The sequence below is a fragment of the Gossypium arboreum genome, chromosome 10 (genome assembly GCF_025698485.1).
Source record: "Gossypium arboreum isolate Shixiya-1 chromosome 10, ASM2569848v2, whole genome shotgun sequence".
Classification (NCBI taxonomy): Eukaryota; Viridiplantae; Streptophyta; class Magnoliopsida; order Malvales; family Malvaceae; genus Gossypium; species Gossypium arboreum.
Genome location: NC_069079.1, coordinates 39877089 through 39949177, shown reverse-complemented (window position 1 = coordinate 39949177; position 72089 = coordinate 39877089). Strand labels below are relative to the sequence as shown.

The 72089-nt window shown below is 32.0% G+C and overlaps 3 protein-coding genes across 3 annotated transcripts; 2 read left to right on the top strand and 1 right to left on the bottom strand.

Moving 5' to 3' along the window:
- Positions 1 to 28342: 28342 nt before the first annotated feature.
- Positions 28343 to 34165, top strand: LOC108487183 (transcription factor bHLH128). Its single transcript, XM_017791451.2, has 6 exons — positions 28343 to 28873; positions 31847 to 32169; positions 32366 to 32497; positions 33253 to 33318; positions 33491 to 33559; positions 33819 to 34165. Exons 1-6 carry the CDS (start codon positions 28516 to 28518, stop codon positions 33870 to 33872), a joined length of 1002 nt encoding a protein of 333 aa, XP_017646940.1. The 5' UTR covers positions 28343 to 28515; the 3' UTR covers positions 33873 to 34165.
- Positions 34166 to 37945: 3780 nt separating this feature from the next.
- On the bottom strand, positions 37946 to 39094 carry LOC108488233 (zinc finger BED domain-containing protein RICESLEEPER 2-like). Its single transcript, XM_017792524.1, has one exon. The coding sequence runs from the start codon at positions 39092 to 39094 to the stop codon at positions 37946 to 37948; it is 1149 nt and encodes a 382-aa protein (XP_017648013.1).
- A 22678-nt stretch (positions 39095 to 61772) lies between these two features.
- LOC108487244 (ras-related protein RABA5c) lies at positions 61773 to 64097 on the top strand. Its single transcript, XM_017791538.2, has 2 exons — positions 61773 to 62230; positions 63474 to 64097. The coding sequence occupies exons 1-2, from the start codon at positions 61897 to 61899 to the stop codon at positions 63785 to 63787; spliced, it is 648 nt and encodes a 215-aa protein (XP_017647027.1). The 5' UTR covers positions 61773 to 61896; the 3' UTR covers positions 63788 to 64097.
- Positions 64098 to 72089: the final 7992 nt, after the last annotated feature.

The following is a 72089-nucleotide window of genomic DNA, read 5'->3' as shown; positions in this document are numbered from 1 at the left end:
TTTTCTCCATTTTTACTTATTTATTTCATTCTTATTAGTATTATTTCTTATTATTGTTATTTATTTATTTATTATTTTACTATTTCATTCTTATTTTTTTATTCTATTTTAGTGCTTTATTGTTTATTATTGCTTAGTTAATCCTTATTCTGTTCAGTGTTGATAACTCTATGTCTATGCTCCATTTAGTCTTGGACATTAGCACTATTTTGCATTCATTTTTTTTAGGGTCATAGTCTTTTGATGTTATTCATATTCTGCTTCCTCATTTATTTATATACCTAGTGATCATTTATTTAGTTTTCTACTAGGCATTCACATTCTACTTATTTCATTTGTTGATTGAGCTAAATTTGGAAGCTTATTTCTTTTTCGTTTACCTATTGTGTTGATTCTTCCAACTGAATTCTATGATTGCTTTTGCAGGAACACTATGACAAATCTAAAAGGCAAGAAAATTGCGGTTCCTGGCTTGAAAAAATGAAAAGGAGTGACATTTTCCTCTGGCCCCACCACTGAGATACGACACCCATTACTCCAATTTCCACCGGAACCCCAGAATGAACTATTCCAGATACTACGGGCCCAACCCCTAGGTGTGGGACGTTGCATTAATTGGACCGCACTAGAGCATGTCCATCTAGCTGATTCGTTTCGAGCCCTCTTAGCCACCGCTCCACAGGACCGATTCTTTGACATCGTCGAGCCAACGTACCTAGAGCTCAATTTGGAATTATGCTTGACATTTCACATGCAAACAATTATGGCGGAGTATGACGACCTAGGAACAGTCCAATTCCGCCTTGGCGATCTAATACAGCAGCTGAGTGTCCCAGAATTTGGCGTCGCCTTAGGACTATATATGAACGAGTTCATAGAGGCCGAAAACTTTCCTCACCTCTACCGCCTTATCCACTATGCGCCTTCATCATGTTGGAACGCCATAATGCCTGCTACAGGCATCTATGACCCAGCCGTTCTAAGGCATTGGCGCTAGCTCCATCTCTGCAATATCTCCATGCTCTTTTGGCACACACTTTAACAGGGAGACGAGAGAGCACTAGTGTAGTGAACACTCACGACGCATACTTCCTGTGGAGCATGAGGTAGGGGCACATTTTTTACCTCGCCTACTTTATTGCCCTTGCCTTTCGCCATCAAACCGAGCGACACCGGAAGGGAGTCATCAGCCTAGGCCCATATGTGACTCGTCTAGCACACTACTTCGGGCTCCTGAATACAGTGGCGCAGTCTTCATCGCTCACTCTCATTGGTCAGATGTCCCCACAAGGCATCCAAAGTATACTCTACATGCGAATGATTGAGCGTAGTCGTGGGTTCGACCCTCCTCAATACCGACTTACACGAGTTACCGATAAGGATGACACTAAGGACATTCCTGATGATATCCCCGCATTTCAGGAGGACCCACCTTCACAGCCACCGTCGAGTCACCGACCAGTTCATGCGGCTGCTTCAATATCTGAAGTTTCTAACCACCTTCATCGCTTTGAGCAGTATTGCACTCAGCGATTCGACAGCATCGAGGCGACATTACAACAAATCTGCCAACATTTTGACACATCGCCTCCAGCACCACCACCTCACAATCCAGCTGTCGACGAGGACTATTAAGTCCATCTAATTTTTAAATTGCTTTCCTTTTTATTTTATTTTTTTTGGCATTTTTTTTCACTTTCATTATTCATTACTTACAATACTGTTATTAGTATAATTTGAATTTTACTTTATCTAGTTATTTCATTATTGCTAATCCTAAAAACCATATACATATAAATCCCTTAAATATTATCAATGGCGTCGCAGTTTCAAAAGGTTCAGTCGATGGGTACTACTAAGGCATACACATACAATCATCCACGACTGCCATGTCCTGCTCGACCACGACCATAGCCACCACGGCACCAACCACTACGATAACCTCTTCGATGGGCACTGTGATTGTTGAACCCAACCTCTACCACCACCTTCACCTCTATCTACATGACACATACACATCACTTTCAATGCTTCTAAACCCGTTTCCGCTCTTTCAAGGATTACATCCAAATTCAGGGCAATTTCTATTCTCTCCCTCTCTTCTAATCTTATGCTTATATTGCTATTATCTATCTGTGTATATTAAGGACAATGTACACCTTAAGTGTGGGGAGGATATTTATGTGATTATCAGAAAATCCCTGAATTTTTTATCTTATCTTGTTCTTAAATAATTTTCTCATATCATTATTAGAGTAAATTTTGTTGATCTATGATTTTTATTGATATGTTTTGAATTAAACCATAGGTAATTGTGCATTAATTGTTTAAACTTTAAGAAATTAAGGAATCAAGCATGATGAGTTGACTTTTGAGAAATAAAATTGCTAGGTTGTTTCCCTGAATTGAGTTATTATCTTGAAGTTTTGAATTTACAGGATTGACATCAAATACTCATAATTTTCGTGAGATTTTGAGCCTTTTAGAGCATATATCTTTCTTACTCACTAATTTTATTGGTTATAAGTGTGTCAACATTGATTTGTTATTCTAGAACTTGCATTAATTAAACATGTCGAGACCACACCTTTGATTTGATATACGAAAATGATAAAGGCACCTAGGTTTTAACCCATCTACCCCATAAAAAGCCTACCCACATAATTGACCCCTAATGAACCCCTTTAAGCCTTAACTATTATTTCTTGAATTCTTCCCTCAATATCAACCCATAACTTAACCCTTTTTGATTCATTAAGAATTTTTTCCTTTTTATTGACTTTTTTTATCGAGTTTTAATTTGATTAGTTACCTATTTCTTTTTCGTTCATTCCAGTTGCTGAATTAATTCTTATTATGTATGTTCCATTATTTATTCTTATTCTTAAAAAAAAAAGACGTATATTTATATTCATATAGTTACATATTGTTCTAAAGAGCTTAAATGAGTTAAAGTTGTTATGTTATGAAAAAGAAGCTCACATTTTTTCTTTAGATAGTCCAAATTCTGGCACTCTCTTGTAATTCAGCACTTAGCCTCATTCTTCTAAATTTGGTAATTTAGTTAAATTAATCTCGATTCTAACCCTCTTTTTCAGCCGTTATCCACACCTTTAACCCAAGCCCTATTACAACCCTGTTAAAGACCTTTTGATTTGTGTATCATTTCATTATAGTGGTAGAGGTTTAATTTCCATACAAGCCTATGGTAATAACTTTTCATGTTTGACTATTGAGTGCTTAATTATTAAACCCTAAACACTTTGAGTGCTTTGAGTGAATCAATAGTGAGGATGTCAACCTTGTCGATTTGGAATTAAAGGTGATTACTTAGATAAAGAGAGATACCTATAATTTTATAATTGAAATGATCGATTTAGATTGTTTGAAACTTTGATTTTCCAATAGTTAAGATCTTAAAGTATGATTACTTGTGGATTATTTCGAACATTATTAGTAAGAATTATAAGTTGAGAAGAACTTATTTTAATTGTGAGTTGAGGATTTTGCTTGAGGACAAGCAAATGCTTAAGTGTGGCCATAAGATATACATATTTTTACCCTATGCTTGACATATTTATGGATGATTTTTCCTTGGTTTTATTGAATTTGATGCTCCTAGTCCTTTAATTTTATATTTTATACTCAGGAGAGCTTAGGATAGCAAAAAGAGCAAGAAATGGGGCAAAAACGGACAAATTAGGCCTAAATTAGTGTTGCACACGGCCTAGGCACTTCCACACAGGTAATCCACACGCCCGTGTGTGACACACGGGTAGACTACACGCCCGTGTGTCATGGTCCTGTCGACTAAGAACCAACTCAGTATTGCACACGGCCTGAGCACCTTCACACAAGCGTGGCACACGACCGTGTCCCTGCGGAGCCCAATCCTAGTTATATTCGGAAAAAGGCATTTTTGAGAGTTTTGAAGCATTTTAAAGCATATATAAACACCTTAGAAGAGGATTAAGGGGGATACACAGAGTTGGAGGCAGAAAATACTCGCGAATAGCCATCGAAATCACCTCGGAGCCAGGATCTACATCAAGACTGAAGATTTCCATCCAATTTCCTAGAAGTTCTTTGGGTTTTCTTTATATTTTGTTGTTTTCCAAACTTTGAGATGTTTTCCATTATTATTATGAACTAAACTCCCTAAATACCTAAGGGAGATGAACCCTATAACGAATCTTATTACTATTTGAATTATATGATAAATACTTATTCTTATTCTTAATTGTGAGTTCTAAATTCTTGTTTTAATATTCCAAGGTATTAATTTAGGTTTTGATGTGCTTAATCAGTGGAGTAAAAGTCCCTGTTTAAGAGTAGATTGTCCATAATTAAGCGGAGTTGAATGCACTCCTAGAGATAGGACGACATAAATCCGTCGGATTAGAGTCAAATCTAATAAGAGAATACATAGATCGAGTTAATGCGACAATAAGGGTTTTACTTAGAAAGAGATTTCAATTAATCAACCTAGAGTAAGTTGTTTTTAGTCTCGAAAGGGATAATAACATAAATCAGGGATTTCTACGGAATAAGTCAAGTGAGTAAATCATCTAAGTCAAAGGTAATAAGTGAAGTCTAGGTGGATTCTTTCTTGGGTATTATCTTCTCCATTGGTTTTTTCTAAAGTATTTTCTCACTTTCATCTCTGTCATAATCTTAGTTAAATTAGAAAATTAGTTTAGTTTAAAAACACACTTTAATTCTTAGGCTAGATAATAAAAAGATAGTAATTACTAGTATTTTTAGTCCTCGTGGATACGATATTTCCGGTCTCACCATAACTATACTACTGTTCGATAGATGCGCTTGCCTATTAAGTCGAATTTTTAGTTAGTTACACGACCATCAAGGGGTGAAGTCAAAATAATTTTTTTAGGGGGGCCGAATGAAATTTTAATTTTTTATAGTCTATATCTTTATAATTTTTAAAGTATTAAATTAAATTTTTATATTTTAAGGGGGCAAAGTGCAATTTTACCTTTACAAATTTAAAATTTTAAAAAAAATTTAAATGATAATATTTCATTTTAGGGGGGGTCGGGACCCATGCCAGCCTCCTTAGAATCGCCTCTAGTGTGGTGACTAGCCTTGAAAGTTATTGTGCCAAGATTGTTTGCTGCAACAGATTTTAAATGGTTTAAGGTGGCTGAGATTGTGGTTCAGGGCAACTTTGTTGGTGTTGATTGGGACAGTTTATTCTCCCGGCCCTTGAGAACAAGAGATGAAAATAGTTTAAGGCTTATTGAATCTTTGGTGGAGCTAATTGTGCTGAACCCTAATTCTAATGATAGGATTGTGTGAGTTCATGATCGAAAAGGATCGGTCTCACTTAACATGGTTGCTGATCTCTTAATGAATGCAAATTTTGAAAGCTTTGAAGTTGGTTTTTCAATTTTTTGGAAGGTGAGAATTTTGCCTAAAGTTTAGCGCCTCCTCTGGCTCATATTTCTTGGAAGATTATCTAGAAAGAATTACTTAAGAGAAGGGCATTTTAGATTATAATATTGTGATGTAATATTTTAAGTTCATATTTCGATTTGGTTCGATTTTGAATAAAAATAAAATGTGTTTAACATCATATTTAAATTTCACTATTTTTAAGTATGCTAATTTTGGCTTTCATTGTTTTCTTTTCAAGGAGCACACTCTTATTATTATTATTATTATTATTATTATTATTATTATTATTATTATTATTAGATGAATGTATTGATGATAAATCCATTACTCATGCACATAAACAATATAACCATTATCCGATGAAATTAAATTATTTTAAAAAGTAAATATTTTAAAATTGTTTGTTTCTAACTAGGTTTATCAAAATTTAGATTATCAATTATTTAACCCAAAATGGCGAGAAAAATTCTTCTCTAAAAAATGGGTTAGAAAACAAGAAGACATAAAAAATATTTTATATACATAACTCATTTTAATTAAATTAAAAAATATTTGGTTAAATTTAGATTAATACATACTAAACAAATAGTTCAAACTTTGGAAATTTTATTACCATCCAATGAGTAAATAACACTTTTTTTTTTTATTTTGATAACTTTTTATATTTTTATTAATTTTTAAAATTTCAAAACTTTTTTATATTTTAAATTTCAAAGTACTTTTATTTTTTCGTTTTTTTATTTTTAAAATTAAAATTTTCTATTTTTAAGGATTTCTTATTGAAAATATGAATTACTTTTTAGAATTTTTATTTACTTTTAAAATCTAAATATGTTAACTATATATAACTATACATGTTATTATTATTTTAATAATTACCACGTGAAGAACACTAAAAGCAAAATTGGATAGGAGTATCAAAAGTTTTAAATAAAAATTGTAAGTATTGTAAACGATATTTATTATGAATATCCATAATTTTTAAAGTTGATAACTTTAAAGGAGTTATGAGAGATAAACCTATAATTTCAAAGGATTTCTTTTCGTCAAACTCTACAATTTTTTTATAATGAAATTAAGTTCGTCTTTATTTTTTTGTAATTTATGAGATTGTATTATGTTAGAAGATTTATAAATATATGCATGTATAAAACTTGTGTGGATACATAAGAAATGAAATAAAAAATTATCTCTTTTTCTCTTTCTCTTTCTATTTTTTGGGGTTCTTATTCATGCCAACTTGGTGGTGGTATCCTCATATTGGAGATGTCTCTACGTTGATAGCTACTCGTCAATCCTACTTTTCTTTTAATGCCTAGCACAACTTTCATTTAGATTCTGTCATTTCTTCTCAATCCTGTGTTGATCTCTTTTTCATTTTCATGATCTTTGAAAGCAACTTTTGTTTCATCTTCATATCAAGTTAAGAAAATGAGATGGCAAGTGAAAGGCACTAGCAAGAAGTTTCAACATTTCACCGTCTTTGATGACATCCTAAGCTGGAGAGTTTCAAAACGAGTCCTTTGGGATATATTTGATGGAAACGGACTGGTATGTCACTTACCAAGCTATTCGTCGGAAAGGAGTTATCGAATGTAATCAAGGACCTTGAAAGGGCTAAATATGATGGTGAAGAGGGCAATGGTGGTTAAGGATACTCATAAGACTGCCTTTACATGTACTAATGGGGATCGTATATTTGCAGCTATACTAGAGAAATGTGTTGAATAAAACTGATAATTTAGACAACCAAGACCAAACACCACTCACTATCTTCTCCTGTAGCTGGAAATTCAAGTTTCAAGCGAATTTGTGAGCAATTGGGAGTCTAAAGTGTTGAGAATAGTGAATGTCAACAACCCCATTACAAAGTTTCCAGATGTTTTCTTCAATGAAAACTTAAAAGGTTTTTGAGAGGAAGATATGAGTTCCAATTGAGTTGTTCTTGCTATGCTCATGGTGGAGTTGAACTATCTCTATATTTCTTCAATCTCCAAAACCCTTCTTGTGTTTATCATCTTGAAACCTATATCAGCTTACTGAAATTGCCAAAAAGATCAATTGATCAAATTGATAATAAAAATTAAAAATAAAAATAGGGCAAGGGGGTTTCTCCTGAGTGCCCAAAATGTTTACATTTATTTGCCATGGATTGCTGCAATCAACATGGTAAACATGGTTGAATCTCAAACAACCTAAATCTCGGTTAACTACGATAGATGAAGAACCTATATAAGCCTAGTACCCTTTTCTTTCTTATCATCTTTTCTTCGCTGACTCAGCATGTTCCACCTTCGGTTATGGTTCCATGGACCTAAAGGTTTCTTTTCACTCCATTATTCTTTGTTACGGACCTATAGCAGATAAAGCAACTTTGCAAATAATTCCAAACTAACTTTAAAAACAATAAAAAAATTTCAATAAGTGTTCGGTACAGTAATAAAATATATTGCATTCTTAAGAAAGAATGCAAGTTCAAACTTTAAAGACGACATTGTTGAGAGAAACAACTCCGAATCCTAAACATGAACTGTAAAATAGACATAAAGAATAAAATAAATGAAATGCAGTCAAACACAGAATTAATTTAAAAATATATCAAATTTAACAAAAACTAACCTAAAAATCAAAATTTTCTCCGAAATACTATGAAAGCTAGTATAAAAATCACATAAATAAAGTTTTGGATCAATTAGATATTTGTAACATATTGATTGGGATGTATAAATTAGAAGTTTTTACATGGTGCAAATAATTAGATATTTCTAACTTACTTAAATTTCAAACATACATAATCTATATTAGACGTGTTTAAGGGTTGGGATCAAGCAAAAATTAATTCAAAATATAATAAGATTTTGACAAAAAATGAAGTTCAAAAAAGAAGTTTAGGTAAGAAATTAAGCTCCTTTCCTTTTCAAATCAAAAATATGATTTAGAATTTATTTTTATTTGAACTCAACTAAACTCAACCTAAATTTATATATATTTAGATCATGATTAGAAGAAATGTATCATCAAGAAAAAAAAGGTTAATAAATTAACCACACCTTGTCATTTGATATATTGTGTCCTGAGATGTATGAGATTGCTAGAAGTATGAAACTGGAATTTGAGACATGAAACTTATTGCTTGTCATTTGATTGTTCATATGTTATCTGGCCTTCTTTCTCAATCTTAAGGATCTTGCTTTAAAAGCAAATAAATAAATATGGGTGAGCCCAATTAGATCCAAATCCTTCTAATTCTAATGAGGCTAGACTTGACTAAAAAAGTGAATTGAGAGTTGGAATAAAGTGAAGGAATATAGACATTGTTTAAATTTGAATTAATTTTTTAACTAAGTCTAATCTACAATATATATGAAAGCGTAAATTTAGAAAAACTTTTGAATCGATATAAATATTATTATTTTCTATCATACTACTATATTGTCATCTAAATATAATTATATTTTTAACTCAAAATTATTAATTCACATTTAAAAGTAATTATTAAATATTGTTATAAAGTTAATGGTCATTTAGTAGTGATAAGTTTTAGTTTAGATTTATTAGTCATAACATGGTAACTCAAGTAAAAATAATAACTATAAATTATATTCACATCTTCTTCTTCTTTTTAACAATTTCGTTAATTATTAATTGATATTTAAATGTAAAATAATAGTGATATTTACAAATTATATTTATAATTTAATTGAATTTTAATTTGAATAGAATTCTAAGTATAAAATAAAAATATTAATTATTTCTTAATTAATACTAGAATTATATATCGATTAAAATTTAAGTTTAACGCTATAAATAAAGCCCAATAGTTAAATATATTCAATCAAGTAGCATCTAAGAAATTGTCGATAAATAGTTAGCATTAATAAGTTACAATTATCTCAAAAGAATAGAACAATGGCTCTTTGAAGAGTCGGTATATTGATAATGACGACGTAATATTTCTTTTATTCAATTTGATATTATAATTCTTTAAGGAACTAAAATTTAAGCAGTGATGTTTAATGATATTGTGACAAAATTTAATTATAATTTTCTATTAAAGTTAGCAGCAAGATGTATATTTTATTAAGGTTAACAAGAGTTTTGATTTTCCTACGAAATCAAATCCCTGTTTCAATTGTATTGCTTTTATTATATTCAATGATTTTGTATATTATGTGATGGATTAGTATATAGTTCGTTTTATTTTTTACATACTGTAAATTTTTATTTAATGATATTTTAATTACTTCATAAATATAATCATTTATTTAAAATAAAACATGTATATCACATGCAAAATATGTGAGGAAGAAAATTAGTCTATATAAATATAACATGATATATAATATATTAAGGTTGTAAAAATATTAGGCATACAAAATATTGTTTAAGTGAGTAAAACTATTTTAGTATTACACATTTGTATATATGTATATATATTTTATTTATTTATTTCTTAAACTTAAACTTAAACTTAAACTTAAACTTAAACTTTAAAACTACAACTTAAAATGTTTTGATTTGTATGAGCAATGATTAATGTTTTTATTGGATATTTATTTAACACAACTTCAAATAGTTTGATTTTATCCTTATCCAATATTATATCAAAAAATACAACTAAGTCTAACTACATTTTTTTAAGCTTTTATTATTTGAGTGGGTTCAATTCATAAACTGCAGTTTCCTAAATATTGCTCAACTTTTTATTAAATTTGGGCCATCACACTTATTCAACAATTAATAGATGTGGTGTGATGGTAGTTCTTCATCTTGTGCCTTAATCATATGGTTAAGGGTTTAATTTCACTCATGAAAATGAAATATATTCCATAACCAATCATTTACCTCTTCAAAGAACACTCACGATGAAAAAATTAATCACTAATGTCGACAATGGATACTGTGGAGTGTGCCTCACATTTATCAAACTCTTTGCAAGCACTTAGAAAGATGAACGACGATTCACCGAAGAAAAGGTAAAACAAAGGCAAAATAGTGACGTGAAGACAAGTGACGTCGCGATGACGCGATGAAACCCCAAACAAACATGGCAACGACGTCGTGACAAGCATGCATGGGACGTCACGATAATTTCTCCAAGTTATACAGTTGTGTTTTAGACTTCAAGTAGGACTAGTTCTTCCAGTTGGACTCTGATTATTTTAGGGATATTTTAGTATGATTAGAACTCTAATCTAAGCCTATTTAAAGGGCCTTTGTAACCCTAATTTAGATATGTCAATTAGTAAGGGCTTTTCTAGGGCAACAAGATGTAGTCGCATATGAGTTTTTGTAAGAGTTTCGTGGTAACTATGGGGAAAATTTTGTTCACGAGTTAGGACTTTATTTTCGGGGTTTGGGATTGTATGTTTAATACTTTTAGGTTTATCTTCTCCATATTATATTCTCATTTGTTTACTCATTTAGTGAAAAATCGATACCTCATTTGGTTGTGGTTTTTCCCTCTTTAAGGGTTTTCCACGTAAATTATTGATGTTTGTTCTTCTCCACTTTTACTATCTCATTGTTTATACAGGTCAATCCCCAATAAATTAGTATCAAAGTCAAGATTTAGTTTTCGCAGATCGACTCATTCAGCGACACAACAATGAATTTAGCTATTGAGAAGTTCGACGGATCACAAATTTCAGTTTCTGGCAATTTAGGATAATTATGGAGGTATTTTATGTCGTTGAGGACAAGGGTAATGATTCATTGCTCTCCACATAATCCGATTGAAGGTGGAGTCATGCCAAATGTCAGGCCATGCTTGATTTAGAGAAGAATCTAATCCCATTTTAGTCTTTACGACTCAAATGGTTTGCAAAGTGTTTGAGGTAAGGTAGGTCACAGAAGGTTACAGTCAGGCAAAAAATTTGATGCTTTCTCTTATGTTCTAGATTTATTGGTCATTGCCGCATTATACAACTTTGATTTGAAGACTAGGAGTCTTTTAGTTTCCAAGTTCGAGCACTGTTTAGACTTGGTTAACATTCTGCAAAATTCAAATTTGGCCCCATAATGGGGCATGGAAAAGGAAGCATGATAAATACAAGTCAAGATAGAGATTTGTAGGGTGTGTCTCACATTTATCAGACGTTTTACAGGCACTTAGAAAGATGAACGAAAATTTATCGAAGAAGAGGTAAAACAGATACGACGTTGAGATGTGAAGACAAATAACATCGTGACATCATAACGAAACCTCTAACGAACGCAGCGACAACTTTGTAATGAGCATGCATGGGACATCATGACGATTTCTCCAAGTTATACAGTTGTATTTTAGAATTCCAATAGGACGCCTTCTCCTAATTGGACTTTGATTATTCTAGGGATATTTTAGTATGATCAGAACTCTAATATAAGCCTATTTAAAGGGACTTTGTAATCTTGATTTAGATATGCCAATCAGCAAGGACTTTTCTTGAGGGTGACAAAATGTAACCGAATATGAGTTTTTGTGAGAGTTTCATGGTAACTATGGAGAGAATTTTGTAAATCTAGTCATTCCAAAAGTTATATAGTGAGGTTTCCAAGGTGAGAATAAGAATTGAAGAAAGAATTATTAAGTAAATTATTATATGAATTATTAAATAAGTTATTAAGTATAGTAGAAGGCTTAAATTGCAAGGTGTATTAAATAGAAGGATTAGGTGAAATATTTAGCAAAGCCCTTAAGATGATATTAAACCATAGCCTTAAGTATAATTTACCCATAATTGAAACATGGTTAGTGGATGAACATGATCTTATCCACCCATTCCACTAACCATCACCAAAAAAGAATCAATCATTATATTCATGATATTAAGTTTAATATTAAAATGGGAAATAGATAAAGTATGAAAATATGTTAATGGCTTCATTTTCATCTTCTTCCAACGACACCAACAAGAAAAGAAAGAAGTTTTGCATGTTTTTCTCTCCATTACCGTATATCATTCACCAAGGTAAGGGCAAATAACTTTCATGTCAATTTTAGTTGGATTCTTAGCTTAAATTGGTAAATAGTTAAAGCCCATTTGCTAGAATTTGAAATTGTTAAGTTTTATTAAGGTTAGCCATTGATGGAAGCTTAAGGTTAGTGAGAAAATAATGAGACCTTTAGTGAAAGGTTATGTTTTTAAATAATTTAAGGTATCTAGATCATATTGTCAAATTTGAAATTAAATTCGAATAGGAGAATTACGAGAAATGTGACTTTCAAACATTAAGGTTCTAAGTAAACAAGTTGAAATAATACATCACATGTTTTGATTTAATCAATTCAATGCTTGAATGTGTGTGACTAACTCATTTTAATAGTCAAAATTATCTAATGTAACTAAAGATAAGGTCGGGATGTTCAAGAGAAAAGGAAAAGAAAAAGCAGTTTACGAGTGACCCTACTTCTTTGGAGTATTAGAGCTCACTAACAACACCAAAATCCTTGCCTTGTTGATTTATTTCCAAAAGAGGTTTCTTAGGACATGCAATTCCTGTCTTTCAGGAAAACTCAATAAGATCTCTACCAATCTCCATAGTATTGTCCGACCTCAACTTTCCACTATCCCCTAACAGACCTCTAGCCCCTTCAACCATGGGTATATTTTTCCTCCCGTGAAACCTTGATCGGCCTATTGAACCCTTTGACGACTTTCATCAGCTCGTGATGGTCGCATTCTGCTGTAGACTAATCCATAATTGTTTAAAGCATGTGGAATCCACAGCTTCTCTTGCGGACTAGTACTTGCTTATACCAGTTATACTTTTTCATCTAAGGGGCCTCTTTTCCTTTTGACCCTAACTAGGGTTTGGATATATCCTCGACATCCCTCACCATTTTGGTGGTCTACATTCCTTAAACACACCAAGAACATTCATTCTTGATATTTATCACTCCTTTCACTCCGCGAACAATATTTTCACTCTTGACATCTTTTATGAGCTGTAGATTGTCTAATTATGATCCCCATGTTTGATGTTCTAATGAATTTCTCGTAATTACCACTTCAGCGGACTACCCCATGTTTCTTGTCCCAACAAACTACCTAGGTCACAATAGTCGAGCTATGGTCTTACACCCTAAACCTCTTGGAGGTGTCACCTCATAGAGTCTACCGGCCGCCATCACGGTGTTGCTCTATGGAACCTAATGATCACCAATATCATTTTGTCATATATCCACATTGATGTTCGAACATTGAAGTGTCCCCCTCGCAAGGCCCAAAGCTTTGCACAACACGGTTTGCTTCCAGCAATCTCGAATGGCAAAAATTGAAATGGAATTCTAGTTTTCCTTTCTCTCTATTCTTCCGCCCATTCCTCCATTTCCTGTCCTAACATTTATACTCGATCATCGTAGTGTCCCCTCCGCAAGGCCCAAAGTTTCGCACATCACGGTTTACACTCAACAATACCGTATGGCAATATCTAACAGAATTACTCTTTTCCCAATCCTAGCTTCTTCTAACCCATCAATGTTTCTCTCTCATACCATGCATACACTAATCAAGTATATGGTACAATCTACCTACTAACAACAATTAGCATATAACTAGCATGATCACATAACAATTTTTATCAGTCAAGAGGCAGAGTGTAGAAACTCACATGATGCTTCCTTGCCTCCTCAACTTAACTTTTTCGAATGCTAGAGCCTCATTCATCCTAGAAACTAAGCATGACAACCATGTATTAGTTAAACTAAGTGTGTTCAGCCTTTAAGACTTAGAATCCACAATTATTCAGAAGCTTTGGCAGTTCTTACTCTACTTCTTTTCTTTAATTCACAATTATAGAGAGATAAAGAAACTTACTAGCTCCTCAATTTCTCCCTCACCATACATAAATTCAAACATCCGCTATGACATATAGAACTTCCTTAATTTGCATCATTTTCTTCTTCAAAATGACTAAAGAAGATGATGTTATGGAGAGGAGAATATTTATATACAGAATTGAGAAAATTTGTATCTCCACTCACGCCTATATATGCTCTTTGGGCATGGTCTTCACCAATCATTCCGACCATCCACTTTTAATCATTCTGTTTCCCACTTTTGAACCAGCCAATTCCAACCTAACTAAACTGGAATTGGAATCCAACTATTCAAAAATCAGCTACTAATTTTTTACTATTTTTTTACTAGTTAGACAATTTACTAGTTCTTTCAATTCAATCCTAGCTTACCCAAATTTCGTGTCAATTAGAATAATCGGTTGTTACAATTTTGTTTAAATACCCTAAAGGTGGATAAATATAATGATATATAGATATATGATCTTTGTTGAAAAATTTAGCATTTGGTTTAGCAATATATTTTAATGCTAATATAGTATGTTTTTTTACCATATGTTTTTATGTATTGAAATCAAATTGTGTTAACACCACTAAGCTTTCAATACTCAGCATGTAAATATGTTTATTTTCATGCGTAGGTATCAGGTGACATTTGAATTGATCGTGTAGTTCATTAGCATCCAAAGGTATACATCTCAGCCCAACAAAGCCCTTATAATGTTCGTTTTAAAATTACTCAGTAAATGGCATGTACCTAAGTTATTAAGGAGCTTATTGAGTCTTAATGATGTTACGCGTTGTGGGTTACATTGTGGGACATGTTTTAGTCATTTTGTGAACTTTGATGATTGATTTATGTCTAAATATGGTTTGAGGTTAATAAAGTATTAATTATGAATATGTTGATGTTTTGATTTAGCTACCATGATATTAGAAGCTTTGAATGTTAAATTGATGCATATAAGATCGGTGTCATTTCAGTCTAAGTTAGGTACGGTTGGGAAATCAATTTCATGGCTTAAAATGTACATTATAGATAATTTTACATTAGTGTCTCGAGACACTAAGAACATGTCTTAAAACACCAATAGTAACAATGATCATTTTGTGCAATTCTAGGTAAATGTCTCGAGGCACTAAATCCTAATCTCAAATGTCTTGAGACATGGAAGCTATTGTCTCGAGACCATAAATGTCGAAGCTAAGGGTCTAAAATAGGAGAGCTAAGGCTCAATACCTCTCTTGAGAGATAAGAGTGCAAGTCTCGAAACCTGAACCCTATTGTCTGAAGGCAACATAGCTCAAAGCAAAAATACTAAAATAAGGGAAGCATATCTTAAAACATGGCTTCATTGTCTTAAAACGCAACCTTCCACTTTGATAATTTGAGTTAAGATCGTGTCCTAACTCCGTGTTTGACCCTAAGTCACTATGTGTGGGCCCATTTGACCTCATGTATGTGCAATCCACTTATATAACTTGAAATGTCTGAATTATATTATGTTTACTAGTTTAATATTAATAAAAATGAATTATCACAATTTGAGTTGCTCTAGCAATGTCCAAGTTGGGTGTGGAGTGCCACAATGAGAATGTAAATTTTCGTGATAAATAAATAATTCATAGAAACTTAAAGTTTCACCAATTGTTTAGTAAATTATATCTCATTTATCTAAGTTATGGTTCACATTCTACAGGACATTACAATTATTGCGTTATATTAAAGTACTTAGAGTACCCAATTAAAATCATTTCTATTATTCTTTGAAATATGTGGCGGATTGTTAGGAGTATAGTGTATTTTAGAGAATCTCACATCCCTTAGTGAAGCCTTTTAAGTTTTAATTATATAGAATTACTTGGTATTGGGCTTATAAGAGCTAAAATAAGAAGATAGGCACTTGTGCACGAGAATTGAGCCAGAAAGCTCAGTCAAGCGAGAATCGGTCAATCCCCCTAACAATACAAGGCCTAGTCTATTTTTTTCTTTTTGATTTTACTTTATTAATTATTTTTGTCAAATGAGATTATTTGAAATTCTATGATTTTCTCAACAACTAACGTTCTAATTTCTAACATACATATTTTGCTAAATTTAGGCATGTATGGTGCTTATAAATACCATGCATTACCAACCTTCTAAATCATTCAACATTGAGCATTCTTCTTCTCTCTCGAAATCTTCTACCTTTTTCCTTTCTCTTATATTTAGCTAAATGATTCTTGGTTCGTTCTTCATGCTCCATGTTTTCTTTTTGAAACAAAAGTGGCTGTTGAATCCTAGGGGATACACCATCTGCAAAATATCCTTAATGACAGTGCTAGTTATGCCTCAATTATGCAACCACCTTTTCACTTTGACCACCTTTTTACAAGATTGGGTGCATTGTCTATGCACATGTTCGGATGCAAAGAGAAAGAAGCTTTTTTGTTAAAGGCAAGATATATGTCTTTCTTGGTATTAGTAAGAAATCTAAGGCATGCAAGTTGTTCATTCCATTAACAAAAAAGATTATGACCAGCAGTAGTGTTGTTTTTTTATGAAGAAAACACTTGGGAATAAAATGAGAAACTACTTACTCAAGTTTTATGTGATGATGAAGTTGAAAGAGTAGCTTTATTACCTAAAATTCCAACAAATGCTACTCCACTAACTATAGAAATTTTTCCAGCAGGAGAAAAAAAATAATGTGGTAGCTCAAGCACGTCGTCTTGTTCGAAAAGGCCTACATGGATGCATAACTATGAGACAACTAGAATTGACGCTAAGGATGATGCAATTACCCATTTTTCACTTATTGTGATTATGATCCAACAACTTTTTAAAGTGCTACCAAATAACCAAAATTGAGGATGACAATGGATGTTGGAACTAAAGCCATTGAAAGGAATGATATGTGGAAGCTAAATAACCTTTCGAAAGGTCATAAAACCATTAGTGCCAAGTGGGTTTACAAGATGAAGTTGAAGAAATATGGTGATGTTGATAATTACAATGCACGATTGGTGGCTAAAGGATACAAGCAAAAGTATAGTGTAGACAACATGAACATTTTTGTTCCCATTATAAGATGTGACTTCGTTGTATCGGTAGACTAAACCTTTCAAATTGTTTCCCTTCAAAAATTTAAGAAAGTTGATAATTGTTCATTCTACGATGTTTAATATAAACGAAGCATAAGAGCTTTCAATTTAAAGGAGGATTTGTTAAAAATTGTTAAGTGAATAACAACATATCTCTAAAACTTTCCTTTCTTAATTTGTTACAATTTTTTTATTTTTTTATTTTTTAAATAATTTAATACTTTTAAATGAATGTAAACTAAGTGTGCCAGATTATTATTCCAACGAAATATAAAACTCTTCTCTCTCTCCATGTCTATCTCTTTATACAAATGCTTAGTGTCACGGGGCTAGAACTTAAGTCTCGTAATTTGTACCGCCTTAGGCAATTATTTTGTTTCAAACACGCCTAAGTCAGCCTAACCACCAAACAATTAAGGATTCACAAAGAATTCCTCTAATATACCAATTTATATAGCGGAAGCAATACAAATCAAAAGAAGGCTTAATGAACAGAATAGCCATAGAAAACAATGCACGATAGGTGTTTGAGTAAAGGCTCTTAATAACTTCTTATTCACAAAGAATAATGAAACAATGGATGAATGGATGACTTACAAGTGAGGGAAAGGCTCTCTATTTATAATTGAGCTTCCCCAAAACTAACAATCTAGATCATGTTACATTGACAAATGAGATTAAGTCTATCCCTACAATTAAGGGATTTACAAGAATTACAATATCAAATCACATCTAATCTTACAAGATATTATTCCCCTCAATCTTCTAAGATTAGTTTCCCCAATTACCAAGGTAGCCTAACTTTTTATATTCGCATTATTGGGCCACCAAGGTAGCCTAACTTTGAATCGAGCCAGCTCTTGTGGGTTTAAATGATCTCTATCTAAACGATAGACCTCCATGGGATACATTTTGTGTGATGGTCACAGGATTTGAACTGCGGCCCATGACATTCTACCCCACTCATTCTCGTAACACCCTCATTGTGCCTTCAAAATAGAACTGACTTGATTCGCATCGGAACTCTCTCATTGCCTTAGCTCTTTCTCGAGTAGTCTCACAATCGAGTCATCTATTCCTTCGAAACTTTTGTCTTGGCTTTCATTGCCTCTTAACTTGAACTATCCCACTTGTTAGTACATCTCGTTGGCAAGAATCCATGGCTCTCACTTGTCCATATTCTGAGTCATTTCGATTAAAACCCTCTTGATTCTCACAACTAGGCTTCGGCATGCCCATAGTCCCTCAGCCTCATCACTTAAGAACTTTGAAAAGGTGCTTATATTCTTGCCAAGCCAACAAGTTAAAATGCAAAACACTATCAAAGCGCTTGAGATGTACCTTACTTGTAGCATTTACTCTGGACAAGTGTCCAATTTGCATCACTACTTTCGCAAAGTCTGATACACAACCCACCTCTCCCATAGGTGGTAGCTCATCTAATGAATCAATAGAAATGAGCCTCATTGATCCTAGCTTCAAAGTTTACATCACTACTTTTTCCTCTAAGTTTGATGCACAACTCACCATTTCCTTGGGTGGAAGCCTCGTCGACGACTCAGCAAACTCTGTTGCTTTCCTCAAATTGAGCCTTATTAGTCTTAGCTTTAATGTTTGCATCGCTACTTATTCTTCTAAGTTCGATGCCAAACTTACCTCTTCCTTAGGTGAAAGCCCCTTCGATAACTCAACAAGCTTCTATGTGCCTTTTCCTTGACCACAGCTGAATTGGATTGCTTTGGACAGTTTCTCAACTCGTGTGAACCATGGCACAAGAAGCATTTCACTCACTTCTTCTTGCTCCTATTTTCCCTCTTGGCTTCAACTTTTTCTTTACTCAGACCAAGCTTCTTAGGCACTTTGTCTGACCCATCGTCCCCTTTGACGATGAACTTCTTCGGACATTTTCGCAACCTATACAGACCATGACACAAAAAACACTCCATTGACTGCTTATTGCTTTCGGTATCTTTGGTTTTGGCACCTCTTGTGCTCAACCCAAGTCTCACGGCCTTACCTTCCGGCTTGTCCTTCTCAAAAAGCATGGATTGCTTCGGACATTTCTTCAACATATATAAACTGTCGTAAAGAAAACTTTTGATCTTGCCCCTCTTTTTGTTGGGTTTTATCTTCCCAACTCATGGTTTCCCATTACCACCATTGCTATTACCATTACTATTATCTCCCTCATGGTTCCTGTAACACCCCTCGCCCGTATCCTACGCCGGGACAGAGTTCAAGGTGCTACCGGACTTAACTCAAGCATACGCATATAAAATCGGGCCGTGAAATTTCTTTTAACTTAAAACTTCTCATTCATATGCATTATGTCCCTTAAATAGGCTCACGAGGCCCAAAACATACATTAGAGACGGTTCGGGACTAAACTAGAACTTGAGAAAACTTGAAAAAAATTCATGCTTTAAAGCTCCACACACCTATGTGGGTATAGACCGTGTGGTCACACACACCTGTGTAGCTTAGGACACGCCCATGCCCTTAGCCCATGTGCAACACTGACTTTAAAACACGACCATGACACACGCCCGTGTGGCCTGCCCATGTACAACACTGACTTTAAAACACGACCATGACACACGCCCGTGTGGCCTACCCGTGTACTAAATTGACTTAAAATTTTCAGTGCAGGGGACGCACGGCCATAACACACACCCATGGGAGTGAGCTGTGTGTCACACACGGTCTAGACACACGCCCGTGTGCCTTACCCGTGTGAACAAAAGGAGGCCATTCTTCCAAGCCATTTTTTCACCCATTTCATCCATAGAAAGAACATTATATGCATTATACTAATTTCACCACAATAGACACCAATTCATCCATAGAAAGAACATTATATGCATTTGCCAAAATGAATAATAGCCATTATTCTAGGCTTGATACAAAATGAAGGGCTTTTGACTTAAGCCAAAGTACATAACCAATTTCTCATTAAAACAAACATCCTAGTCTAGCCCTATACATGCCATACTCAAAAGAAGATTTATACTATACCAAGTGCTTCGATTGATAGTGTGATCGATATCTCTGAATTCAAGGGATCCTTGAGCTAATTAATCGGCACTGAAAGAAAAGGGAAAGGAAAGAGAGTAAGCGTAAAGCTTAGTAAGTTGTATATAAATAAATATACAACAACAGTTTCACCATTAGTCATCATACTCATAGCTCAAAGGTAAGCATAAACTTGACTTACTCATTACTGTCTACTCAAATCACATTTTCTAATTTGAGCTCATTACTCATGCATACCAAATAGGTACCTATACCACTCACAACATTATTATACTTTCCTTATTAAATCACTTTCGTAATATTAAAGTCGAACCTTTCGGAATACTACCGGATATTCTATAAGCCTCAAACATGGGATAAGTTATTGGTGCCATGTCCCAGACATGGTCTCACACAGGCTATCATCATCGAGGCCGATGCCATGTCCCAGACATGGTCTTATACTAGCTCTCGTATATACGTGCTGATACATGTCCCGGACATGTCTTACACTAGCACGATTCTTAGTCGATACATGTCCCAGACACGTCTTACACTGGCTATCATCATCAAGGCCGATGCATGTCCCAGACATGTCTTACACTGGCACACAAGAAATCCGAATGTTATGGCTTGAATATTGGGTTTGTTTCCTAGAGTCCGAACTAGATCTTTCTACTATCTCAATTATTAATATGCATCTTCAGTTCCCAATCTAGCAATTCATACGATATCAATTCAAAGACAATTCGAATACATACATTAAAAATGTAGTTGTATTATTTACATATAACTTACCTCAGGTTACAAAATGTACTCGACTAGTTGGTTTAGTTGATTTGCTTGGCTTTCCTCCAGTCTAGGTTCGGATTTGGCAATTCTTGATCTATGATGAAAAAAATACACTCATTTAGTCACTAAACAAAATTAGGCAATCTAAAATTCACATCTTAGGTAAAATGACTATTTTGCCTCTAGACCTTGGCAAAATGACCATTTTGCCCCTATGCTCGAAATTCAATTTTTATTGAATTTCTTCGTATCTTAGTCCTAGCTGACCCTTTTTTACTCTTATAGCATCACCAAATTCTCACTATTTTACACCCTTATTACCTAATTTCACAAACTTTGCAAAATGGTCCTATAAGGGTTTTCATGAGAAGTTCTTTCACAAAAGTTGTCTATTACACAACTAAGACTCATTTTCTTCCATAAAATCAGCAAACATCACAACTATTTTCATGGTAAAACCCTAAAATTTCAATCAGTTTTCAAAATAGACCTCTCATTAGAAAGCCTATGCTTCAAGGAGTCCAAAAATGTAAAAATCATTAAGAGAAACTTTCAAAATCACTTACTTGAGAGGCTTAATGTTGCTGAAATTTTTGAAGCTCTCAAAACCCCATTCTTTTCTGAAAATTTCAGTGGAGGAAGAAGATGGAAAGGGATGATATCATCATCCTTTCATCTATCTCTATTTTAGTTAAAATAAGTCACCTAACCCACCTAATTTTAAAATTTTTGTCTCCTCTTGACCCTATGGCCGGCTATACTCCTTTAAAAAGGGTTTAATTGCTCTTTAAAAGCCTCAAATTTTAGTTCTCTAGCTAATTGACACATTTGGGTACTAAAATGCAACTTTTGTCTTTTATGCGATTTAGTCCTTTTTCGCAATAGGGCTCAAAAACATTAAAATTAGCTCCCTATATTTCTCATGCACTACTATAATCATACTATAACCTCATAATAATAATAAAATAAATTTTCCAAACTTCAAATTTGTGATCCCGAGACCACTGTTTCGACTAGGCCCTAAATTGAGTTGTTACAGTTCTACCCACATACACCCCTTTCCTCAAATTCGAAAGACTCAAGCTTGTCTTTCTGTAGACCCAATTTGACCATGGACTCTGCTACCAACATGGCTTTCGACAACTCTTGGACACCTCCTCGTTCTAAATCCTATCTGACTTACGGCTTTAACTCATTCTTGAAAGCAAGAAATGTCTCAATCTCGATCACATCTAAAATTTGAAGCATCAGTTTCTCGAAATCTCGAACATACTCCCCCACTGTGCCTCATTGCGCAAGCCATTACAACTTTGCCTGAGCTTCCTTCTCAACAAATTCGGGATAAAATTTCCCCTTCAACTCATGTTGGAACTCTTCCCACGTCCTAATCTCACTATGCCTTTTATCTATGGACTTGTCTTACCACCATAAAAGTGCAATATTAGTAAGAAACTTGGAAGCAATGTTTACCTTAATTGCATCCTCCATAATGCTTTTGGCACAGAAGTAGTTCTCTACCCTCTACAAGAAATTGTTCACATCGCATGCAAACCTTGTCCCCACAAACTCTTTCAGCTTCGGAACATTTACCTCGTAATTGAGTGCTGTACTTGACACTCCATTCCCCACTACTGCTCGACACAAAGCAAGTTCTCCATCGAGCTCCTCTATTCTTGTGGCCATTTTTTCCTTCTTCAAAGCCATCACCATGGCCTTGAGAGCATTATTTCTCTCCGTCAGTTTATTCCTAGTGGAATTTAACAAATCTTGTACCTTTTCTACATTGAAATTAAGAGACATCATCACATAGTCCCTGAATTGTTTTTTCCAATCATTAAGTGATTCTTTCACGTCCCCCATAGACTCCTCGAGATTGACTACTTATTCCTCTGCAGCCAAAAAAATTTCCTTCAATAGGATTGGTTTTCTGGCCCACCAATAGGTCTCATTTGACTCATTTTGATCGGTAACTTCTTTCGACATCTAAATGGTGCCTTCACAACCCAAGCTCGAATACCACTTGTTATAGGGCTAGAACTTTAGTCTCGTAATTCGTGTAGCCTTAGGCGATCATTTAGTTTCAAACATGCCTAAGTCAGCCTAACCACCAAACAATTGAGGATTTACAAAGAATTCCACTAAAGCACCAAGTTATATAACGGAAGCAACACAAATCAAAAGAAGGCTAAATGAACAGAAACAGAAAATAATGTACGAGAGGTGTTTGAATAAATGCTCTCAATATCTTCTTATTCACAAAGAATAATGAAACAATGGATAATTTACAAATGATGGGGAAGCTCTCTATTTATAGTTGAGCTCCCCCAAAATCGAGGATCTATATCAAGTTACATCGACGGACGATATTAAGCCTATCCCTAAAATTAAGGGATTTAAAAGATTTACAATATCAAATCACATCTAATCTTACAAGATATGATTCCCCTCAATATTCTAAGATTAGTTTTCCTAATTACCAAGGTAGCCTAGCTTTCCATATTCGCATCATTGGGTCACCCAAACTTTAAATGGCAGGCTTCTTCAACAGTTCTTTGAATCGAGCTAGCTCTCGTGGGTCAAATGATCCCTATCTAAACGATAGACCTCTATGGGATGCATTTTGTGTTATGGTCACAGGCTCTGAACTGCAACATGTGACACTAAAACTACCTATAGCCTCTGCCTAACCTTAAATAGGAGGATAAATATGCTTTAACGCTTTTGAACCCACATCCTCTTGCACTAAATAATGTCAATGCCAATGCCAATGCCAATACCAACTAAGCTAAGACTCAATCAACTCTTTTTCTCTCTTTTGTCTATAAAACATCTCTAATATTGCATAAACCTTCATGTCTATATTTCTATATGCCTCTTGGTTCAAAAAAAAATTTTCTATACACCTCTATTCTTTCAATGTTTATTTTCTTTTTCTTTTATTGTAATAGGAGCTAACATATTTATTTCAATGGCATAATGACTTATTTGGTCCTCCAACTTTACAAAAAAAAGTCATTTTAGCCTTCTATTTAATTTTCACCTATTTTGGCCCTAAAACTTGCATTGTTTGTAAAATTCCTCCAAAACGGATGAAAAATTTAACGCCTATTAATTTTTCTAATGTGGCATATACGTGGATGCCACATCAATAATTAATTAATTTTTTTTAAAATTTTTACCTATTTTGGCCCTTAAACTTGCATTGTTTGTCAAATCACTCCAAAATAGATAAAAAAGATTAATGTCTATTAATTTTATTAATGTGGCATATACGTGGATGCCACATCAAGAATTAATTAATTTTTAAAATTTTAAAATTAAAAAATTTATAAAAAGTATTTTTTAAAAGATTAAAATTTATTTAAAAGTATAAAAATATAAAAAATATTTTTAAATTATTAAAATTAATTAATTGCTAACATGAGATTTACATGAACTATTACACGGATGTCACATCAGCAATGTTAATAAACGTTAACTTTTTATTTATTTTGGGTGATTTGACGAACAATACAAATTTAAATATTAAAAGATTAAATTAAGAAATAAAACAATTTTTTTATAAAATTGAAGCTTGAAAAAATATTTTTAAATAAGTCTAGGGACTTTTCAATTCAACATTCTTAGTCTAAAATTTGATATTGTTTTATTAATAAAAAATTATTTAATTTTAAAATATTAACATCGATCACAATAACGTTTAAAATATGGGAAGCCGAATTTGATGTTAGACTCAACATTTAAAACTACAAATCAAATCCATAAACAATTTAAATTGAAAATTCTTTAGTTATATAAAAGTAAAGTAGAAAATTATTTTATAAAACTTAATCAGAAGTCCAATCAAAAAATTAGGCCCATTTTTTGTTTTCTCATGTCACGTCTAATTAGACCAAAACCTCCAAATCACCAATTTATTTTTCTTTTATACAAAATCAATTAAAAACCCTAATCGCACATGATTTTAGAACCCATAATTTCAATTCCAAAATTCATCTTTCAAGCAATATTAGAAGTAGCAAATTAAAATACGTAAGTGTGTTTTTTTTCAATTTAAAAATTAAATTTATTTTTAAATTTTGAGTTAATCAAAATTGAATTATTCTATTTTTTAAATTAATTCAAATAAGTAATTTATTTTATCGAGTTTGAGTTTAGTTAAATTTTATAATTGAATAACTTAAATAATAAGTTGATATAAATATATCTTTAGTCCCTATCAATTTCAAAAAAAAATAGTCCCTTTAAAAAAATTATAAAGAATATATAAAATTTAGAACTAAAATAATAATAATAAATTTGAGGATCTAAGTAGCTTTGAAAGAGATTACAAATATACATGATTTCAAATTTATGTGCTCTAACATGGAATTAATTATGTTATAACAATATTTTAATTTGACATTTTTATTTTTTTAATTTAACTCAAACAATTTCACTCAATTTGACTCAACTTGAATTTTATTTTACTTGAATCAATTTGAAAAAAAATTAAATTAAATTAGATTGATAAAATAAGGCTTATAAACTCAACTAACTTGAAATTTGTTCCTCCAATTCTATGGAATGCTCACCTCTTAATTTAAGAGGCAAAGAAAATAATGGTAGAAATAAGCAGTATACTAAAAAAAGTATTTTTTTTGTAAATTTTTTATTTGAATAATTTTATTATAAGTTATAGATTCCGGTCATATCTGCTTTTTTTTACACAATGTATAGAACTATTCATAGTCTCTCCCCAACCCATAAATAGGAAGATAATGAGTTTCAGTACACTCGAACTCACGTCCTCCTGCATTGACAATAATACTCATATCAATCGAGCTAAGACTTTGTGTAAACTTATTACCAAAGTGATTTGGAGATGTTTGTCCTAGAAAGTAAATGATAAATATATAAATGAAAAATTGGAAAGAATCTAAAAGATGAATTTGTGGTGTGATGATTGAAATGGTATCTTATATATAAAAGACCCTCAAGACTAGTAGTTTGAAATGGTCAAGCAAATAGTTGAAATTGTTAAAGGAAAGTTCCTCCAAGATTGTGAAGTTTTGATTGGTTTATAGTTGTGAAAGTACCATCACATGCACTTAAATTTCATTGGACTGTGACATAAATAGACAACTATTTTTCCTAACACAAGATTTTTGTTAATGTTATCTTTGTTTCTAATTATTTTGTCCAATGGGAAAGGTAGTAGTGAGTCCACTTGGTAGTAATAAAATGGGGATGTTTGTTAATGAATGAATAAATAAATAGAATGCTTGCTAGGTTAACTCAACTTTCTCATAAGTTAGGTTTAATTCAATGTATGAGTATGACTCTTAAGCATATGGTCCCCCTTTCCATTTGTTTTGACTTCTTGGGAACACCATTTTTTCTATATAAGATTATGAATGCTCAATTATATGTGGGTAATTTAATTATAAGTTATGTGGAAATTAGATTATATTTCTTTTAATTAAAGAAATGGATGATTTTCAACCCAAATTAAGTAAAGATACTAATACATGAGTTTAGAGTGGAGAAGGAGCTCTAAAAGATTTTCTCTTTTAGGAAAAATTAAGGAAAAATATTTTATCAAATACTACTCTTTTTAATTATTTAAAATGATGATACATGAATTAATATACACTGATACATGAATACTTGTTGATTTGACTATTTTAAATATATAAATGTATATTTTAAAAATAAATAAATATTACCAAAATTATATACTACTATATATGGAAAGCCCTAAAGTCTTTCTTTCTAGACACCAGGCGCTTTCTTCTTTTTACATTCTTAATAACAATGGTTAATTTTTAATTTTGGTCCCTCTTCTTTTTGACACTTGCCTTACTTCTCTTTTTCATTTTTGACAAATGACTAATTTTCAATTTTGGTTCCTTCTACTTTTTAATTATATAAAATAGTCAAATTTCAATTTTGGTCCCTATACTATGTTAAAGTTTGAGATTTGATCTTTATATTTGAATTTTTATACATAAGTTAGTGTCTCAACGTTTATAAGATCATGAGTTAATCTAAATATTTTATTCTAATCAAAATGCTAATGTAAATTTAAAGAATTGTTAACATCGTTAAATTATTTGTTAAATTTAAGTCCATTTTAGTGACATGATTATCAAGTGGGTACTTTCTTTTCTAAGTTTATAATGTCACACTAACAAATTTAAGTGAAGAATTTTAATGGTGTTAACAATTGAATCTAAATTTTTATGTTTGAAAGATAAAGGAACTAATTTCTTTAAAAATAGAGATTAAATTTCAAATATACAAAGAGTATAGAAACTTGGAGAATGTTGTAACCATTAAAATTTAACTAACTAGTTCAAAATTAATTAACCCAATACTGAAGCATGAGTTGGAAACCATACTAGTTATTATTAACATGTAAAGTTTATTTTATATGCAAATGATATCTTTTGTGAAAAATGAATTAACAAATTAGAATATAAATCTAAATATTACTTTTTGCCCATTAAATATTTTTACTTTGTAAGATTAATGAAATTTTCTACATAAAATGGATTCTATTTTTATTTATAAAGTTTAGTTTTTAACTTCATCCCTTTGAAAATTGATAGCTTCTTTGTTAGAATGCTGTCTTTATAATTTATAAAAATTTAGAATTTAGTCTATATGGGTAATACTTTTAAACAAATGCAAATAGAAAAATTAGCAGAGTCGAGATCTAATTATAATTTTTTCATAAATTAAAATATAAGTTTTAAATGTATCAATTTATAATTTTTTACTGATAAGAGGATTAAATTAAAAAATTATTTTGGGGACAAAATACAATTTATAAGAAGACTCAATTGAATTTTTATTTGTTATTTTTGGGTTACCTATCCCTTAGATTTACCTCTGCTAACTTAAAATTAGTACGTAATTCAATAATTTATATATAATTAGTAAAGATGAATAATTTAAGAATTTATGGACAAGAAATTAGCAAAAGTAGAGGAATTAGATTAAGTTATTAATTTTTATAAATTACGAGAAATTAAAGTAAATAAAATTAGATGTAGTTATAATATAAAATAATAAAATAATTTTATTAGAGTGAGTGTTAAGCACGACTCCAATCAAAATTTGACAATAAAATTATTTAAATATATTAATAATAAAATCAACAATAGTCCAACTCGGCAAAAGAACAAAAACGGAAAATCAAAGAGCACGTGAATTATGCCAACTCAGATAAGAACTAAAAAACAATTTAGTTGTGGTGACGTAACAAAAATCACCACCGTGTGATGGAAGCATAACCTCCATACGACATTTCCCCATCAAGCATCCAAGCCATCCCTCCATTTTATGTACTCCTTTGAGCTTTGAAAAAAAGAAGATTTCTCCTTTTACTTGTATAATTTCCCTTCCTAGTTCTCCCATTTCTCCACGCTACCAAAGCCATGTATCCATCATCTTCGTCTCAAAAGCCCATGGGTCAATCCGGGCTCACCCGTTACGGTTCTGCTCCCGGCTCCTTTCTGGCCAACGCCGTTGATTCCATCATCGGAGCGGACCCTAACCTCGTCGGCCACTACTTCTCCGCCGCTGACTCCTCCTCTTTAACTTCAGAGTCAACTTGTAAAGTCAGCTCATCCAACGATCCGCGAGAGCCTAAATCAGCTGCTGCTGCTGCTCCTGCCCCTCCTCATCCTCCTCCGCATCATCCCCATGGATCTTACCCTGCACCTTCTTCTTCCTCTCTGCTCAGACAACGCAGCTCCCCTGCCGGTTTCCTTAGTCACCTCACATCGGAAAACGGTAACGCCTCCTCCCTTTTTTTTCCTTTTGAAAGCGACCGTTTTGTCCTTGTTTATCTGATTAATCATTATCTACTTAGGGGTATTTTTGAATTCTCATGGCTTCCTTTCCTTTTGATTGGTGGCTTTCCTTGGCCTGAATAATTCACCGCCATTATTATGCTAAGCGTTGACGAAATGTTTAAGTTGACCCGAATGTCACTTTCTATTCAATTTAATTATGAAAATTAGAGTAATAATGAATCTCACCTTTAAAGAAAAGATTGCTTTAATTTGATTTGGTGTCTTATGTAACTCATGATTTACCGTTGCAGATTTATTTTTATTAATCCTAATCTAGTTTACTTTGTTGTCTTTAATAATTATTAATCTCCAAAATGGTATATTTCAACGTCCATTTTCAATATTGATTAAACATTTTAGTTCTTGAATGAAGCAAAGCAAAACTGGGTTATTTCCATTTTAAAATAAAATTCCTAGCTTGTCAAAGTGGGTTTTAATACTGAATTTGAATTTCCGTCTTTCAATTTTAATTTTATAAAATAGGGTTTGTTTTATGATTTTTTCACTCATAAAGTTTTAATATTTTCTTCATGAATATTTTTACCAAAAATAATTTTTCAAACAAATAAAAATAATAAAGAAATTTTATATGGTATTTTTAAAAATAATTTTGTACGTAGTATTTTAAATATAAAATATTTCTTTTTATATCATAAGAAAAATTAAATTAATTATAAATTAAATAAAAATAAAATTTGATTTGGTTTGATCCAGTTAATCGGTTTGGATTGATTTTTATTTCTTCGATAATTTTTCTCCACCCTAAACAGAAGTTGTCAAGTATCTTTAAATTACACTAAAAATAAAAATTAATAAATAAAATATACGTTAGCTTCTTAAACTTTGCTGATAATTATTTTTAAATAGATGAATTAATATTTGATACTACTAATAATTTTTTAACTTTTTAGTAAGTTTTAAATAATTTTATTCACAACAGCTGTATAATTTTTTAGAGTTTAAAAGTTGAAATGATATAAAATTATACTATTTTCTTTTGATCTATCTTTAGACTGCATAGTTAAAAAGCTAAATGTTGCAAAAGACAAAGGCACTTTGAAGTAAAGAAGTGTATATCAACATGGGGTGTTGTAGTTTACACTTTTAATCCTTCAAAATTCATAATTTGTTTCATTTAATATATTAGAAATGATAGATAAAATTGTCAATTACTGTATTGAATGTGATACTTATTAATCTGTATATATCTGGCACACAGATCTAATCAAAAAACATAGAAATAAATAATCCAAAAGCTTTGATAGTGTGTTTGTGTGTTGCTTGAATGAATACAAAAAGGTGGGTAAAGAGCAAAAGAGAATGAAAAATAAAAGAAAGAATGAAATTAATGGTTGGTTAGGGAAAGTTATAGATAGCCAATCAATGCAACCCACAATGGTTTTTTGCTGGCCGGTGAGATCTTACAGGGCATCAATCACGTGCCACACATGTCCCCACCAATTTCTTAGGAATCCAAACATTATGCTTTTATTTTACTTTATGGAAATCGATAGAGATGCATAAAATATATATAGTATATTATGCCTTTTATGGGGGTGAATATTTTATGATGTGCAAGTTGGACAAGTTGAAATAAAGTAAAGATAGATGAGCTTTGTAGCTCGATCTGACATTACTTCAGTGGGGGTGAGAGGGACTTGAAGCTTAGAATTGTTCATATCGTCTAAATGCCCATTTGCACGAGGATGAGAGGGATCCCACTATACTATAGTGTTTAATGTACCCTTTTTACTCATGTTATTCGGATTTGAAATATAAATATTAGATATAAGTTTGTGTTCTATACGATAGATTTCTCTTTTTATTTTTAAAATTTTATGTTTTTTAATGTTTATATCCTCGTTTTAATCTGGATATGAATGTCGAAAATAAATGTTTCAAAACAATAAGGGTGAATTATATTAGTAGTCATTCAAGTATGTTTTCTTTTATCACTTAATTATAAAAATTATAAAATAGTCATTCAAATATTAGTAAATTTATTTTTATCACTCAATAATGAAAAGTTACAAAATGGTCACTCAACTATTCAATTTTGTCTTTTTTGGTCATCCAATTATCTTAAATTTTTTGGTGTTTCCATTTTTATGTTAGCTAGCTAGTGATAAAAAGAGACAAAAATTAAAATGTTGGGTGATCATTTTTCAACTTTTTATAATTAAGTGACCAAAAAAGAAAATTTCTAATAGTTGAGTGATCATTTTATAATTTTTTTATAATTTGAAAATTATGAACTCAAGTTTGCCCAAAAATAGAAAAACTCATATTCCTCAGCCAATCCATGCATCCAAAGGGATCCTAGGTCGCAAGCCGTACATTTTAGAAAAAGTTATGTGTAGGATATTTCAGAAGATTATATTATGTCATATCCCTTCTTCACTTTTCTATCCAATATATATTTGGATTTGTGTATAAAGATGTAATTACTCAAGGACTTTCAAGTATATTAAAAAACTTTTAAAAAATTTTGTAAATATACCTGTATCAACACATGCTCATAATACTTAAAATTCAAAGTCAAGTATGATATTGAATATATGCACGGCTTGCTACATATCTATTTAACCAGAAATTAAAAATATTAAGTTAAAAAGTATTACTTAAATGGGCAGTTGTCATAAATTAAACCATGCCTATACCTATTAAAAGTTTACTACATATCTACAAGTCTAAAGTTAACTTTTCTGCTAGATTATAGATTTTATTGGTTCATATGAATTTCACAAAAGCGGATTTGGGTGTGAGTATCAAATTTGGATATGTATCCAATATGAAATATGTCTATACCTATGTTCAAGCAAAACATAATATATTTCAATTGTTCCAAAGCTATCTATATTATTTTTCTATGAATGACTGTTGCAGCAAAAACTAAACATGATCATTGCAGGTTTTTCTGTTACAATGGGCAACAGAAATTATAGCTCTCAAGGCAGTGGTAATGGTGGCCATGGAGTGTCAAGGTTGAAGTCCCAGTTGAGTTTCACTAGGCAAGATTCTCTTTCTCAGATCTCTGAAGTGAGTGAGAATCTTGTGGATGGTGTTAGCTCTAACAGTAACCACCAAAATCCTGCACATTCGTTTGCTGCTGCTGGCTTTGGAATGGATTCATGGGATAATACAAACTCCATTGTGTTTTCTGCCCCATCAAGCAAGAGAGCTAAAAATCTTGATGGCGATATTTATAACTGTTTCAATGCCTTGGAAACTCAGGTACATACTCCATCAAGAATTACTTAATGTTTTCTGTTTCCCAAGAAAATGAACATTCAGGAGGCCATTATATCTTATTCTTAGCTTAATGGTTCTTTGCCAAATAGGAACATGATTTGCAGTAAATAGTAATGTGCTTTGCAGTCATTTACTTCTTACTATTGCCTTATATGCTTTCGTTCGTTCTTTATTTCAGTTTAGCTTGCCCCAAACGACACTCGAGATGGCCACAGTTGAAAAGCTGCTACATATTCCTGAAGATTCCGTGCCCTGCAAAATCCGAGCCAAACGTGGTTGTGCCACTCACCCTCGAAGCATTGCTGAAAGAGTAAGTTAAAATTCAATAGCTGCCTACAAATCGAATTGTTTATTCTTAGTAAAATCTGTAGATGTATAGGTTCATAAGACCAACCTATAGTCTTTTAAATAGCCAGTTCTGTCTCATAACATTTTTCAGGGCTATCCCCTATAGTTTGTATGATGCCGATGAGTTTATTACATCCATGAATCCCATCCTTCATTATTTCTAACATAGTTTTCTAGGATGAAACGTTTGAGATTGATAGGCATGATCCTGTAAGGAAGAACCAGTTTTAGATATTTTTATTTCCCTTTATATATATATACCCTTGTCTTTTGACTCGAAGTTTTATTTGATGTGCATATAAATGGAAGTTACCAATGATATACGTGAAAGAAAAATGGCAAACAAGGTACTTGATACATTGCATAAATCATATATCCTGATGCATCACTGAGGCATGAAATTATGGTAAAATTTCTGCTCCTTCAAGGTGTAGGTAACAAGTATGATAAGACAAGACTACTTCTAATGAGTGCCAGAACATTATCTGCATTTGTATTTGTTGGTTCTATAGGCATAGTGGACAGCTTGTCTAATAGTCATAAATAAATAGTGGTCCGATAATTGATAATGCTCGTCGCCACTTGCTCGTATGGTTGACTTGAAGAGTATGCATATAATTATAGAGTGTACATTATTATGATACATGAGGAAAGAGTAATCCTCTAAAGAATGAGAAATCATATTGAGCATCATTAAAACTTCTTATATATGTACAGGAGAGAAGAACAAGAATAAGTGGGAAGCTGAAGAAATTACAAGAGCTTGTTCCTAACATGGACAAGGTAATCACGTATTTCTATTCTAGCCCTTAGATTGAATCTATATTTAAGTTGCTTCAAATCATTCATTACCTTTGTGATTTATGGTTTTCAAGTTACCATGAATAGGATACAAATTGTAATGTATATATATTTTTTTAGACAATGATGACATATCGTTAAAATCTTCTTGCAGCAAACGAGCTATGCAGACATGCTGGATTTGGCTGTGCAGCATATTAAAGGCCTTCAAAACGAAGTTCAGGTTCGTAAATATGTCATGCTGAGCTTCAAACAAGATCGTTATCATGCTTCTGAATATTATATGGATAATGATACGGAATCTATATGCGTGTGTGCATGTGCATGGTAGAGTATATTCAATTTAATTTTCTCATGGCCAAAAAAATAATATCATTAGGGCTTGGAATCCAAGGGCGTTGTACATGGGGACTTAAATCCTTAATTTCCAAGTGTTTTTTGTGAGACAAAATCTTAAGACACTTATGGTTGTACTTTCGCAGAAACTCCACAAAGAATTGGAAAGTTGTACATGTGGGTGCAAACAAAGCTCATGATGATGAAGGCTAACCAGGTTTAAGGAAACAAGAAGTTTGTCTGATTTCCAAATTTTGAAGCCAAGACTAATTTAGTTGGCTTAGTTTGACTTAATAATGAAAAAGTAGAGGTAAACAACTCGAAGATGTATATAAATGGAGTCACATTGTTTCCCTAGTTTGAGAAGTGATTGAGTTGGAAAATGAAAAAAAAGAAGCAAATTGTTAGTTTTACCTATTAAAGTTCAGTGTCTGTAATGTAACATATGTTTTGGCTTTTGTATTTTAAATGGGAATGAAGAATTCAGTTTACATGTTTGGGTATTTAATTTAATATTTTGAGTTTCTTATATGTATAAAAAAGTTGCAATGTTTTGAGATTTTTCAGGGTAAACTATAATTACAGTTTTGATTTTATTTTGGTTATTCAAATGTTAATTTTTAGATTTAGCTATTTTATTTTTCAAATTAAATATTTTTGTCATTCTGCCTTTAGTTGCTATTAGTTGAATGACGAAAACGGTGATGTGGTCTTTTTTATTAGTTTAATAATAAATTTAGCTCTCCAATATTTATATATTTTATTAATTTAGTCTTAAATTTAAAAATTAAACAAATTAATCATTACAAAATTTATAATTTTAGTTTTAATTTTAAAAGTTTCAATAAAAGGAAAAATTAAAATAAAATCATTTTAGGATTAAAAAATAGAAAAAGTGATTTCAAAATTAAAATGTATAAATAAAACCAAAACATAAATACTAAAAAATAAAAAAATATATATATCAAATGATTCAAAAAGAAATGACACTGTCGAAATCATTTGTTTGAAAGAAAAAAGTTGACTTAAAAAAACGAAAATGGAGTCGCCACAAATCATTTTTATTTAGGTGTGACCAGATCACTTAGAAATTTGGTCGTTTTAATAAAATATTTCGATTTATTAAAAGAAATAATTTTGGTCTACGAAAATCGAGAAAACGGGTTCGGGAGTCGGTTACGTACGAGGAAGGGTTAGCACCCTCGGTACGCCCAAAATTGGTACCTAATTGATTAATTAAAGTCTTAATGTCGAGAATTGAAAAGATTTTAAGAGAAAGTTTAAAATACGATTCCTTTTTATGAATGTTAATTTTAAAACACTTGAATTACATTGAAACGAGCATCAAAGGTCCACTTGTCCCGAGATAACAAAACGCCACGTCCCGTAAGTTAGGATGTGATACTTGAACCCTCGGGAATTAGTTTGCCTTTAATTTTTATCGAAACTTCGTATGTTTTGAAATCTAAAAGGATATTTAGCTATTTAGGTTTAACAAGAAAATCGAAACCCCATAAGTTAGGGTACGATTTTTCGAATTCCTGAAATGCAAACTATTGCCTTATTTCGAAGATTTTTTTTTTGAATAATAACGAGTCAACATTTAGTGATGTGCGTTTATTTTGTTTGGAGTAAAATAAAATGATCCATATTGGATAAGCATGTTGGAGCTTAATACACGATACGATGACATGAAATAAAAATATAATAATGTGCATAGAATAATAATACACGGATACAATATTATACAAGTGAATAACAATGATATGAAAATACGGATGAATGAATTATAAAACACACAATGGCAATAATCACATAGCATACGTCACTTAAATACCAACAATAATAATCAAAAGAATGAAATAAATAACATAAAACCATTTAAAATAAATAATGAAACAATTTTAAATAAGTAATACATAAAAATGAGTTTAAAATAGATATTATAAAAAATAATTTAAAGTGAATAGTATAATACAATCTAAAATAATTAATACACAAAGTAATTTAAAATAAAATAATGCAATCTTAAAATAAATAATATATATAACAATTTAAAAGAACACATAGAAAGTCTAAAATAAATAATACGTGAAAAATAAATTTAAATAAATAATATATATAAAAAATATAAAAAATAGTTTAATAAAAGTAATGTATGAAATCTTAAAATAAATAATAATAAGAGGTTTACAATAAATAATAAAAGAATTTAAAATAGTTTACATATAAAATAGTATAACAAAATAACATATAAGAAATTTTAAAATAAATAATATACTCATATAATAGTTTAAAATAAAAGATATATAAAAAAATTCCAAAATAAGTAATATGTTTAATAGTTTAGAACAAATAATACATGTAACATATTTAAAATTGACAATAATTTAAAATACATGATATGTAAAAATTAAAAAGAATGACATTAACAGTTTTTTTTTTTTTTAAATAAATAAATTAATTAATTAATTAAACAGAGGACCAGGTTGAAATCGAATTAAAAATTAAGGTACAAATTGTAAAGTAAAAAGCTAATGAGGATCAAAATGAGACGGACTGCAACAATCGGGGACCTGATGGAAAAATAAACCAAAATTCAGACACGTGCCCGTTTCCAAGAGTTCAACGTGCCAAGGGACTAAATCAAAACATGCGAGAAATATTTGGGCAAATTTTAAAAAGAAAAGAAAATAAATAAAAAAAACTAAATCAGAACAGCCCATAAAGCGGAGGGACCGAGCGCGCAAATAGACCATAAGTCTAAAATGCGAGACTCCCCTCCTGTTATGGGTCGGGTCACGCGGGTTCCCCTCTAAACGACACCGTTTTGAGCCATGTTGGGGGGTTGCAAAACGGTAACGTTTTGCATGGCTATTAAAGCTATTTTTTTTTCATTTCATTTCAGTCCCATTTTTTTTAAAAAAAAAACCATAGAGCCTTTTTGCTCTCTCCCTCTCCATTTTCTCTTTTCTTTTAGGGTTTTGAACTCTAGCTTTTTACGCCGCCGCCATGGCTTCCACCTAGGGATGTTCATTCGGTTAACCGATCGGTTAACCGACCCAAAATATTATTAACTAAATTAACCGACCTTTCAAAAATTTTAACCGTTAACCGAACCGAATTTTTTAAAAAATATTAACCGAACCGAAATTTTTCGGTTAATTAGGTCGGTTAACCGAAAATTATATTTTTTTATTTTTTGTTAAAAATTAACCAAATTACCCGGATTAACCGAATTAACCGAATTAACCGAATTGACCGAATTAACCGAATTAACCGAATTGACCGAATTGAATCACTACACTACATAATTAAAAATATTACATAAGTCTTTGAATTACTACATAATTAAAAATATTACATAAGTCTTTGAATCACTAAATAATTAAAAACATTACATAAGTCTTGAAATTAACACATAATTGAAATGTCAGTCTTTAATATTTTCCATTTGTATCCATTTCTTCTCTCCAAAAGATCTCAATTTGCATTAAACCTACACAAAAAAAAAAAAAAACATGTGCAACAATTTAGCATATAATAGAAATATATGCATTTAAAAAAATCAAATAATATAAACAAACAAATAGATTTTAAGTTAACAAAAATAAGATAGTAAGCATACCCTTCAACTCACGAAAGCTCATGAATTTAGGGTAGGCTCTAATGCATTCCAAGAAAAGTCTAAACATTGAATCAAATAAATAAGTAGGAGTGATAGGAGTGATATTGTAAAAAAATTGAAACTATTAAAATAAAACAATAAATATACCATTTTCAATCTTGTCAAGCTTTTGGATTTGTTCTTCAATCTCTTTGATGTTTTCTTGTGATGATGATTTTCGAATCCAATCTTGAGTACACACAAGAGCTTGTACAATTTTAAGAGTTAAAGAACTCCCATATTGATCAAGCACACGTCCCCCGGTGCTAAATGCAGACTCTGAAGCAACCGTAGAAACTAGTATAGCTAACACATCTCTGGTCATTTTTGAAAGAGTGGGAAATCTAGGGCTATTCACTTTCCACTACAATAAAATATCAAAATCTTCAACAAATTCCTCATTAGCCTCAGCTAGATATTTATCCAACTCAGATGTTTTATCCTCACCACAAATTTCCAACTCACGCTTTTTATACAAAGCTTGCATTCGCCTTTTCATTTTTTGTTGTGGTTCGCCGAGAGAAACATGTGTTGGCACACTCGATTGGCTACAAGTACTATGAAGTGAAGGCTTATACTCATCAAACGATTCATACAAAGATTCCTTCAACTTTGCATCATTTTAGAAGCTTTTTCAGAACTAGACATTTCACTAAGTGCAAATTTAAGATACTTTAGTTTTTGTCTAGGATCTAAAACACAAGCAACAAACATAAGCAAATTCATCTTATCAATATCACCCCAATACTTATCATACTTCTCTTTCATCTTGATGGCCAAAACATTGAAATCAACATTACTATTTAACTGAGCATCTCGTAAAAGAATATCAATTTCAGAAAGCTCATCAAAAAAATTATTGGATGTGACATATGAAGTGCCAGATATACTCAAAGTGACTTCGTAAAAGTGTTCCAAGAAATCCCTCAAGTCTCTAACATTAGCCCAATCATCCACACTAGGCCAACTCTCTCCCCTTTCAAGTTCAGCCCTAAAGTTTGTATCTTGCTCCTGAAATCTCTCAAAAGCTCTCTCAAAGTTTTGAGCAGTGTCTAACATTAAGTAGGTCGAGTTCCACCTAGTACAAACATCAAGACACAACATCTTCTTGCACTCTATCTTTTCCACCACAACACACTCCTTAAACTTTTGTAATCTAGCTGGAGATTGTCTCACATGTCTAATAGCCCCCCTAACACGTTCAACAGATTTATTCATTTCTTTTAAGCCTTCAACAACAATCAAATTCACAATGTGTGCCATGCATCTCATATGAAGATATTTACCATTTTGAACTAAACCCCCTCGAGGGTTAAATTTCTTTCTCAAATAACCAATAGCAACATCATTTGAACTTACATTATCAACAGTAATAGTAAACAACTTATCAATCCCCCAATTCAACAAGCATTTCTCAATCATCATCCCAATGGACTCACCCTTATGACTAGAAATTGGACAAAAGTTTAAAATCTTTTTATTCAATTTCCAATCGTTATCAATAAAGTGAGCAGTGATACACAAATAATTAACTCTTTGAAAAGAAGTCCATGTGTCAGTAGTTAAGCAAACTCTAGAACAAGAACTTTTCAAAAGTTGTTTTATCTTGACCCTTTCATCTAAATACAGTTGATAAACATCCCTAGTCATAGTAGTTCGTGAAGGAATATGAAACCTAGGACATGCCACAAACATAAATTTCTTAAAGCCTTCACTTTTAACAAACTTGAAAGGTAATTCATCAATCACAATCATTTGTGCTAATCATTTCCTACATGCTTCTTGATCAAATCTCCAAGTTGAAAGATGCCCTTCCCCCCCCTTCAACTCCCTTTCTAGGTAAAACTAGTTGTCCTTGACTAGTGTCAACAACATTGCTAGGATTTTTCTTACATGCACCAATATGATATGTCAATGACCCTGTACCATTTCTTTTCACATCACAACAAAATTCCTTTTGACAATAATTACATTTAGCCTTACTTGCACCCTCACTATTAATAATGTTAGTGAAGTGAGACCAAACTTCTGACCTTTGAGGAGTGGCTTTTCTTTTCCCAGTAGTCACATTTGCTTGGCTTGAAGCTCCAACTCCCGAATTTTCAAAATCTATCGAAGTAGGAGGTGTAACACTACCCTCAATAGATGTTGGTTCGGTGGACATTCTGCAAGAAAAAAAATTATATAATAAATTAAAATATATTAATAATATTAAACATATTTTTATACTGCTTTCCTTTATTATGAAATCAAATCTTTCATTTGACCAAAAGAAAAGTACAAAGATTAACCTAAAGTACTATTACGGTCTTATACTATAAATATTAGCTTATTCAATTTTAAGTAAAAAGAACAAAAGTACAAACTCTCTCTTAATTCTTTTACCTATTACTTTATACATATATATATATATATATATATATATATGTATAACCATTATTTTTTCTTTTAAATATATAACTTATCAAAAGCTGCTGTTTGTTTTTATTCTAGAAGGTATTTTAATCTTTTATTTTAATAAAAATCAATAAAAATATGCATATGATGGAACTTGAACTTAAGTAAATTGGATTAATAAACTTTTAAATTTATCATCCAATCAAAACTTAATTTTAATATACTTTATACATTATTATTTTAATATACACAATTCACTATATTCATCGGTTGTATGTCTAATACTATTTATTAAACCCTTAATTGAGTTAGTGTCACCCTTAATCGACTTACAAATTAGTAAGCAAATTATAAAAATGTACTACGTAATTAAAATAAAATGTACAAATTAAATATTTTGTTTAAGATTTAATAAAAATAATCTAAAATATTATATAAAAATAATTTTTAAATATTTAAAATTTGATTTGATGCAATTATATATGATGCTTAATTTGATTTTTTAAATTAAAATACTAAATTTGAGAAAATCAAAAACATGAGCCGACTGTGAGTTAATATGTTATGGCCCAACTAGCTTGTTTTTTGTGCAGATATAATTGAGCTATATCCTTAAAAGTTAAAAGGTGGGGGTTTAGTCAAGGAAAATGGGCAAAGCCGCATAGGAGCAGAGGCAAAGGCAAGGCAAGGCATGCTTTTTATGTCTATATCATACTATTGTTTTCTAGTTACTGTTCCAGTTCTTGTTATCTCTTGCTTTTACATTGTACTTTTGTTTTTGTTGGGTGTTTCTTTTACAATTTTAATTGCTCTTTCATGTCTGGTTTCTTCTTTAAAGAAAGGATTTTTGGTGTTCTTTCTCTTGTAGATTTTTTCATGAGAGAAACTTTGTAATGGCCTAAATTCAAGGTTATTCGGAACAATGGTTTCGTAACCATAGATCCTATTTAAAGAGTAATTTATTTTAATATTTTTTCTTAAAAATTGATATGATAGGAAAATCGTATGAAAATATTGATAGAAAAATTTTACCAATTTAGTGATTAGATAGAAAAAGAAATTATTGAAGAAATTGGGTAAAAACAAGGTATCGAGACCTCTATCTCGTAAAACCGAGTCAAAAATAATTTTATAAATATTTATGAAATGTTATTAATGTGGTATTAAAATTTCGTTAGGAAATTTTAATGTTTGGGTAGTAAATTAAATGAAAAGGACTAAATTGTAATAGGTGTAAAAGTTGCTAGAGTGATTAAATAGCTTAAGAGTCCAATGAGAAAGGATTTAAAAGGAATTAGACCCAAAAGTTATTTGGGCTGGACGGCAAGGGTATGAAATCAGCAGAAAAATTGATAAATTCAGGGTAAAATTGGAATATTGCAAAATTAACTAAATAAAGCTAGGACTAAATAGGAAATATCTAGATTTCTCTTCATTTCTCTTCAATTCAAGCAGCTAAAAATGCCATAGGAGGGTTCTATAAGCTGATATTTCATAATTTTTTCACCAAGTGAGTTAATCCTTGCCTTTTTCTTGTAATTTTTGTGTTTCTAAGACTTTTACAACTAGGTCCTACTATTAAATTCATTAGTTTTTGATTTCATGGATGAAATTGAAAGTCACCATGGTTGAGTGCTGTAAGTTTATGATGAAATATAATTAAATTAAAGCTTTAATTTGTTTATGAGATGATTTTATTAGGTAATTTCAATAGAAATTGATTTTTAGGACCTAATTGTGAAAATGCTTGGAATTAAAGTCTATTGCTGAAATTCTGATTCCTAAAGGTTATAAACTAGTTTAAGGTAATAGAATAAAATGTTAATTAAGAAAAATCAGCTCAATTGAGAGGTTAATTGAGTAGGGATGAAATTATCATTTATTAAAAGCTTAGGGGAAAAATGGTAATAAACAGCTTGCACAAAAACAGTTTGGACAGCAGCAGTAGACTAACTTTGAAAAATCACCATAAATTTTAGAAATCGAATTAGAAGATGAAAAAAATATGGGATTAAATCTTATTGAGTCTAGTTTCTCATATAAGAAATAGTGTAAGCAATGGATTTGTAAATTTTGAGATATAATGAATTTTGTGAGACAAGGTCAGAATGAATTCGGGTTCCCCTGTTCTGACTTTGAAAAATCATAAAAAATTTAAGAAAAACAATTATGGGCTTAAATTTATATGTCTAGAATCCTTAATGAGTCTATTTTTAATAGAAATAAACTAGAACATTATTTGAATTCTGTATGAAGAGATAATTAAGTTTTAGTGAATAAGGGTCAAAACTGTTGACAGCAGAACAGGGGTGACTTTAAAGAATAAACTGTACTTATTGGATAAACCAAAAATTCTTAAAATTTTATGGTAAAAATATATATGAGTCTAGTTTCAGGGAAAATTAACGGATCTTAATTTGGAGTTCCTTAGCTCAAGTTATAAATAATTTAGTGACTATGACTCAAGTAGACAGCTTTGAATGAACTATAAATAATAGTTGAATTATAGAGAATGTTGCATATGAACATGAAATGTATTAAATTGATAATTAATTTATTTATTTAGATCCGGAAGATTCAAATACGAAGCTAGATAGAGGAAAGAAAAAAGTTCGGGATTAGTAGATTTTTACTGTTTACAAACAAGTATCAAGGTAAGTTCATGTAACTTGAATTATATTCTTAAATGCTTGAAATGCATGTTTTTGATATGAATATGATTTGAATGTTCATTATATGGAAATTTATGAAACATTGATATATTTGATAAAATGGGAAGAAATCTCGTTTGAATGAAAGGAAAATTCGATGGATCTCTGAAAAGGAATTGACAGTAAAAAGGATCTAGCCCGGACGGGTGATCCTATCCTGATATAGCCCTCCCGAAGAATATGTGTAAAATGGATTTAGCCCAGACGGGTAATCCGAATTAGGGTCTGAATCTAGCCTAGACTGGTAATTCAGATCCAAGCTCATTAGAGTAATTGTCGTTGCAGGGGATTTAGCCTGGAGTGGTAATCCCGACAATACTCTATGAGTTTATATTATGAGGATTTAGCTCGGATGGTAATCCATTTGCAAGGTTGAGGTTCATGAGTGTGCTCTCTGAAATGGATATGTGCGCACATGAATATGAATTGACGGACCCGGAATTGTACAATAAATGTGTACCTCTGAAAATCCATCGAAATTCCGATAAATTCAAAGGGATAAATATGGAAAAATAGCAAGGAAATGGAAATCATGGTATTGACAAGCTCATCAATCATGGTATATATATTATTGATACATGGAAATTATTGTACTAACTTGAATGTTGAGTTTGTGCATGTTAGGGTAATAATGCATTGAATGGATATATGAATGTTTATTTTATTGTATTGAAAATATTAGGTAAGTATAGTTCTAGTTACATGAGCTTACTAAGCACAAAGTACTTACCCCGTTTCCTTTTTCCCTATTTTGTAGTGTTAAGAGCTCGGAGGTCGGATTTGGTCGGAGACACATCACACTGTCAACCTCAGGATTTCGGTATATAAAGAAACTTTATTTTGGAAATCAATGGCATGTATAAGCTAACAAAGTAAATGTTAACGTGAAATGAATGTAAAGTTAGCCATTAGTATGGTTAACAAACCTGGTTTTAGATATGTGATGACGTTATCTTATAAATATGCATGAATTTATCTTGAAAATATGTTGAATTGATTTGGTTGAGTGGATTGGTCTTTATTTAATATTGCAGGGAAGGTTAGATATTTATAAAGGGGCTATATTGAATATAAAAAAAAATTTAATTCGTAAACTCCGGTAATGCCTCGTACCCTATTCTGGCAATGAATACGAGTAAGGGTATTACAAACTTTGAGTTGAAAAATGGGTATTTTGGTTTTGCTTGTATCTGCCTAGTTTTGGGGTTTTCTTTTAATTCACTTCTCTAAGATCTATGACTATAATGGTGGGTATCTCCATTTTTTGTCTTTCACTTTGCCGATTAGCTTGAAATGCAAGTGAAAAATAAAGTTTCTATTTTTATTCTTAATAAAGTTCAAATCTTTTACCAAATGAAGGTTATTTCTAATGTTAAGATCAATTTAATTTGCGGATTGTTGAAGATGATGGCCCTTTTTATTTTTTAGCTCAAATTTATGTTTATGTAACTTGCATTGCATTTTCTTGTAGGACTGTAAATGAATCAATGGGATTATACTGAATAAACTGTATATTGAAACCTGATTTTAAATTTTAAATACATATATGATTAAATATCATTATAAAAAAATTAAATAAGATCATAAAATACCTCAAAAATCAAGAAAACAAAGAGTTTTCTTACCTGTAGGTAACAGAGCTGCTTGCCTGCTTCCGTGCTTCAACGACAACACCAGCCGGCAGCCGTAGCCTCAGCCTCCAACTATGATACTTTTGAAGGTTTTGGGAGATTTTGAAGGTTTTGAAGGTTTTGAGAGATTTGAAAATTTCAATTAGGGCTTTGAAACTTGAAAAGTTAGGGTTTTTTTGTTTTTCTGTCGCGCGTGTGTGTGTGTGTGATTAGTGAGTGAGCAGGGAAGTTTTAGTTTTACCATAGTTTTACTTTTAGATTTTTATTTTTATTTAATAAATTATTTGTATTTGGTTGGATAATTAGGTTGGGTAAATAGGTTGGGTTGGGTTGGCCACTTAAGTTTAAATATATTAGATTGGGTTTTATGTTGGATTGGGTTTGGGTTTGGGTTTTATTTATTTTTTTGGTTAACCGAAAAAATTCGGTTAACCGACATGTTTCGAACTGAATTAACCGTTAACCGAAAATTCAAAAAATTATTAACCGACCCCCGACTGAAAAAATTCGGTTAACCGACCGATTAACCGAATTGGGTCGGTTAACCCAATTTTTTCGGTTTTAACCGAATTGTGCACACCCCTACTTCCATCGTCGACGATGGTCGAAGCCGCATGAAATCGGGTTTTTTAACCCTTTTTAAAATAAACTCGAAGTGAGGGCTTCCTAAACTGAAAAAGATCAAAAGAAAAGGAATCCCCATCCCCTCTTTGGGCTGAATTCGACGACGGAGAAGAGGTCTCCGACAACGGGGCCACGAGGATTCGGGTAAGTTTTTCTTTCTTCTTCCTTTATTCACTTTTTATGTTTTAAAGTAAATTAACAAATAAAAATAAAAGAACGTAAAATAAAATAAAACAAAAATAAACAAGAAAATCGAGATAACGCAGAAAAAATCAAAGTTAACCTTCTAAGTTTCTATTCTGTTTTTATTTCTGATATGCGTAAAAAAATTACAAATGAAAATCATGGCCTTTATAGCCGATTCATAAACTGTTAGTTTTCATTTTTTATCTTTTTGCATGTTATTTCTTCTGCTTGTTCTCTTTCGCTTGCATGTTGCAAGTGGTTGTCAGAAAAGTATAGAGGAGGCGTGCAGAGGAGCAGCGCGTAAGGTGGGGGGCTAGGGTTTGTTGGCTGAAATGTTTTAGGATAGTTGGGCTAGGGTTTAGTTCGGGCCTGTAATTGGGTTTGGGTTATTATGTAATGGGTTATTGTCTGATTTGTAAATTGGGCCCTGATATTCGTAAAAATGGACTTTTATTATTTATTTGGTGGGTTTTTATCTTTTGTTTTATTGGTTTGGGCCAAAATTGGCTATTACAGCTGCCCCTCTTTGCTCATTGTCGTGTAATGAGAATGGAGCAAAGACTTCAAAAGGGCCAATTTTGCCTAGTCTCGTTGAATCTTGACTTCTTTGGTGCTTCTGTTCTTCGAATAGCCTCATTCTATCCCATTGCATCTTCAGGGGTATAGGAATTGTTTGATCCACTCCACTGCAACTTTAGAGAGATAAGAATCGTAACTTCAACCTGCCCCACTGCAACTTTAGGGGGATAAGGTTTGAGGCTTCAATTTGCTCCACTTGAACTTCAGGGAGATAAGATTTCTATCTTCGATCTGCTCCACTGCAACTTTAGGGAGATAAGACTTGTAACTTCGACCTGCCCCACTACAACTTCAAGGAGATAAGATTAATGGCTTTAATCTGCTCCACTGCAACATCAGGGAGATAAGATTCGCCATGATAGATTTAATCCGACCTACTGCAACTTTAAAGGTATAAAACTTGTAACTCGTAGCTTTAATCTGTTCCACTGCAACTTCAGTCTGCTCCACTGCAACTTCAAGGAGATAAGACTTGTAACTTAAACCTGCTCCACTGCAACTTCAGGGAGATAAGGTTTGTGGCTTTAATCTGCTCCACTGTAACTTTAAGGAGATAAAATTCGTCATAGTAGATTTGATCCGACCTGCTGCAACTTCAGAGGTATAGGATTTATAGCTTTAATCTGCTCTACTGTAACTTCAGAGAGATAGGATTCACTATTTTCAGTCTGTTCTGCTGTAACTTCAGGAAGATACGACTTGTAATTTCAACTTGCTCCACTGTAACTTTAGAGAGATAAGGTTAGTGGCTTCGATCTGCTCCACTGCAACTTCAGGGAGATAAGATTCGCCATGGTAGATTTGATCCGACCTGCTGCAACTTCAGAGGTATAAGATTTATAGCTTTAATCTGCTCTGCTGTAACTTCAGAGATATAAGATTCGCTATTTTAAGTCTTCTCCGCTGCAACTTCAAGGAGATACGACTTGTAACTTTAACCTGCTACACTGCAACTTTAGAGAGATAAGGTTAGTGGCTTTAATATGCTCCACTGCAACTTCAGGGAGATAAGATTTGTCATGGTAGGTTTGATTTGACCTACTGCAACTTTAGAGGTATAAGATTTATAGCTTTAATTTGCTCTACTGCAACTTCAGAGAGATAGGATTCGCTATTTTCAGTCAGTTCCGCTGTAACTTCAGGGAGATACGACTTGTAACTTAAACCTGCTCCACTGCAACTTTAGGGAGATAAGGTTAGTGTCTTCGATCTGCTCCACTGTAACTTCAGGGAGATAAGATTCACCATGGTAGATTTGATCCGACCTGCTGCAACTTCAGAGGTATAAGATTTATAGCTTTAATCTGCTCTACTACAACTTCAGTGAAATAAGATTCGCTATTTTCAGTCGTCTCCGCTACAACTTCAGGAAGATACGACTTGTAACTTCAACGTGTTCCACTGCAACTTGAGGGAGATAAGGTTAGTGGCTTTAATATGCTCCACTGCAACTTCAGGGAGATAAGATTCGCCATGGTAAATTTGATCCGACATGCTGCAACTTCAGAGGTATAGGATTTATATTTTTAATTTGCTCTACTGCAACTTCAGAGAGATAAGATTCGCTATTTTTAGTCTGCTCCGCTGCAACTTCAGGGAGATACGACTTGTAACTTCAACCTATTCCACTACAACTTTAGGGAGATAAGGTTAGTGGCTTCTACCTGCTCCATTGCAACTTCAGGGAGATAAGATTCGCCATGGTAGATTTGATCTGACCTGCTGCAACTTGATTTATAGCTTTAATCTGCTCTACTATAACTTCAGAGAGATAAGATTCGCTATTTTCAGTCGTCTTCGTTGTAACTTTAGGAAGATACGAGTTGTAACTTCAACGTGCTCCACTGCAACTTCAGGGAGATAAGGTTAGTAGCTTTAATATGCTCCACTGCAACTTTAGGGAGATAAGATTCGCCATGGTAGATTTCATCCGACCTGCTGTAACTTCAGAGGTATAGGATTTATAGCTATAATTTGCTCTACTGCAACTTCAGAGAGATAAGATTCGCTATTTTCAATCTACTCCGCTGCAACTTCAGAGAGATACGACTTGTAACTTCAACCTGCTCTACTGCAACTTTAGGGAGATAAGGTTAGTGGCTTTGATTTGTTCCACTGCAACTTCAGGGAGATAAGGTTAGTGGTTTCGATCTGTTCCACTACAACTTCAGGGAGATAAGATTCGCCATGATAGATTTGATCCGACCTGCTACAACTTCAGAGTATAGGATTTATAGCTTTAATCTGCTCTACTGCAACTTCAGATAGATAGGATTCACTATTTTCAGTCTGATCCACCGCAACTTTAGGGAGATAAGGTTAGTGGCTTCGATCTGCTTCACTGCAACTTCAGGGAGATAAGATTCACCATGGTAGATTTGGTCTGACCTGCTACAACTTCAGAGGTATAGGATTTATAGCTTTAATTTGCTCTATTGCAACTTCAGAGAGATAAGATTCGCTACTTTCAGTTGTCTCCGCTGTAACTTTAGGAAGATACGACTTGTAACTTTAACGTGCTCCACTGCAACTTCAGGAAGATAAGGTTAGTGGCTTCAATATGTTCCATTGCAACTTCAGGGAGATAAGATTCGCAATAGTAGATTTGATCCAACCTACTGTAACTTCAGAGGTATAGGATTTATAGCTTTAATCTGCTCTACTGCAACTTCAGAGAGATAAGATTCACTATTTTCAGTCTGCTCCGCTATAACTTCAGGGAGATACGACTTGTAACTTCAACTTGCTCCACTGCAACTTTAGGGAGATACGGTTAGTGGCTTCTATCTGCTCCACTGCAACTTTAGGGAGATAAGATTCGCCATGGTAGATTTGATCCGACCTGCTGCAACTTCAGAGGTATAAGATTTATAGCTTTAATCTACTCTGCTGCAACTTCAGAGAGATAAGATTCGCTATTTTCAGTCTTCTCCGCTGCAACTTCAAGGAGATACGACTTGTAACTTCAACCTGCTACACTACAACTTTAGGGAGATAAGGTTAGTGGCTTCGATCTGCTCCACTGTAACTTTAAGGAGATAAGATTCGCCATGGTAGATTTGATTCGACCTGCTGCAACTTCAGAGGTATAAGATTTATAGCTTTAATCTGCTCTACTGCAACTTCAGAGAGATAGGATTCGCTATTTTCAGTTGTCTTCGCTGCAACTTTAGGAAGATACGACTTGTAACTTTAACGTGCTCCACTGCAACTTCAGGAAGATAAGGTTAGTGGCTTCAATATGCTCCATTGCAACTTTAGGGAGATAAGATTCGTCATAGTAGATTTGATCCAACCTGCTGTAACTTCAGAGGTATAGGATTTATAGCTTTAATCTGCTCTACTGCAACTTCAGAGAGATAAGATTCGCTATTTTCAGTCTGCTCCGCTATAACTTCAGGGAGATACGACTTGTAACTTCAACTTGCTCCACTGCAACTTTAGGGAGATAAGGTTAGTGGCTTCTATCTGCTCTACTACAACTTTAGTGAGATAAGATTCGCCATGGTAGATTTGATCCGACCTGCTGCAACTTCAGAGGTATAAGATTTATAGCTTTAATCTGCTCTGCTGTAACTTTAGAGAGATAAGATTCGCTATTTTCAGTTTTCTCCGCTACAACTTCAAGGAGATACGACTTGTAACTTTAACCTGCTACACTGCAACTTTAGGGAAATAAGGTTAGTGGCTTCGATCTGCTCCACTGTAACTTTAAGGAGATAAGATTCGCCATGGTAGATTTGATCCCTTGCTACCTCATTGAGATAAAATCTGTGAATTTACCAATGTTGCTACACTATCTTCTAGGGACATGATCTGTAGAATCGGTTTCATATACCTATGCTTATGCCAAATGATTAGAATGCTATGATCGAAATGAATCAAATGTTCCTAACTAGATGTGTTATGAATGATTTATGAATGCAAAAATGAGAATGATCATTTTTTTTAAATGCTTAAGGTATCATCGCTGACTATTTTTTCAAATTTTACCCAACCAAGGCCATTTTTGTTCAACAAGTTATACAATGGTCTAATTACCATTTAAGGACCTTCGATTTAAAATTTCATAAAAATTAGACACTTCTAACATGTAGAACTCAACTTTTGTACTTTTTGTAATTTAGTCCTTCTGACCAAATTGAGTGCCCAAACGTCGAAATTTTTGAACAAAATTTTCACGAAATCATTTTGTGAAATTGTAAACCATAAAAATATAATAAAATAAATTTTCTTACATCGAATTTGTGGTCCCGAAACCACTGTTCCGACTAGGCCCTAATTCGGGATGTTACATGGGCGGTTCACACGATTGTGTGAGATTGGGAATTAAGGATTTGGACGAATATTGGTTCTACACGACCATGTGGATGAATTTTAGGGATTTTAATCAATTTTCACATGGGTGTGTGCCTTGGTCACACGGTCGTGTCCTTTAGCCACACAGGTGTGTGAGATTTCCACACGGTCGTGTCTACTTTGCACCTTGTTTTATCAAAGAGTTACTTGGGCTATTTACCTTTCCATGTAACTGGGTCACACAAGCATGTGTCTCCTCCACACCAGCATATACAACTTGCACATGGGCGTGTAGACCACTACATGGGTATGTCGACCTCCACATGGCCTAGGCACTTCCACCCGGCTGGGGCACATAGTCGTGTGGTCCTGTTTCACAAGTTTTTTTTGTGTGTGTTAAAATTTAACTTATTTTGTGTTTTTCTATATTCCAACCCTCGGTTAAGCCTTAGTAAGTGTGTTTGGGACTCAGTCAAGTTTGGATTCGTGATTAATTGTGTAATTATAGGCTTTAATTTAATTGTTCTTATATATGGTGTAGAAGTTTAAATTTATTGTTGCTTTCATAACTGAGCATTGAAATATTAGTGCAATCAAATCTGATTCTATGCAACTGGAAACGTGAATGTCTATTTCTGTATGTATGTCTGCATACTGTCTGCATTGCTGCCTTAGCATGAAAACTTTGGAGTTTGGTTATAGAGAGAAGGAAGTCTGATCCAATTTGGCAGTTTAACTGTAATACATCTGTACAGTGGTTTACCGCACTGTACTATACATATGCTAGCTCAACTACATTTTGTTAATTCAGTGGCTTAGTTTCACATTGTGAAGTGTAGAGTTGATGAGCCTTTTATGGTTCTATATGGTGTGCAGGGTGGACGGGCCTTCTGTAGCCCCTATGTGGTGTGCAGGGTGGACAAAGCGGTGTTTGGTTGGTGGGGTAGGATTTTTGACTCGTTACATCTGTTGCGCATCTGTATATGTATATCTGATTATGTGGCTATTAGAATATTGACGAAATAGTTAATATATTATAATAAATGTGTTACTTAATGTGTGTTTAGAATGTTTTGAATACAATTTTGTATATTGAATGTTATCGATTTGAGTTCCCTTCGTATGTGATTAGTGTGCAGTTACTAATTTAAAATATTTAATGTGTTACTGTTAGAATTAAGTGACCCAAATTCTTATTTAAATAAAATACGATGAAAATAAAATAAAAGTAAAATCCATATAGAACTAGACTTCTTTTATTTTATTTTAGAATAAGGTTTTAAACCTTATTAAATTCCATCTATTTTATATTGATTAGGATAAGGTGTTTCAATCCTACTAGAATATGGCTTTGCAAGCCTATAAATAGACATAGTCTATTCCTCTTGTATTTGAGTAAAAATTTTTCGACATAGTGAATTTTCTTCTCCTCTGCCCGTGGTTTTTTTCCCGAAAGGGTTTCCACGTAAAATTTATGTGTTCTTTATTTTTATTTATTTTATTCTATTTTATTTTTCACAAATTGGTATCGAGCTTCAGGGTTATTCATCTCGATCACGGTAATGGCGTCTTTGAAGTATGAAATTCCGCTGTTGGATCGCAACACCAGATTTGCGTTGTGGCAAATTAAGATGCAAGCAGTTCTTGCATAGATGGATCTAGAGGATGCCCTGCTAGGGATAGATAAGATGCCTTCGACATTAACAGATGAAGAGAAGAAGCGTAAGGATCGAAAGGCATTAACACAATTACATCTGCATTTGTCCAACGAAATTTTGCAGGATGTGATGAAAGAGAAAATCGCCATTGCATTATGGAAGAGGCTAGAACAAATATGTATGTCGAAAACTCTAACAAGCAAGTTGCATATGAAGCGGCGTCTTTATGCTCATCGTTTGGAAGAAGGTGCGTCAGACACGAACACTTAATGGTGTTTAAAGAAATTCTCTCAAACTTGGAGGCCATGGAGGTTCAAGATGATAAGGAAGATCTAGGGTTGATTCTACTTTGTTCGTTGCCCCGTCTTATTCAACCTTTAGAGACACGATTTTATATAGCGCGAGTCTCTCACAGTTGATGAGGTTTATGATTCTTTAACCTCGTATGATAAGATGAAGCATCTTGTGGTTAAACCCAACTCTCAGGGAGAGGGTCTCATTGTTCGTGGGAGACAAGACCGGAATGTTGATGATGATCGTGGTAGAACACGAGAACGGAATCCTCGTGGTAAATCTAAGGGTAGATCGAAATCTTCAAGCAGAGGTAAAACTTGCAACTTCGCAAGAAGAAAGGGCACATTAAATCTGAAAGTGCTATAAGCTACAAAATAAGATTAAAAGGGAGGCTGCGAATCAAAAGGAAAACAAACGGAAAATTCGGTGAAGGCGATGTTGTAGAAGACTACGGCGATGGTGAACTTCTAGTTGCTTCATCAATGATTCTAAAGTGGCGAGGAGTGGATACTTGATTCAGTCTGCACCTTCCACATGAGTCCCAATCGGGATTGGTTTACAACTTATGAAACGAGATCTGAAGGTGTTGTTTTGATGGGAAATAATGCTTCATGTAAAATCGCGGTGTTGGAACAATTAAAGTTAAGATGTTTGATGGAGTTGTCGAACACTTAGTGACGTGCGGCATGTTCCGAATTGAAAAGAAATTTAATTTCGTTGAGTACTCTTGATTCAAAAGGTGCAGATACACGGTGAAAGTGGGGTTTTAAAGATTTCAAAGGGTCCTTGTTGTGATGAAAGGGCAAAGAAAGATTGCCAAGTTATATGTTTTCTGTGGTTCTATCATTATTGGTGATGCAATTGTCGCTTCCTCTTCCTTGTCGATGATGATATTACTAAACTTTGGCATATCGCCTAGGGCATATGAGTGAGAATGGCATGGCGAATTAAGCAAAGAGGACTTCTTAATGGGCAAGGAATTTGCAAACCGAATTCTGTGAGCCTTGTGTTTTGGGAAGCAAAAGAGAGTTCGATTCACTAGAGGAATCCATAACACAAAGGAAACGTTGGAGTATATCCATTACGATCGTGGGGCCGCCCGAGTGCCTTCGAGAGGTGGAGCTAATTATATGCTAACCTTTATTGATGATTTTTCGAGAAAAGTTTGAGCGTTCTTCCGAAGCGAAAAGCGATGTGTTTTCCACATTTAAGTCTTGGAAAATTATGATTGAAAAGCAGACGGAAAAGCAGATAAAATACCTCCGCATGCACAATGGCTTAGAGTTACGTTCGATGAGTTTAATAGATTGTGCAAGTCGAAGGATCATGAGACACTTGACGATTCGTCATACTCCTGACAAAAGCGGCGTTGCGAAGCGAATGAACGAACGATCATGGAGAAGGTTCGATGTATGTTGTCAAATGCCAACTTACAAGTCATTTTGGGCGAGCGACCTCTCTTGCATGTTTTTGATCAACCGATCTCCATCCGTTGCCATTGAGAAAAAGACTCCACAAGAGGTATGGTCCGGTAATCCCGCTAATTATTACGATTTAAAGATTTTTGGGTGTCTGCGTATGCTCATGTTGATAATGGAAAATTGGAACCGAGATCCATTAAATGCGTTTTCTTGGTTATAAAGTGGTGTAAAAGGCTATAAGTTATGGTGTCTGAAAATAGAAAAGTTGTGATTAGCAGAGATGTTGTTTTTGATGAAAGCGCTATGCTACCTAACTTATCTCTTAAAGACTCTTCCAATAAAGAAAACCAAAAGCGGTGGAGCATCAGTTAATCTGTAATCAACTCCTCAAGCCGTACAAAATTGAGAATAGAGTTGCTTCTTCACCGCAATACTCTATCGCCAAAAACAGGACAAGAAGAGAAATTCAACCTCCAAAGAAGTATGCCGAGGTTGATCTAGTTGCTTATGCTTTAAATGTGGTGAAGATATAGATGCGAATCAAGAGCCATTTAATTATTACGAGGCGATTAGCTGTGAAGACTCGAGAAAAGTGGATGTTTGCTATGCAAGAGGAGATGGAATCACTCCATAAAAACAGAACATGGGATCTTGTAAAACTTCCTAAAGGTAAAAAGGCATTCGTTGTAAATGGGTGTTTAAAAGAAAGAAGGGACTCAGGAGTTGAAGAACCCGGATATAAAGTAAGGCTTGTTGCAAAGGGTTACATCAAATTCGTAGTGGACTTCACAGATGTGTTCTCTCCGGTTGTTAAGCATAGTTCGATTCGAGCTTTGCTTGGTATTGTTGCCATGCATGATTTGGAGCTTGAGCAGTTAGATGTAAAAGCGCATTTTGCATGGAGAACTTGAGGAAGATATTTACATGCAACAACCGGAGGGTTTTATAGTCTCGAAAAAGAGGACTATGTTTGCTTCTTGAAAAAGTCCCTTTACGGTTTGAAAGCATCACCAAGACAAGTGGTACAAGAGGTTTGATTCCTTTATGACTTCTCATGATTTCAAAAGAAGTAGTTTTGACAGTTGTGTCTACTTTAAGAAAAAGCGGTGATGGTTCTTTTGTGTATCTACTTCTTTATGTTGATGACATGTTGATAGCGACAAAAGATAAAGAGAGATAAGAAAGGTTAAAGCCCAACTAAGTGAAGAATTTGAGATGAAAGATTTAGGACCAGCAAAGAAGATACTTGGTATGGAGATTCTCGGAGATAGAAAAGCAAGTAAATTGTACCTAAGTCGGAAGGGGTACATTGAGAAAGTTCTTTGCGGTGTTCAATATGCAGAGTGCTAAGCTGTTAGTACTCCTTTAGCACCCATTTCAGACTTTCATCGGCCTTATCTCCTCAATCGATAATGAGATTGAGTACATGTCACATGTTCCATACTCTAGTGCGAGAGGATCTCTCATGTATGCTATGGTTTGTTCACGTCCGATTTATCATATGCATCGGTCTGGTTAGCGGATACATGGCGAATCCTTGTAAAGAACACTGGAAAGCGATTCGATGGATTTTAAGATACTTACGAGGCACTACTAATGTTTGCTTACAGTTTGGAAGAACTAAAGATGGAGTTATAGGGTATGTTGATGCTGATTTTGCTGGAGACCTTGATAGAAGAAGATCTCTCACGAGTTACGTCTTTACAATCGGAGGTTGTGCAATTAGTTGGAAAGCCACTTTGCAAACTACGATCGCTTTGTCTACCACTGAAGGTGAGTACATGGCGATTCTTGAGGCTTGTAAAGAAGCTATTTGGTTGAAGGGACTATTTAGTGAACTCAATGAAGACCTTCAAATCAGCCACGATATTTTGTGACGGTCAGTGCCATCTTTCTTACAAAAGATCAAATGTTTCATGAGAGAACAAAACACATTGATATTCGGTATCATTTTGTTCGTGATATTATTGCTCGTGGTGATATTGTTGTGAGCAAAATTAGCACTCATGAAAATCCTGCAGATATGATGACTAAGTCACTTCCTATAACCAAGTTTGAGCATTGCTTAGACTTGGTTGGTGTTCATTGTTGAAGTTAAACCCTTAAGGGGTTTTTGGAAGAGGTGAAGAACTTGTTTATTGAAAGTTCGCGATGAAGAACTTGTTCATTGAGAATTTGTGTCAAGGTGGAGATTGTTAGAATTAAGTGACCCAAATTCTTATTTAAATAAAATACGATGGAAAATAAAATAAAAGTAAAATCCATATAGAACTAGACTTCTTTTATTTTATTTTAGAATAAGGTTTTAAACCTTATTAAACTCCATCTATTTTATATTGATTAGGATAAGGTGTTTCAATCCTACTAGAATATGGCTTTGCAAGCCTATAAATAGACATAGTCTATTCCTCTTGTATTTGAGTAAAAAAATTTTCGACATAGTGAATTTTCTTCTCCTCTACTCGTGGTTTTTTTCCCGAAAGGGTTTCCACGAAAAATTTATGTGTTCTTTATTTTTATTTATTTTATTCTATTTTATTTTTCACAGTTACTCTGTTGGCTAATTACTTTTGGTTTCTAACTCATACTGAGCTCGTGTACCTTCCCTTAATGTTTCTTCCTTTCAGGTATTGTCTGTGTTTTGGAAGCTGGACTCGGCGTATTGAAGGTCTCAGAAAAATATGATTTGTTTCGATTTAAGTAAAATTACATAAGTTTTATACGTTCGGTTTTAAGTCGGTTGTGAAACGATTATATAAACTATGGTACAAAATTTTTATGCGAGACTTTCGTAAAATGTTATCTAAACTGAACTTTAGAAAATGTGGTTTTATTTCTGAATGTTTCGATGCCAGTTTAAGGTTGTTTCAATCATAACGAACAAAAAGGGTTTTCTTGGTGTGAATTAAAGTTTTTGTTTCCGCCACTTTTGGTGGCCAATGTAACCTTCGGAATATGGTCTAAACTTCTAGGTTGAGTTTTGGGGTGTTACAATTTTAACATAAATAAGCTCTTTTATATCTATTTAAGTTATTTTTTGGCTTACTTTAAAGTTTGGTTACAAACAGGGTCATTCTGGGTTTAATCGGAACAAAACAGGGTAAACAAGGTTAATGTTACGACACTAAAAACAATAGGCTTAAACTCACATGTCATGACACTAGCTTCGAATGTCGCGACACTGACTTGGATGTTGCGACACTAAAGGTTGGATGTCGCGACACTGAGACAAATTATCCAAAACACCTAAAACTAAGTCAAAACCATTTTCAAACACCTTATATCATATCTAAACACTTTTTATGACTTGAATTATGTCATTTTAACATTCAAAAGTTCCATATAAATCATAAGTATACCTATCTAAAGAATTTTATTCCAAAGTGAAGAGTTTATTTTTCCCTGTATATGTTGTGTTCAAAAAATGTCAAAAGGGGAGAATTTTGACACATTTGGGAAGGAAAAATTTTGTGGTTGTTTCTGTGGTTGAATAGTGGCCACAACTTCAGTCACTGTTTCATTGTTGTACTTGCCTATTTTCAGAGTTGGAAAATTTTAGAACAAAAGAATTGAACTATTTGTTCTGGAGATATTTGAACGAGTTAGAGCCCAAAACATGAAGATTAATTGAGTTGAAATTGAAGATTTGAAGATTGATAACTTGCAAATCAAGTAAAGTCACTTTCTATATTTGAAGACATTGAATTACACCAAGACTCTTATGAAATCATGTCAAGATTATTCTATGTTGATTTTTAACTTTACTTAATAGAAAAGTGATTAGACTATGACTCTTATGTAAGAAAAAACTAAGTAGTATATAAACTTATGTTTTATTTAGGTTAAGAAAAGATCGAGAGATTGAGAGAGCACAAATTTGTTCAAGTAAGGAACGTTCTATGTGTGCATTATTTTTGTAAGCAATCTAAAGAACCTTTTGTATAGCAAAATTAAACTTTCAAGGGGGAACCTTGGTGAGAGAGTGACCTAGCCTTAGTACAACAATGAGGTTACTAAATTGGTGAGAGTTAAATTGATGTTAAGACTTAAATCATTGGTTGGACTATGAGAAAGGTAATGGACCATTGCTCTGGGCAAGGCTTTGCAGACGTAGACTAAGGTCAAACTAGGTAAACAATCTCGATGGTTATCTTTATGTTTTTTCACTTTTGATTTCGTGATTGAAATTGTGGCCATAGTTTCAAGCATTATTTTAGCCATAGTTTCGTTTGCTAAGTATGTTATTAAATTTAAAATTTTAATTAATAAGTTTTATATAATTAAATTTCAAATAAAGCATACTTTTCATTTCTAGTAGCATGAACACAAATATATATAATAGCTTTTTAGATTAAAAAAAAACACTATAAGAAAACTTTCAAAAGTTGAAGTTGGTTCCAAACATTCATTATTTGGTTAAAAGTTTCATTAATACTAGAACACGTCCCTTGCTATGCTTCAAAAATCATATTAAAATTTTAAATATTATATTTAATTAATGTATAAAAATGTAAATATAAATTTTTTTCTTTTTGTTTTTTCATAAAGAAAATATTAAATATTTATCGTAGATGATAAATGACAAGCTCCATTAACATAACAAAAGCTTCAGCCTCAGTCTCAGCCTCAGCATCAATAGCACATTATGACACGTTGACAATTGACTTTATTATAACTTAAGCACAACATATCTAGAATGATTACAAGCACTTAATACAATAAATAATTTTTAAATAAATACGTCATGAAAAATAACATAAACCTAATATAAAAATATTATCTATAGAAAATGAATTATTAATTTATAAAAATCTATATAATTTGCCAATTTAAATGAACACAGACATAGATTTTTTTTCTTTAAATTGAACCGATATTATAAATTTATATAAAATATGATATGCATTAAGACACAACATGAGAACGGTATGAACATATATATTATTCTTTAAATTGAGTCATGAGGATAAAATATGGCATTACATGTAAAATAACATGTATATGGCAAACATACAAAAATATGTCAAACAAATAATTTAACTTATAAAAATTATTATATATAAATTTATAATACTCTAAAATAAAAATATGAAATATAAACACAATGTACATGTAATGTTTATAATATGCATAAAAAGATTTTTGTCGAAACTTATTTAAAATAGGAATAATTCAGATGGTAAAAAATAGGCTATATATATCCACGTTAATTGGGATCCTGAGACATTATAATGATTGCGTATATAAACTTTTGAAATATAATATTTTATAATGTTATAAATATAATTTATGATTTAAGAGGAAGAAATTTTGAAAGATGAAACTGATATAATATGTAGATATAGAATTAATGATTTAGAGCATGATATATATGATATAAAATTTTTACCCTTAATAATTAAATATCACTAAATCATTTTATAAGTTTGTTATAGTTTTTATGAATGATGTAAAAATAATTTAAAGCATATTATTGTATGAAAATATTAAAATTAATAAGTCATATTATTAGGAAAGATGTAAAATAGAATTTTGAATATAATATGAAAGGATACAATTATTTTATTCCATAAATAAATACTTAGAATAAGTGATATAATATCATTCAATAATTCTGCACTGCTATAAGTATACTTCTTTTTATAAAAAGGTTAATTACTCAAATAAATCTTCAATGCTTTAATGTAGCAAGCTGTAAATAATAATATGTTAGGAAAAATATAAAAATTTATCTACTTTTTTTTTTTTTAAGTTTGTATCATTATCATAACTTTTAAAACATATGTTAAAACATTTAAACTTCATATAAATTTTAAATATATTTTTATTTTTATTGATCGTTTTAGGGTTTAAATATTTTTAGAATAATTTTAAATGTTTTTAAAGTATTTATTTTTGAATGTTTTAGATAATTTTAAAATTCATATAATTTTTTATTTTTATTAATATTTATAAATAGTATTTGATGTTGTTTTCAAAATTTTAATATCATTTATAAAAAATAAAATACATATAAATATTTTAAAAATAAATGAATAATTAAATAATATTTTATTTTATTTTAAAAGTTTTAGCAGTATTTGTTTATTTTTTCAAAATTTTGTATAAATTTAAAAAAATCTAATAAAAATTTTAAACAGTCTCATATATATAGAAAGTATGAAATCCTATAAAATTTAATATTTCATTTTGATTTTTTAAGGAAATTATTTGTTACATTATCAATGAAGTTTTTAGACTCAAGGTCGGGGTTGACAAATATTCTATAAAGTATAGTAAAATATTAAAAATAAATATTTTAAAAAGAGACACCTGAACATTTTTAAAGTTGCTTATAGTATAAAAATAGTACACTGCCAATGCGCCAAATATTAATCCTATTTTTAAACACTATTTATTTTAATTAATTAATTAATATTTATTTTAAAATTTTCTTTATACGTGCTATATTTTCTTTTTTGTCAACTTTTAGTAGTATTGAAAAAATTAATTTTTGTATAATTTAATGATATATTTATAGCAGTATTTTAAATTTTAGGGGTTTCTGAAAGGACAAATTATTGTGAATTATTTTTATTAAAAATTTTAATGATTTATTTTATTAAAAATGAATGGATAATTTTAAAACAAAAATATATATATATTATATGTGCAGGATTTAATACACAGTGTAAAATTTAAAATAATTTTATACATTTTGTAATTATTTATATGATTATTATTTTGACAATCCAAGTATAAAATTTATCAATTTAATTATATTTGTCATGCATGTAAATTTTCAAACCGATTTGATATTTCTATCATATCGATTTAAAATAGTCTATATATTCAACGGTTGAAAATTATTTACATAAAAAATAGTTAGAAGTTTTAAATTGACATAAAATTTGACATAAATGATCTACATGGAAAGACAATGAAATATTACAATTGGATCATATAAATAATTACGAAAGTGTGTAAAACTATTTTATTTTTTACACGGTATAAGTGAATTCCTTCTCGTGATACATATGTATGATAAAAGAAGAAAAACAAAATACTTTAATTTATTAATTAATTTTTATTTTTAAATAATATTATTTATTATCAAACTTATAATTAATTAGTATCTCGCTAGCACAGGTTTAAAATGAATCGACAGTGAACTAACTTTAAAAAGAAAAAAAAATTAATGGTGAATATTTTGTAGGCTTTTCAATAGGGTAATGTTAAATAATAGTTGTATAAAATTTTACAGAAGCGAACATTTAAAGTGAATATTAAGACGATATTTAGAAGAAATAAATGTTTAAATGTGATGTCTTACACTTGTATATATAAAAGTGAAAGTTTGAATTTATTATGTGGATGATTTAAATCTTTTAAGAAAAATATTATTATTATATAGTACAAATGATAAATAAATTATTATAAATTAATACATAAATACCGTGTCTGTAAAATAATCTTAAAAAACGATGAACACCGATTAACTAAGAAAAAATTGTCAAAAGCCCTAAGAGATCCACCGCATTCATAATGCACAAAAGGTCAAGTCTCAGATGACCTATCTTACTTATCATCTTGGATCTATCACCATCATAATGATCTATCATGATAAAACCCTTCAAGAATAGGTTCTTAATAGATCTAACGACACCTTTATATTGATAAATCTCACATATACATCATAACATAATTAAAAATTAAAAGTAAAAATAAAATCACATATGTTTTCATAAAAACAGATTAGACAAAATAAAAACCATAAAAAATGTAGATAAAATAAAATCAAGAATCTGTAAACAAAATCACGATAATGTAGACTAAAATTAAAATAAACTATGAAAAATATTAAAAAAATCGTACCTAGATCAAAAGTTAGTGCAGCCACCGACAAAGAAAATAGTTAGTTTTAAAAAGTCGAGTGACTAAGATTTCTTTTTTATGAAAGAAAAGAAGGTTGCTAAGTTATTTATTTATTTAATTTGATTTGATTTCATTTAATTTTATTTAATTTTTTATCTTAATTAATTATATATTTAAATGTTAATATCCTCGTCTTATATAAAGCAATTAACATTAATTTCAAAATGGAATTAAATTGGGAGTTTTAGCAAGGAAGTTCCTTGATCATAAATACTTTCTTTATCTACCATCTTAATTACGTAAGACCAGGATAATTCATTCCAAAGATATCTACATCCTAATTATAGAAACTTATCATTAATTAGAATAATTTAATACATTATTCAATTCCTTTGGAGAGAATATTTTAATTAATGAATATTATTTTAAAGGTATTATTTTTATTTTTTGATATATTTAGATTATGAAAATATTATGATATTTAAAATTTTAATCAAAGTTACATCTAGTCTCATACATACAATAAATATAAATATATGTCAGGTATCAAACATATTGAATCATAAATGTAAAACTGAAGATGTTTACCAACTGAGGAGTACTTTAATTTTTATATCATGTACCATAATCTACTAGTATAGTAATACATGAATTAGAATGTATATAAAATATAACAAACTACTAAAGTAATTAAGTAGCTAAGTACATAAAAGTAGTTAATTAGTCGGTAAAAGTAATAATAAATAAAATAAAATAAATAAAAAGAATCCTATAAGAATCAATGATGAACCCACTAAATAAGCCGTATGAGTTTTGCCAGCTTAGCTTTTCAGACAAAGCATCATCGCCCCAAATCCTATTCACCTGTCTCCTGTCTCAACACCCAAATCTGAAGGCAAAGCCATGTCGGACGACGAAGGCACTGGAGAAGACTACCTTTTCAAGATTGTAATAATCGGGGACTCAGCCGTTGGCAAATCCAACCTCCTTTCCCGCTATGCCCGAAACGAATTCAACCCACATTCCAAAGCCACCATTGGAGTCGAGTTCCAGACCCAAACCATGGAAATCAATGGAAAAGAGGTTAAAGCTCAGATTTGGGACACTGCTGGTCAAGAAAGGTTCCGTGCCGTCACTTCTGCTTATTACAGAGGCGCTGCTGGTGCTCTTATTGTTTATGATATTAGCCGCCGCACCACCTTTGACAGTGTCGGCCGGTGGCTCGATGAACTCAAGAGTAAGTTCTGTTAACGCTTTGTTTGCTGGTTTTTTAACTTGCCCTTTTTTTGGTTTTCGTTTTCGTATCTGGGTTTTTGATCTTTTCTAGATGGAGTGAATTTATATGGATTTTAAGCAGGTTCAATGATCTTGCTTTGTAATGGGAGAGTTTGGTGTTTTGTATCTAATGGTTAATTGTGATCGTAACGGTTCAAGATTCGCTTTTGGTGGATTTAGCACTAAAAAGGAGTCTTATAAGAAGATCCAATTGAATTTTTAGTTTGATTGGTGGTTTTTTTTTTTGTTCCTTTTTGTGTCTTTTTCAGGATTCTATCTTGTGTTGAAGGCATAGATCTGATGCTGTAATGATTGTAGTTTCAGGTGATCTATATATATATATATATATATATATATATATAGACATGAGTACGGGATATCATTCTCCGATGCCCTACAAATACATGGAAAAACTTAAACAAAATTGACCATGCTCCTGTTGAACATATATCCGATATTCATACTTAGAGATCAAGTAACATAGGAAGAAAGGTGAAAACCCTTGTAGAAAATAGAAAACAGAGGGCAAGGGACTGATTTCTTGATGCTTTTTAACTAGTTTCATTCCCCCTTGGCTTGATTTCATTTGTTCAAACAGGGTATTTGATAACTTTCATGTTGCAAATTCTTACGTAGTGTGTGCATGTTGCTAGGTACTTTCACCTTCTCAGTTGTAATTATACATTAGAACAAATAAAGATGTTAGATTTAGATTGTTCAACTTTTCTTTGGCAATGTGCACTCTCGTTTTCTGCCTTGTTTCTGGTGATATTTAATCTTTATGTCTTATAGAATGAGCCAAGGTTGTTAAAATTAGGATTTATCCTGAAACTGTTCAATAGAGAATGCTGATAAATAGCACAAGTGGCAATGTCCAGTGTAGGTTCTTGGAATCTGCTACTCAAATTTCTGTATTTAGAAGAACTAAAAAAACAACTATACGAGTATGATAACACCAGAAATAATACTTCAATACTCAATCTCCAAAACCATACTTTATTCTTTTGTTGTTCCGTAAAACTCCGGAGCATTGAGACAGTTTCATGCTTTCCATTGCCTTCTGCACTCTTCTTGCATATTATTTACTTCTGTATGTTTACTGTATTTGTGATTTCTGGTCTGCTTTTATGCTCAACATCTATTTATATTTGCTTTGAACTTGGGAGATGTTCAAGGGTCATGCTTATTTTAAAACTGTTTTGCAGCTCATTCTGATACGACTGTAGCAAGGATATTGGTCGGCAATAAATGTGACTTGGAAACTATCAGGGATGTGAGTGTTGAAGAAGGCAAAAGCCTTGCTGAAGCAGAAGGGTTGTTTTTCATGGAAACATCGGCTTTAGATTCAACAAATGTCAACAAGGCTTTCGAGTTAGTTATACGAGAAATTTACAACAATGTCAGCAGGAAGGTCCTGAATTCGGATACTCAAAAAGCTGAATTAACCGTAAACCGGGTAACCCTTACCGAAACTGATGGGTGGAAGAAAACCCAAAATTTTTCTTGCTGTTCCAGGTGATCTTGTACGTTGGAAGGGGGTAAAGAGTCAAGGTCTTCCCATGTTTTGTTCATTCAATTTGGTTGGTTTTACAGAAAATATCACATTGCATAGTTAAATTATTGTTTTGTGGTTAAAGAAAATAAAGACACTTATTTCTGGTTTGGCTTATGGATACAAAGATGTATGCTGAAAGTGAAACAGGCAGCCATCTGATTTCACATTGTAAAACTATTTATTTTTAATTCAGTATCTTAGCAGGCTTGCAGTATTTGTAATTGTATAACTCTCTTATTTGGAGGATTCTTAGAAGTTTATATCCGTATGGAAAGGCATGGGACTAATTACTTTTCAAAAAAAGAAAAAATGGTAACAACATATGTTTAATTAGGGGTTGGCAGATGAGTCTTGGAACCTGATTAATGCTTGGTAACTCGTTCCTGGATATTCTTTAGTTGTTACTTACCTATATTACTAAAAATCGACGAGTTTGAGTGTCGGATATGGTATGCATCCAGCATCGGTTGGGGCCGTAATTGAGGGTAAGGTAGGCTCAACTTCAAATTTTGTAGACTCTTTTTTTTTTTTAAATTATGGTGTATTTGTTTGAAATATATGGCAAAATTGTATTTGGCCCCTAATTTTTTGAAACGTTTATAAAATTATATTTGGCTCCTCCAACATTTTACAAGTTACTCCTAAAAAATTTGTACTTTTAATTATGCACCATTTGTTACTTTTAGTTTAATTTTCTCTGCATTTTTAATTAATCTAATGGATACATTTATGTTTTAGTTATATTTTTATTTTTATGCTCAGCATGAAAATTTAAAAAGAAATTAAACTATTACAATATTTAGTACAATTTAAATATTATTTATTTTAAATGTATATAATATTTTTTACCAAAAACTAGTATTATGTTTTTAATAATATTAAATAATTTTATGCGTATAATCATATTATAATTTCTTAAAATGGAAACTTTAATAGTTATATGTGACGACAAAACATAATTTATAATATTTGTTAAATTGAAAATATATTTTATTATAAGGTTTTTTAATATACTATTGGTAATTTAAAGATTATATAGTATAATTATAACATCACATTTCATACTTATTATAACACCCATAACTTGGTTCAGTCGTCGGACTTAAGTTACGAAATGCTACAAGAACAAAATGCATTCAATTCACATCGATTAACTCAAATAAACATAGAATACTTCATAAATACATAATTATTACTCAAATTAAACAAAAATTATCCAATCATAGTCAATTCAATTTATAATTAACAAATATGCCATTTCTCATATCATATGCAGGCTTATATATGCTCCAATATCATCTAAAATTTAACTAGGACTAATTTGCAACATTTTCAAAATTTCAATTCAATTATATCTTAAACAATTCCTTCAAATAATAATTCATATCATAAACACTCATGTATTATAATATATAATTAGATTCGAGTATCGAGCTTACAAAAGTTCTAAAAATAATTCAGAACAATTTAATTTATAATTATGCATTTATGAAGTATTCTATGTTTATTTGAGGTAATCGATGTAAATTGAATGCTACTGTAGCATTTTTGTAACTCGAATTCGACGATCGGATCAGGTTATGGGTACTACACTTGTAATTTAAAATAATGTCCAAAGTGATATTTATGCCTTTTAAATGTTCAATGTAAAATTTAAATTATTATTTTGTGTATTATTATGAATCAAGAAGGGGAAATGTAAACAAAACAATTTTAGAAAATAAAAAAACGTAAACGCTATCGTACACCATGTTTTGCTTGAAATTTTATTAGAGAATTAAAAGAGTAGAAGTCTAGGGTTGTGTATGGATTTGCAATTCTTTCAGCCGGAAATTTCTTCAATTTTCTTAAAATTTTTCAATATCTATAAGAACCAAAAAGTTTCATTGAATAACATGTTTTTCAACTATGTGATTCTCTAAATTTTTCTTTTGAAATTTTTGGGCTAATTTTAAATTAGAAAGAAGAAGGTATTGTTTTTGAAAATGGAGAATCAAGAATTTAGGGTTTCGTTTGAAGAAAAAGGTGAAGTTTACGTTTTCCCATCTTTAACTTTACTATTTACTTTACTGTTTACATTAAAGGTAGTAAAGGAAAATAAAAGAAAAGAAAGTAAAAGGTTTATTGATAAGTTTGGCAACAAACGTTTGCATGTTTTATCAAAATAGCCCTAATTGTATTTTTTAGTTTTTTTTTCATCAACCTTTGTTCTTTTTCTCAATTTGTTTTTTCTAACAAATTTAATTAAAGTACCGTTAAAAAGTTAACAGGATTATGTGGAATATTTTTAATGAGGTATAATTTATTACTTAGATAACCTAATAAGATAATTACATATGAAAATAATAAAATAAATAAATAATACATTATATTAAAAAACAATTCTTAATTTAAAGAAAATAAATGTAACTATCTAAAAAATTAACTCAGTAAAAAACTTCACAATAAACAAACGTAGGAAAGATTGAAACCTTTTGAAAGAAAAGAAAGATTGAAACCTTGAATTTTTCATTAAATCTGTTAGAAAAAGCGATATATATATATATAAAAGAACAGATATTAATGGCCAAAAAAGGCTCAAAAATACAATTAGGGTCATTTTGACAAAATATGCAAACTTTAGTGGCCAAATTTGTCATTAAGCCAAAGTAAAATAGTGGAAAGTTAAATAAAGTAAATAATAATTTATTATCTTGTTTGGATGGGTAAAACTATTTTTTATGCAATCCATGAATTGATTGTATGTATTAATTAAAATATTTTATGTTAAATTATTAAAATTAAAACAAAATTTGTAACATTTCATAAATAATATTATTGAAAAGTAAAAATAATATAAATATTTAATTTTATAATGATAGATAGTTTAAATTACAATTAAGGGTGAGTGTTTAATCGAATAGAGTGAAAAAAAATCAAGTTAGTCAAGTTCACAGGTCCTATTTTATCATCCTAACTCAATTTGAAAATTTTTTGAATTGATTCGAGTGAAATAAAATTTGAATCGAGTCAAATCGAATCGAATTGAGTGAAATTATTCGGTTAAATTAAAAAATTAAACATGTCAAATAAAAATATTATTATAGTATAACTAACTCCATGTTACACATAAATTTGTAACCATTTATATTTGAAAAAATTTCAAAGCAAAAAAAAAAAACTTGAGTGTGATAATTTTGAATTATTAATTAGGTCCCAAAATTATTAATTTAAAAAAATTTTAGTGCGGGTTCATATCTCATGATTTTTTTATTAAAGTAATGATTGAGCTAAAGCTAAAAGGAACTTAATCAAGCATGAAATTAATCATGCTACTTGATGTATGGAAATGATTCTAAATGAAAATAGTGGAAGGTGGAAAGGGAAAGGGACTTAGGAAACAATTTAATCAAAATAATGAAATGCAAAAAAGAATCGGAGAATGCCTGCACTTTAGCTCTGACGCGTGAAAGAAAAGAAAGAAAGAAATTACATTCAATTTCCAAGTGTGTTACAGTGTGTTTTCAAATGCTATCAACACTAATGCCATGTTTGGTTGGATGGAATTGCTATTCCATTCTTGCCTTATTCCGCGCGCTGCAGTGAGTCATATGTTTGGTTCACCGTTTAGGTGATTCAGCAGCTTAGCTATGACAACCACATTCCCTCACATCCTGTAATAGCTATTCAGCGGTGAGGGCTCTGAATTGATATTCAACACACATGCCGAATACATTTTCAAATTTTGGGACCAAAATAGCATGCTTTCTTCTCTCCAAAAATCTGCTCCAGATTTCTTCCAACCTTTTTCCCTAAATCAAGCATCCATCCATCCGCCCTTCATCTTCATCTCCTCAAAGGTACATTTTCTTTTTTTTACTTCAAGCTCCGATTCTATTTCTCCTTCCTCATAACTGCTCCAGATTTCTTGTTTGCGTTTCAAAGTTAAGACATTTGTTTCGATTTCTTGTCTCCGATTCTAATTCTTCTTTTGCGGTAGAATTTCAGATCCCTTGGAAGAAGGTTTCAAGCTTCGCCCCATTGCTAGTAGAGGGCAGGTATTATTTCAAATTAATGACAGTCAGTGTCTACTTGACTGAAGTGCTACACATTCTGTCTATTCTCCTGAGTTGATAAGTTTGCTTTGTTTGCCAGTTGTCATTAATTCTGTTGATGATGGGTCACCAGTGTGATTTAGTTTCCTTTAAATTCTAAACTGAAATTGGCTTTACATGTGTATGTGCTAGTGGTATTTGCTGTCTCACTGTTGTAGTCTTTGTTTGGTTTAAAATATGAGACCCTCTGGTTTAGTTCAATTGTTTCACGTGCTTTGTTTGAACTGTTATCATATTTTGATTCATTTCTTAATTTTAGCTTTCTTATTGTATGAGTTCTTTGATTGCTTTGAAACTGTTGTTATCTTGGCGTAATGAATTCTTTGTGAAATAATGTGCAACTTTAAATGAAAATAAGAAATCATGGCTTTTCTTATGATGGAAAAAAAAATCTTTTGGTTTCACATCTGACAGAGGGACAGTCCTCTTGCTTTGGTTTTAGTATATATGTGATATTGGCCTATCATTCCTTGTTCCTGCTGAGATATTGGTTATTCTGTTGAGAATCAATTAATGGTGTAAACCTTTTTCACAGATAATGGGTTGAGATCCCCTTCTCAAACTAATAGCTGTTGGTAGTTCAAAGTTGATACTGACCACGATAAAATTGCATTGCATCCAAGGTCTCTAGTTCAGGTATTATATTAGGGTTGTATTTTGCTCCCCTTTCTTTGCAACTGTGTTTTAACATTGTGTGAAATTGATTCACTTTTAGCAATTTTGCTACATTTGTGATTTTTGGTTTTTCTTTTTTCATTTACTTTGACTCATTGTGCACAAAAGCCTTACTACTACAATTCAGTGTTATCCTTCTAGATCTTTCATTTTACATTCTCAAAATTTAATAGTAAAATGTATAAAGTAAAATAGCTTCTGTATTCATAATTTTTATGCTATGGGTTAGCTATTCCTATGCTAAAGGAATACTTTTTATTCGAGCAAAATTGTATATATTTTGTAGGTTTTTCTTATAGGATACATTTAGCCTTACTTTTGTAGATAATTAAATAAATGGATGGCATTCATCTAGCGAGAAAGTCGATTTAGTATGCTCGTTACTATTTATTACGTTTACTTTGTGAGTTCTAAGTGGGAATGTAATATAGTTAAACCGAGCATGAATAATGGTAAGCTTGAGCTTGATTTGAACTTGTGGCTCGATACTTGATTTTATCAAGTATCATTTGCTAACTCGAGCTCACTCGAGATAAATTTGAACTACTTGAGCTTGACTTGATTGGGCTTGTTTACTAAATTTCCATACTCAAGCTTGATTAACCTTTTGCCTTGAAAAAAATTATAATTAAATCTAAGATCATACAATTTTTGAAAAAAAAAAACTAGATAAAAAGCATTCCATTTGAAAAGCATTACAAAGAATAATATAGATGATAGTTTAAAGATTGTATTTTTGATTTCTTTGTTTCTCAGATTCTTAATTTTGTCTTTTTGTCTGTGTAAATGTGTTAGTTTATTCTGATAGTTTCGGGTTATCTTCAACTCCAAGCAGATTTCATCAATTCAATCACTCTTCATAATCATCTCTATTTATTTGAGTTTGACTGTTTCCTTAGAAAGGAGGAATGAATTAGTAATAGTTGAGTATTCTGGGCTTTGTTTTCTTAGGGATAATGTGAATAAGAGCTGTAAAATGCCTTAGGTATTCTTTGTTTTCTTAGGGATACTCCGAAACTAATGTTAGGATTAGGATAAGGATTATGGCTAACCAATTTCGAAGAATATGCCTAAAAAAAGTCTGAATTTCGAAGGTTTCGAAAGCTATTTAAGCTAAGCTTTAACTGCACCTATTAGATGAACAGATTCCTCTACTCTTTCTGGTTCAGATTGTGAGGTAAGACATCTTCAATTTTGCAGCCTCATGTAATTCTTATACGATCATTAGATTTAGATGGCAAATTTGACTGAGTACCCAATGTATTGATTGTCAATTTAGGAATGATTTTAATATGGCATATAGGGGTTGGCTGTATAATATGCACAATGCAGTTTATTTGATACGCTTTTGTGATAGTAACCAGCTCCTTAAATCCAAATTTGGTGGTGTGAAAAAAAATAAAAATAAAAAATAAAATAAAGAACACACAAATTTTACGTGGAAACCCTTTCGGGAAAAAAACCACGGGCAGAAGAGAAGAAAATTCACTATGTCGAAAAATTTGAATCAATACAAGAGGAATAGACTATGTCTATTTATAGGCTTATAAAGCCATATTCTAGTAGGATTGAAACACCTTATCCTAATCAATATAAAATAGATGGAGTTTAATAAGGTTTAAAAAACCTTATTCTAAAATAAAATAAAAGAAGTCTAATTCTATATGGATTTTACTTTTATTTTATTTTCCATTGTATTTTATTTAAATAAGAATTCGGGTCACTTAATTCTAACAATCTCCACCTTGACACAAATTCTCAATGACCAAGTTCTTCATCGCGAACTTTTAATGAACAAGTTCTCCACCTCTTCCATAAAACCCCTTAAGGGTTTAACTTCAACAATGAACACCAACCAAGTCTAAGCAATGCTCAAACTTGGTTATAGGAAGTGACTTAGTCATCATATCTGCAGGATTTTCATGTGTACTAATTTTGCTCACAACAATATCACCACGAGCAATAATATCACGAACAAAATGATACCAAACATCAATATGTTTTGTTCTCTCATAAAACATTTGATCTTTTGTAAGGAAAATGACACTCTGACTGTCACAAAATACTGTACTGATTTGAAGGTCTTCATTGAGTTCACTAAATAGTCCCTTCAACCAAATAGCTTCTTTACAAGCCTCAGTAATCGCCATGTACTCAGCTTCAGTGGTAGACAAAGTGACTGTAGTTTGCAAAGTGGCTTTCCAACTAATTGCACAACCTCCGATTGTAAAGACGTAAATTGTGAAAGATCTTCTTCCATCAAGGTCTCCAGCAAAATCAACATCAACATACCCTATGATTCCATCTTTAGTTCTTCCAAACTGTAAGCAAACATCAGTAGTGCCTCGTCAATATCTTAAAATCCACTGAACTACTTTCCAATGTTCTTTACTGGTATTTGCCATGTATCTGCTAACTGCACTGACTGCATATGATAAATCTAGACGTGAACAAACCATAGCATACATGAGAGATCCCACTGCACTAGAGTATGGAACATGTGACATTTACTCAATCTCATCATCTGATTGTGGAGACAAAACCGATGAAAGTCTGAAATGGGCTGCTAAAGTACTAACAGGCTTAGCACTCTGCATATTGAACCTGCAAAGAACTTTCTCAATGTACCCCTTCTGACTTAGGTACAATTTACTTACTTTTCTATCTCTGAGAATCTCCATACCAAGTATCTTCTTTGCTGGTCCTAAATCTTTCATCTCAAATTCTTCACTTAGTTGGGCTTTGACCTTTCTTATCTCTCCTTTATCTTTTGCTCTATCAACTTGTCATCAACATAAAGAATTAGATACACAAAAGAACCATCACTGTTTTTCTTAAAGTAAACACAACTGTCTAAACTACTTCTTTTGAAATCATGAGAAGTCATAAAGGAATCAAACCTCTTGTACCACTGTCTTGGTGACTGTTTCAAACCGTAAAGGGACTTTCTCAGCAAGCAAACATAGTTCTCTTTTTCTGAGAATATAAAACCCTCTGGTTGTTGCATGTAAATATCCTCCTCAAGTTCTCCATATAGAAATGCAGTTTTTACATCTAACTGCTCAAGCTCCAAATCATGCATGACCATAATACCAAGCAAAGCTCGAATCGAACTATGCTTAACGACTGGAGAGAACACATCTGTGAAGTCCACTCCTGGAATTTGACTGTAACCCTTTGCAACAAGCCTTGCTTTATATCTGGGTTCTTCAACTCCTAGAGTCCCTTCTTTCTTTTTAAACACTCATTTACAACGAATAACCTTTTTACCTTTAGAAAGTTTCACAAGGTCCCATGTTCTGTTTTTGTGGAGTGATTCCATCTCTTCTTGCATAGTAAACATCCACTTTTCTGAGTCTTCACAGCTAACCGCCTTAGAATAATTAGATGGCTCTTGATTCGCATCTATATCTCCAGCCACATTTAAAGCATAAGCAACTAGATCAGCCTCTGCATACTTCTTTGGAGGTTTAATTTCTCTTCTAATTCTGTTTTTG

Excerpts from the sequence above, each read along its gene's own strand:
- LOC108487183 (XM_017791451.2), top strand. The coding sequence starts at position 28,516 with ATGTATCCATCATCTTCGTCTCAAAAGCCCATGGGTCAATCCGGGCTC. Across the intron at positions 28,874-31,846 it reads TCACCTCACATCGGAAAACG|GTTTTTCTGTTACAATGGGC; the intron begins GTAACGCCTCCT and ends TGATCATTGCAG. Across the intron at positions 33,560-33,818 it reads GCCTTCAAAACGAAGTTCAG|AAACTCCACAAAGAATTGGA; the intron begins GTTCGTAAATAT and ends GTACTTTCGCAG.
- LOC108487244 (XM_017791538.2), top strand. The coding sequence starts at position 61,897 with ATGTCGGACGACGAAGGCACTGGAGAAGACTACCTTTTCAAGATTGTA. Across the intron at positions 62,231-63,473 it reads GTGGCTCGATGAACTCAAGA|CTCATTCTGATACGACTGTA; the intron begins GTAAGTTCTGTT and ends ACTGTTTTGCAG.
- LOC108488233 (XM_017792524.1), bottom strand. The coding sequence starts at position 39,094 with ATGATTGTGATTGATGAATTACCTTTCAAGTTTGTTAAAAGTGAAGGC.